This window comes from Haliotis rubra, unplaced genomic scaffold (assembly GCF_003918875.1).
Source record: "Haliotis rubra isolate DU_JTF1 unplaced genomic scaffold, ASM391887v1 Scf325, whole genome shotgun sequence".
In the NCBI taxonomy this organism is placed as follows: domain Eukaryota; kingdom Metazoa; phylum Mollusca; class Gastropoda; order Lepetellida; family Haliotidae; genus Haliotis; species Haliotis rubra.
Window position 1 is genome coordinate 124,927 of NW_025766997.1, and position 72,089 is coordinate 197,015.

Below are 72,089 nucleotides of genomic sequence, written 5' to 3' on the forward strand. Positions count from 1 at the left end.
GTGGACAAATATATTTCACTTATGTCTATCACATACAAACCAATACTTGTTAAACTTGCTCTTTTTGTGAAATGGGGCTTGCGTACGCTCCGTTAATGTAGTATGTATTTGTTTCATTGTTTTGCACATGTATTTGTTTTACTCTATGTCATGTATATGACTCATGAGAATAAACTTTGAATTGAATTGAATTGAATTGGTATTCCCGTGAAGTAGGATTTTGTTATTACAGTATAATCTCGTTCATGTTTCGTCGGTGTTGTTATACGGGATTAAGACACTGGGTGCTATAAAATTCTGAACTTGTTTCGAAATATGATCGAATTTACTGAGTTTAGCTCACTGAGATTATAATGATCTGATTCATGTGTTCACTCAACGTCTACGGGGATGATACGTTTTACGTCTCGCCAAAGTTATTGATTAATCTACTAATCTACTAATATCTAACAAAGTGCTAGAGTTTTGGGTGACCTTCGTAGGGTCAGTAATAAGTTGAAATAGGTCATACATGATTTGCAAATTATGTATCTACTGGGCGTGTTGGCATGGCAGATTTAAGAAGATAGTTGAAAAGGCCCTCCAAATGATAGTTGAGATATATTTCACATGAAATGTTTCATCTTGTGATGATTAATTGTGGCAACACCAAATATATTATGTCATGAAAATGTCAAATATCAGTTTAGGCTTATTTCATTCTTTACCCCTTCAACTTTTCGTATCAACCTTGTGCCTGTTAAAACATTAACTGGCCTTTGTTCGAGATCACCAGGTCTTGGAGGTAATCACCCTATGTTTTTACAATTCTGCTTCATGGAAACTAACCGTAGTAGAATACATTCTCCAATTAACACCTGTCATAAGGGAGAGGCCATTTGAGTTTGTGCAATTTGCGTGTTCACGAAAATCTCATGAACTTGTCAATAAAAAATTGGTTGTGTTTTCCAAACATGTGCGGATTGAAGCAAATACTCAAATGAATTCCCTTTTTACTGAATCATAAGTGTATCTAGATTAATTTGATCATTTACAAGAAGTACGTTACAGAATGTTTTAATAAAACATTCATTATAGATCAAGAGAAATCAGCCCACAAGCTCACAGATGATTCCAGAGACAAATATACATTTGATAGATTCCAATTTAGACAAGACATTAATTTCATAATAAGCCAGCCAATACACTTTTTTAATATCCCAGTTACAGTTATTTTGAAGGGTCAAGTCTAGATGCTTGTGATTATCTATGTCTTGAATTATCACACCGCTCATTGTAAGGTAAGGTTGGATGCTTCTGTTAAGTTTTCTACTAAACTGTAAAATAGGTTTGTCGCTGTGGTGACAATTATATACGTTTGAAAATGTTAAAACCTGCAATGAGAACACGACGCCACGCCAATAGCAACTCCATGCTTGTTTGATAGGTATTCTTGTCGATGCATAGAGAAGGGTTTCCATATTCATTCTTGTATCATTATCGAGATAAAGGGTAGGTTAGACATTTGGGTCAAGGTAAAAATCGTTTGATGTTTGATGTTTTGACAACGGTGTTGTTTTAAGGGATTCTACAAGATGAAAAAACGTGTTCACTCAAGGAAAGAAATAAGACATGTATACCAGACTGCCAATATGAGATTGAATCCACGTTAGTGAGTTCACACAGTCACTTTGATTTATAAATTAGTTCACTCAATTCATAAGTTGTGAGTTATTCATTTTCTTGCAGAAACTTGCTATAAGAATTTTGGAAATGACAGTTTTCACCATTATTTCCACAAATTCAGTTATGGTAAATGCACAGTTAGACTAGAAGTTTCTTCCTACTTTTCATGGTTGAAGATATCTATGTGTAAATGGTTACCGGTATATGTTCATTCTGAACAAGACAGAAGGAGAGAATGGATCTCATGGAGATGCAGTCAGAAAGACTGCAGAGCAACAGTCTCAACATTGAACGACATAATGTCTAAAATTCCTGGCCCGCGTTTCACAAAAGCCTCCTAAATTTAGGAGGTTGTAGACCCTACGCCCTTGTTTACGACCCTCTTCCGGTCTCCTTTACGACCGTTTCACAAAGACGTCATATCCATGTACATGTAGTACGACGCGGTCCTAAATCCATGTCGTACATTGTATAAGAGGTACTTTGTTGCATAGCAACGCATAAAGCGAGACCGAACGGGCACCTGCTTATCTTGTTATTCCCAAAGTATTTCAAAATAGAAAACAGTTTGAATAACAATGCAAATGTTATGTTTTTTAATTCAATGTACAGGTTATCTTATGGAAAAAAAATATCAATAAATGAATTATTTTGGATTCTCTCACTAAATTTCATTGAAAATTACAAGATAAAATGTATAAATCATTTCCATTAATATTATCAGTTTTACTTATAAGGTTTGAATTAAATCGCTGTCCATTAACTTGTTCATATGAAACTGCAATATTAGTCCCAATGTATTGAATATTGCACACTATAGGACCTAAAGTCAATGTTGCAGTTATGGCTACGCTTGATCTACTAACACTTGTGTAAAGGTTTAAAATGTGGTGTGATACTCTAAATGTGTCAATTTCTTTTGTAACTTTTATTCAAACAATCAAAAACTTTCAAAGAATAAAAACGTATACCCTGTATCCACGTATGATATGATATTGAACAAGGCTAAATGTAGGTAGAATCTACTGAAATTGGTTTCATGAAAAAAAATATCTGAATGATACGCAAAATATACATCATAGCACTGAAAGTGTAATCAGAAGGATAGGACGATTGTGTTTACTTTTTTTTCATCCGACCTTCACCTCAAAGATATTGCCTAATATGTAGATCTAGTACTACAACAATGTTGACGTGTGACATCACAACCGATGACCGATTTTTACAAAATTGCGGCTTCGCTGACAAGGGTACACAGGATTTTGCGAGGACTCTTCCCTTGCTTCAGGGATCGTTTGTACATAAATATGAAATGTAAGTAATCAGAGTGACTCTGACTATCTGTGTATTGTTATATGTTTTCTTTGTAAGTAAGAGAAGAAGCCAGAAATGCTGATAATTACCGTTGTCGTTCTGCGTGATTTTGCGTCTGTTATGGCGTCACGCTGCACGGAAACTTTGACAATTTCTTATGAAGTATCAAATCAAATCATTGCATTGTATCTATTTTTAATTTCCTCTTTCTTGCTATGATACTCTTTCCATACATATTCTAAAGGTATTGAGCCATTGCAAGAAATGAATAGCCGGCTGCTACGCAGTATAAATCGAATCTTTCTTTGTTTACATTTCAAACTACAGTAGCGCAGTCTTCCGAGCACAGCGTTTGTTTTCACACCCAATATCCAGTTGGTATTGGTAACAAAGACCAACTGTGATTTGATTTTAAAATGTATGGGGAATTCATTGATGCCTTTGTCGCAGCTGACTATGAAATATACGTGATGTAATAGCCTAGTAATAGGCGTCTCAATACCGGCCTTTGCGAGACGTGATTTTGTAAACACTATCCAATAAGGCGGAAGCGCACTTCGGCGTTCGTGTAAGTATATTTTCGAAAACATCCAAACCGATTCTAGGTTCATCGGCAGCGTTTCAGATTATCATTAGTGATATCATGAAAAACTGATTTCAGTGATCATTAATATGTTATTTTTGAAATTCAGTACTCCCAGTAATTATCCGATTTTCACATTTGAAAACATACTGTCTACACTGTACAGCAAATAATGCTGTGAATCGTGATTTCGTATTGTGTATAAAATGGCGACATTTACGATGAAGCCTATTTTGAAAGGTTATTTAAGCACTTTAGCTTTGTCTGTTAGCTTTGTCAAAACTGTGAAGTATATTTGTGTGCCTGATATATTTAGAATTTTATTGGACTTCAAAGTGAGGGTTGAAGAGGAAGGACATATGTCCCTGTGGCACCCAGGAGTTTTTAATCAAGTCCAGATACACGGCCAGAGCACTAGCGGTGTCGCGGAGTATTCTTAACACACTAGCTCGGGATACTCCATGGAGATCCCTGATTTCACTGAGGAAAATCCCTTTGCCAAATACTTCTGTGTACACAACACTTGCAGGGAGGTCGGAATAAAATGTGAACGCCTTGTTCAGTTGAGGCTCTAACTTTCTGCTAAGTTAGAAAACAACATGAGTGTCGAGCACGTTCGAAAATTCACAGGTCTTCTTTGTTAGCGCGTTTTAATCACTTGCAGTGCCATAATCGTTGACGCCATCTTTGTAGTGTTTACGACCTCCTAAAGCATTTACGACAGGTCAATCGGGGTCCTAAATTTTGGGCTGTTTACGACCCAGTGTAAATATACGAGGTCTTTGTGAAACAGGGTAAAAAAGTAAGAGGTGGTCTACGACCTGCTTTACGAGGTCGTACCGGTAAGAGGGCTTTGTGAAACGGGCCCCTGAGACCACAGCCACGGACCAGTACACAACGAAGTCAAGGAAAATCAAATCTCAAATAGATTGTAACAAAATGAGGAATATTTTTTAAAAAAAGGTAAGAAGTATTCCTAACGTTATGTTAAAGGTCACATGCACCGTAAAACACAACTTTGCAGATTCTGATACCTTTCGGTATGGACTTACCGAAACAAATCATCAAAAATGCAAATTCAACTTATAAAGTTGAAAAAAAACGCGCGAAGTCGGAGTTCAAAAGATTCACTAATTTTCCCCCAGCGCTTGGGGGAAAAGTGGTTTCAACAGCTGGGCTGCGCTCATAGCACATGCGCAGTGAAATAGGTTCGCGCAGCGGGTTGTCCGCTGAATACTCGGTGAAGGCTTTGGTGTGAGCTATTTTTTTTAATGTTTTGTTGATATTTCACAGGCGCGAGCTTTTTATATGTTATACAAGTAGATTACCGATTTAACTGTTTATATAATTTCATTTGTCTATTTCACCACACGTTCTTCTTACCGAGTCACTTTCTCAGTTCGATACTTAAAAGCAATGTCATTATTTAGCGTTGACAGAATATCTAACTGTGACACAGATATGTCGTTGTCACAGACAAAACTCAGTGTCGGTTTTATTGACACCTATGTGTCTGCCTGCCTGTCTGCTAATGACAATATTCAATACACAATACACAACTTCGATCACTGACCACATGCAATTTGAACTTAACACCTATCAGGCTATACACCATAAACAAAACGCATTGATTTATGGCCCGAGTTCGGTCTCTGTCACATTATGTAATTAGACAGACAGGCAGGTGTGATACTTGTACACATGACATGTTATGATGTCTGTTGATTGCAAATTGTTATACACAAGAAAATGAGCATGTATTTGCGGTTCATTGCCGGGAATGCTCAAATCGTGACGCTTCTGGGTTCAATGAGCGTAGCCTTCGCGGTACTTGCAATGGCTGTGAAAGTTATGTGAGCTTCTCCAAATTCGGATCAGGTACCGCTCCTCTGCATTTGGAAACCGGCAGATATACAAATGTGAATGTGAATGAGAGGGTATGTTTTCAGTGCAGTGAGAGTGTTGAGGATGAAAGACACGTTCTGTTGTATTGCCCTATGTATGATGATTTGCGTGAAAGTTTATATGAAAATGTCTGTTTTAGCTATCCCAACTTCTTAGATCTTTGTGATGATGATAAATTTTACTTTTTAAACACCATGTATATTTCAGTGCCAAAACCTGCTTTTATATCTTGCAAAGAAGAAAACATATTTTATACGGATAGATTTTATACGGTATGTACCTATATAATTATTTATTATTTAGTATTTATAATGTATTAATACATTAGTCTCTCATAACCCTTAAAGGGTGGCTCACTTATATGCTATATTTTATAAATATATTTATATATGTATTTAATGTGAGGTGAGACTGAAATATAATATCTATCTGTCTGCAATGTTATGGTTGAATGAACACGGGGTGCCTCACTCGGAGGCTCTGACAAATTACAAAGAAAAGAGGATTAACGTGGACGCTCTTTAATTTGGGCACATACAAAAATATTAATACAGCTATACGTTTTCATTTGCAGTATACATTTTCTTGAATTCGACATTAAATTGTCATTATCCATAGTAAATCACATTTCTGTCAATCTACGTCGAGCTTAAGACAATTTGAAAAGTTCAGACACGTGGTCTGTGTAGGCGATGTCCCCGATGATGTTGTTCACAAGGCCCTTTCAGGATTAAGTTGACTCTAACCTGCGCACCTGCCATCACGAATATGTGTACGATAGTTCGGTGTCAGTTTGCAACTTAAATATTATTGCAATGTTTTTCGAATTAAATACATCTGAAATAAAAACGCCACTTAAATACAGGTCTAAACAAGCGAAGAAGATAAAGATGCCTGCTGCATATTGAAGTTGGAAGATACCATAATGTACCTAGGGAAGAAATAATATGTGTCCATTGTTTATCTTTAAATCTTAATCGAATAGAAGACTGGTTCAAGTCTTAATAAATTCTATGTTCTATTCTGTTCTGATAAATACTCTATTATAAACAATGTTTTGAAAAGAAATGTATCTACTCCCGGCATGGATTATGCTTCCCGGCACCGTATCTTTAGCTTTGGCGGTACTCCCCTAATTAGCTCTCCCGGGAAATCCGAAATATACATTTTAGCCTTCCCGGGACATCTGAAAAATACATTTTAGCCTTCCCGGTACGACACCGAATTTACAAAACCTAACAACTCTATATATACACACACAATGAGCCGTGGGGGCATCGACCAGTGAACCAGCCGTTACACTTGAGTGCACACCCACCCGCTCTGACTGGGTTCGGTATCCCGGCTGCTTCGTTTCTTGGGAAGTAAACCCAAGTACAAAATATTGCACTTTTGATTTGCGATTGTACGCCTTTAATTTTGTTTATATGTTTTTTCATAATCAGCAATGTATATTATATGCCATAAATAAGTGATAACTGTTTTAATTATGTTTGATTTTTGGGTTGCATGTGACCTGTAAGCAATCCACTCCTTTGATGATCTCCTTGGTGCATTATCGCGATAATGACATCGCGAGATATCGAACGAGCCTACAGCTCAGCAGGAACAGAAATCGTGACAATTGTTGTGAAAAATGAAAGCTATATGTTCTCACAATCTGCTGTCATTTAATTTTGTCACCTGCTTTGCCTAGCATCCGAGTGGGCCTAGGACAAATGCCACCCGGACAAAAGCCACCCGGACAAATGCCACCTTGGACAAATGCCACCCAAATAAAAATAAAAACAACCAACACAATAACATTTTTAAAAAGTCAACACTACTATGAAATCAAAATTTTACATGAAAATCAACTTTTTTATCAAAGTGAACATATTTTTTTAAGAACCTAAATTATTCATCACAGTCTACATAATTTTACAACAAAATCAACATTAAAATCAATATGGGTGGTAATTGTCCTCTCTGTAATGGTAAAATAACTGGGTGGCATTTGTCCGGGTGGCCTTTGTCCTGCTCCCATTCCGAGTTACAACTTGTTTTCATAGACGATTCTGTCGTAATTGCCGGGATGTCCTAAAAGTCGGGCCGGGCCGGGCCAAGGCGGGCCAAATCTATTATTGGCTAATAAACCCATTAACGAAAACCATGCCTACAATTAATCAATGCAACATACACTCATGATAATAATGATCAATCGGAAGCAACAAACGCGTACCATAATAACTTTATTACGAGTAAATCGGCTAAAACCCAGGAAGACGAGAAGCCTGTGAACTGACTGACCGAGGTTACGTCTAAAAGTGGAATCGTTAAACGAAACGGGATTTAAAACGTATAAATACTTCAGCCAATTCCGATACACATTTCCGTCTGCCCGAAAATGTTTTTACATCTATATCCAATCACATACCACCCCATAAATTCGCTATTCATCGTATTTAAAGCATGCCGACATTTAAATGATACGATCTCTTCCCCACACTCTCAACATTACCTCGGCCACAATTTTCCGCCCGGCTTGGCTCGAGCCGTCAAAAGCAACTTAAACGTAACACACGTATCTTGAATTGTGTTTAATTCGATAGACTGGTATGATATCTACCTAAATATCGCTTTGTAATCTTATAAAATGCAACATGTAAAGTAAACTGCTCCGTTAAAGTGAAGCCCTTGTCTCTCATTTTTCAACATAGCCTCAATCAAAAGTGTATAGTCTCTGTTCAGCCCGACTTGGCCCGGGCTCTCAAAAACAACCTTAACCTCACACATGTATCTTGAAATGTGTTTATATCCATAGATTAGTATTATATCTACCTACATATCACTTCACAGAGTCTCAAAGCGTAGTATTTGAAGCAAAAACGTTGCTGAAAGTGAAGCTATCTTTTCTACATAATCTCAACAAACAGTATCACAAGCTTTCGGTACGCCTTGGCCCGGACTCTCAAAAAACAACTTAAACCCCACACATGTATTCTGGTTTGTGTTTGAATCCATAGATTAGTATTATATCTACCTAAATATCACCGTGTGATGTTACAAAATGCCACATGTAAAGATAACTGGTTCGTTAAAGTAAAGCCCTTTCCTCTCTCCATTCTCAACATAGCCTCAATCAAAAGTGTTTAGTCTCTGTTCAGCCCGACTTGGCCCGGGCTGTCAAAAACACCTTAAACCTCACACATGTATCCTGATTTCTGTCTTTATCTCTAGAATAGAGTTATATCTACCTAAGTACGTCTTTATAGAGTCTCAAAGCGTTGAATTTGAAGCAAACACGTTGCTTAAAGTGAAGCCCTATTTTCTATACATTCTCAACAACCACACAGTATCACAGTCATGCTTTCGGTCCGGCTTGGCCCGGGCTCTCAAACACAACTTAAACCCCACACATATGTCCTGATTTGTGTTTATATCCATAGATTAGTATTATATCTACCTACATATCACTTCACAGAGTCTCAATCCGTAGTATTTGAAGCAAAAACCTTGCTGAAAGGGAAGCTATCTTTTCTACATATTCTCAACAAAAAGTATCACAAGCGTTCGGTACGCCTTGGCCCGGACTCTCAAAAACAACTTAAACCCCACACATGTATTCTGGTTTGTGTTTGAATCCATAGATTAGTATGATATCTACCTAAATATCACTTTGTAATGTTATCAAATGCTACATGTAAAGATAACTGGTTCGTTAAAGTGAAGCCCTTTCCTCTCTCCATTCTTAACATAGCCTCAATCAAAAGTGTTTAGTCTCTGTTCAGCCCGACTTGGCCCGGGCTCTCAAAAACACCTTAAACATCACACATGTATCTTGAAATGTGTTTATATCCATAGATTAGTGTTATATCTACCCACATATCACTTCACAGAGTCTCAAAGCGTAGTATTTGAAGCAAACACCTTGCTCAAAGTGAAGCCCTATTTTCTATACATTCTCAACAAAGACACAGTATCACAAGCTTTCGGTCCGGCTTGGCCCGGGCGCTCAAACGCACCTTATACCTCACAGGTGTATCTTGAAATGTGTTTATATCCATAGATTGGTATTATATATCTACCTAAATATCACTTCACAGAGTCAAGAAGCGTAGTACTTGAAGCAAAAACCTTGCTCAAAGTGAAGCTATATTTTCTATATATTCTCAACAAAGACACAGTATCACAAGCTTTCGGTCCGGCTTGGCACGGACTCTCAAAAACAACTTATACCCCACAGATGTATTCTGGTTTGTGTTTAAATCCATAGATTAGTATGATATCTACCTAAATATCACTTTGTAATGTTATCAAATGCTACATGTAAAGATAACTGGTTCGTTAAAGTGAAGCCCTTTCCTCTCTCCATTCTTAACATAGCCTCAATCAAAGTGTTTAGTCTCTGTTCAGCCCGACTTGGCCCGGGCTCTCAAAACACCTTAAACATCACACATGTATCTTGAAATGTGTTTATATCCATAGATTAGTGTTATATCTACCCACATAACTTCACAGAGTCTCAAAGCGTAGTATTTGGAAGCAAACACCTTGCTCAAAGTGAAGCCCTATTTTCTATACATTCTCAACAAAGACACAGTATCACAAGCTTTCGGTCCGGCTTGGCCCGGGCGCTCAAACGCACCTTATACCTCACAGGTGTATCTTGAAATGTGTTTATATCCATAGATTGGTATTATATATCTACCTAAATATCACTTCACAGAGTCAAGAAGCGTAGTACTTGAAGCAAAAACCTTGCTCAAAGTGAAGCCCTATTTTCTATACATTCTCAACAAAGACACAGTATCACAAGCTTTCGGTCCGGCTTGGCCCGGGCGCTCAAACGCACCTTATACCTCACAGATGTATCTTGAAATGTGTTTAAATCCATAGATTAGTATTATATCTACCTAAATATCACCGTGTGATGTTACAAAATGCCACATTTAAAGTTAACTGGTTCGTTAAAGTGAAGCCCTTTTCTCTCTCCATTCACAATATAGTCTCAATCAAAAGTGTTTAGTCTCTGTTAAGCCCGACTTGGCCCGGGCTCTCAAAAACACCTTAAACCTCACACATGTATCCTGATTTCTGTCTATATCTCTAGAATAGAGTTATATCTACCTAAGTACGTCTTTATAGAGTCTCAAAACGTTGTATTTGAAGCAAACACGTTGCTTAAAGTGAAGCCCTATTTTCTATACATTCTCAACAACACACAGTATCACAGTCATGCTTTCGGTCCGGCTTGGCCCGGGCTCTCAAACACAACTTTAACCCCACACATATGTCCTGATTTGTGTTTAATTCCATAGATTAGTATTATATCTACCTAAAAATCACCGTGTGATGTTATAAAATGCCACATGTAAAGATAACTGGTTCGTTAAAGTGAAGCCCTTTCCTCTCTCCATTCACAATATAGTCTCAATCAAAAGTGTTTAGTCTCTGTTCAGCTCGACTTGGCCCGGGCTCTCAAAAACACCTTAAACCTCACACATGTATCATGAAATGTGTTTATATCCATAAATTTGTATTATATCTACCTTAAAACGTCTTTATAGAGTCTCAAAGCGTAGTATTTGAAGCAAACACGTTGCTTAAAGTGAAGTCCTATTTTCTATACATTCTCAACAAAGACACAGTATCACAAGCTTTCGGTCCATCTTGGCCCGCGCTCTCAAACGCACCTTAAACCTCACAGATGTATCTTGAAATGTGTTTAAAGCAAAAGATTGGTATTATATCTACCTAAATACCTCGTTATTGAGGCTCAAAGCTTTGTACATGTATTTGAATTAACACGTTGTTTAAAGTGAAGCCCATTGTTCAATCTGGCTCTGTGCGGGCTAATGAAATTAATACACCTGTTAATTACACCTGTACCCAGCTTGCTTAATTGCCTCTTGTCTAATTGCAATCACCTAGGTGTTGTGATTCATTGTTGCCCTTAATTACCGTTCAGGGGCCTTCCGTGTTATTGATTACCCCTCCGTTTCTTCATAACGTTTATCACAGATGGGCATGTAATCACTGACTAAATTAGAAATATTAAAAATGAGACTTTTGTTCTATTCTATTACATATATATATATAATTATTTATGCTTCCGCTCGTGTTATGCTGCGTATGGGATGTTCTCTGTACATGTTCCAGAGTATAAACATTACTGAATACTAGTACCGATACAGATGGCAGGCTGAAGCTATTCGTGATATGATTTACACATATAATTAACTTAATAAATATCAGAGGATATTACACCCAATTATATGACATGAAATGTTTGAAAGAGGTGGGTTTTTTTAGTGGTTCAGAATACAAGATGTTCTCCGTACAGTTTCCACAGTATAAACATCAATTCATACTAGTACAGATATATATATAGCCGTCTGAAGCTATTCATGACATGATTTGAACATATCAGTAGTTAAATAAATATCAGAAGGTATCAGCTAAAATGACTTGCCGTATGAGATGTTATGGTTATATAGATTGTCAGGACTGGAATAAAGAACTTTGGAACGTCCGAGGGAAACCTAACGGGAATAAACTCCGTACTTACAGAAAGTTTAAGAAACTATTAACAGCTGAACCATATGTCACTGAACTTCTGCCTAGATCTCATCGCAGTACACTTAGCAAGTTACGATGTGGCACCTTACCTCTTGAAATAGAGGTCGGGCGGTTTACACGCCCAAAAACACCTTTAGACGATAGAATTTGTATATGTTGTGATGGCAATACGATTGAGGACGAAGTTCACTTTTTGGTCAGCTGTTCACTATATTCGGATTTACGATACGATTTGTGGGAAAATGTACTAAATATTAACCCTTTTTTTTCTCTCTTGCCACCTTCCGACCAGGCCATATATATGCTAGGTAATGTTAAATTAATAAAACCCTTAGCTGCATTAGTTACTAAAATGTTTAATAGACGTAAACGCACTTTGTAGTCATGTAATTAAATATACCACACTCCACTGTTACTTATAGAATTGTGATATTCTATTCTGTTTTAGGTAGAATGTAGTGGCTTGGTCTTATGGTACAACATGTTAAACACAAATTATAACACTTTCTTCTCGGTAACCATTTGTAAACGCAGTTTGTAGTCATGTAATTAAATATATATACCACACTCCATTTTTGCTTACAAAGCTGTGATATTTTATTTACTACTATATGTTTTAGATATAATATAGTGCCTTGTGTCTCATAGGCCATATGGCCGGATGTTATATTTTATTGAATGTTTTTAAGTTTATGTATGTTTTATATATAACATGTGACACAAAAATAAAAATATTTTCTTCTTCTTCTATAATTTGAACATACGAAAGTATGAAAACACATCCACGGCAATGACACTGTGTTGCCCAGCTCAGGCTCGGGAGAACATTGTTTTCACTGTGAGAGCTTTACCAAAGGTTACTCGGAGATGCCGTTTCCGGATGTTGTAAACTTCAAGCGTTTCTGATAATCCTGTTTTCATGAACACGCATACAGACAATAGAAGTATTAGAGAGAGAAGTGGGAGAAGTATGTTTTCATTAAATCCACAGTGCCTCACCTAACTGGCCGAGCTGGGCAGTAGCAGCCTATTTTCAAATCATAACACATTTGAAGATACATCTGTGAGGTATAAGGTGCGTTTGAGAGCCCGGGCCAAGCCGGACCGAAAGCTTGTGATACTGTGTCTTTGTTGAGAATGTATAGAAAATAGGGCTTCACTTTGAGCAAGGTGTTTGCTTCAAATACTACGCTTCTTGACTCTGTGAAGTGATATGTAGGTAGATATAACACTAATCTATGGATATAAACACATTTCAAGATACATGTGTGATGTTTAAGGTGTTTTTGACAGCACGGGTCAAGTCGGGCTGAACAAAGACTAAACACTTTTGATTGAGGCTATGTTGAGAATGGAGAGAGGAAAGGGCTTCACTTTAACGAACCAGTTATCTTTAAATGTGGCATTTTGCAACATCACATGGTGATATTTAGGTAGATATTATAATGCTAATCTATGGATTCAAACACAAATCAGGATACATGTGTGGGGTTTAATTGTTTTTGAAAGCCCGAGCCAAGGCGGACCTAACGCTTGTGATACACTGTCTTTGTTGAGAATATGTAGAAAAAAGAGCTTCACTTTCAGCAACGTTTTTGCTTCAAATACTACGCAGTGATATGTAGGTAGATATATTACTAATCTATGGATATAAAGACATTTTAAGATACAAGATACGTGTGAGGTTTAAGTAAATGTTGTTTTTGACAGCCCGGGCCAAGTCGGGCCGAACAGAGACTAAACACTTTTGATTGCGGATTTTGTTTTCCGAGGACTTTATTTTCCTAAATCGTTGGGAATGGAGAGAGAAAGGGGATTCACTTTTACCTTACTTGATGAAGTGGTATTTAGGTAGATATAGTACCATTTTGTGTTTCATGTGTATTAGTAAATATAAGCATATGCATACGCGCTGGCTATTTGAATTGGGCTGGTATTGTTTACAATGAAAACACATATAAGAATTTTTGTGTTTGTGAATGCATACTTTGTTTGATCTTTTATAACATATTACAAAAGTTTGTGATTTCAAATGTTTCTTTTAATATACATAATCATGTCATATTTGCCCATTGACACTCGCCGATATCCACGTCTCTTTAACATAAACATCCTGTGCTGATTCAGCCTGAGACAATAAAGGTTAATTAGGGAACCCTAATATCTTATTTAAGGAAAGAAAAGCAGTCAAATCACTGTCACTTTCTGCCCGGGACCCCCGGATGTCACACGCTAAGAGAAGTAAGCAACCTTCCCCCATAGACATATCAAGGAAAACACATAACAACAAGACGGTTTCTTTTCTACGTGAATCTCGGTATGTAGTCATTGTTGTTGTGTGGGTTTTTTCATCATTAACTATACATTTTCAATCAAACTATGCATTTGTGAAGGCAGGAAGTGTATCGACCCAAATGTGCAGGTTTCGTTTTAATATTCTGCAATCCATTTTTAGTATTACCCGGTGGCCCGGCCCGGCCCGACTTTTCTTGGCCCGACTTTTAGGCCATCCCGTAATTGCCTGGTGTCGCTGGGCTTTATTTATTTGTTCGAGCCAGCCGCTAGTGGTAGTGAAATCTATGATCAGCCTCGCTCATCTCGGTTACGGTTAATTACTTCAACCTTAACAGTGCGACATTAGGAAGGGTGGATGCCCATCAGATGCCGTTAATTTCCCCGGTAGTTCTTGTCTGATTGTATTAAAGTATCAAAGCAGTGTGGGCTTTTGCAGGTTTTCTAATGCCTCGATGGTATAATGACTGATCATAATTGATCCCATTTCTGTGGGTTTTTTACCTCGATATTTATTCACGTCATTTAAAAATATGACGTATAATATTAAAAAATGACATTTGATCTATTTGAATGCGTAAACTAAACAACCCCACTTTGCCATTGCTAGAAGAATCTGAAAATTTACTTTGGTGAATAGGTACATACAGTTTTAGCACACAGCAAATGCTTATGTGTATTTCTTATGCAACAATGAAGTTCTGTCCGTATTCTCAAAATAGTGTCTGCCCATAGGTTTTCACAAGCAATTAAAATTGCATGCAATTCAGCAATTAATACTCCCTCGTTGTAACCCGTGTTAGGTGGTATAAACCTACACATGTTATTTGTCATCATTCACTTGATGGTCAGTTAATGAATTTAAAACAGGTATAATTAGTGGTAACACCACTTGGATAACCCGACAAAGGTTCCCATTTTTCATTTCTTGTGTCTGGGGTAAATACTCAACATTATAAACATCGATCAAAGGATTAACCGATAACACGCTGATTGATTAAATACTTTTATCTTACACAGAAGATTTGTCAAAAGGTAGTGTTCATGTATGTAGATTTACTAATCTATACTGAATACACTCTGTCTGCTGCCCCATGTCCCATTTCGATCAAAGGATTAACCGATAACACGCTGATTGATTAAATACTTTTATCTTACACAGAAGATTTGTCAAAAGGTAGTGTTCATGTATGTAGATTTACTAATCTATACTGAATACACTCTGTCGTGTCGGTGTCTGCGTAAAACAACTTCCTTCTTTCAAAGGATTAACCGCCAAGACATTGATTTATTGCTCATTATTGGCTAACTAAATTACTTTTTTGTAAAGAATGGTGGACATTATGCGATTAGTTCCCAGGTATGCTATCTTGGGTGACCAATGATATATCACCTTTGGTAAACATGTATTAGATGTATCATTTGGAACAGCTGCAGGTGAATGGCATATCACTCGTTTTTGTGGATATTGATGGATACATTCCTGGAACAAAGTAATAGCCTGACATTGTTCTTATAACTCTTATCTGTTTTAATTTTAATAATTGCATTTTGTTTTTATTCATTTGTCGTGGCATTCAACAGAATCATTGTTTTCGTCGTGAAGTAATGAGACAGACAACATACACTAGGGCGTGTGTGCGAATTATGATTTACATTGGCTAACTATAAAATGTCTAGATATTCAAGTTATAAGTATAGGCAGATCGCCTGATTTTTATTTAGTTTCAAAATGCATACAAGTATGATAATAAACTAATTAGGATTATAAGACCAAATATAAAGACGCACGTTGACGAGTATCTACATACCGGTGAGTGGACGTTAACCACGTGAATGTAGCAAGACATATATTGCGCAGTATTGTCACTTCGACCCCCACCTCGCTTCCGAGGAAGAAATCGTTATGTTACAAGTTGTGTCATGCCAAATCCTGTTGGCCATGATTCAAATACATATTTAACTACGAGTAGAAAGTAGTTTTGATTTTCTAACTTGATGAAAACAAACCATAATCTCATTAATTCTTTAACAGACTTTAGCCCGTGATGTTACGATTATTATAAATGGCAGCGCCCTGTCGCGAACATCCGCCAGTCTGAGAATAAATGCTATTTAGGTTTGTTTTCACTGAGTTATAAAATCAAAACTACTTTCTACTGGTAGTAAAATATGTATTTGATTGATGGCCAATAGGATTTTGCATGGCATATCTTATAACATAACAATTTCTCTCGTGGAAGCGAGGTGGGTGTCAATATAACACTACTTACAATATTATTGTCACTTCCACCACAACCTCGCTTCCGAGAAAGAAATCGTTATGTTACAAGTTGTGTCATAGAAAATCATTTTGGTCATCAATCATACATTTATTGTACTACAACTAGTAAGTAGTTTTGATTCTTTAACTTCCGCGAAGCGATCTGAACACATTTAAGATATCGTTCCAAGCTTCCACAACGCTCGCTTCGCACTCACAAACATAACCCATTTAGCACGAACTACGGGGTCCGGTGGAAATTAGTGCATGGTGACACCATCACTCGACCCCCTAAGAGGGCAACGCAACGATTGACGGCAACGCAACGATTCGTTTTGCTTTGAGTAAGTTTCGTTGTTCAGACCATCCTTTAATGTTGGAATATGGGTGGAAGGTAAATATAAAACAACATGAGCGATTCTGCCCTCTGTGTATTGTTCTTACCATTGAATCAGAGTACCAATTCTTTATTGAATGTTTATTTTACTGTGATCTGAGAAACAGCCTGCTCCCACAATACATTGTACTACATAAATAATCCATGTGAAACTAAATTTATCAACTTATTATTGTCTTGCAATTCTACAACTGTTAACAACCTTGCTAAGTTTATATTTCTTGCATTGACAAAAAGAGCGATGTTTTTTAATATAGAGTATAAGATTAAATGAGACATTGTACATGTTAGCATACAGCTTAATATTATATATGGCGCTGGATTGTATTGTCATCTTTATAATTGTATAATGGGTCGGTGGCCCTTGTACGAAATTAACTCTCACTCACTAGATATATGCTTACGATGACACATACTTAAACTAAACGTGACAAAATTCACTTTTCACCCAAAACATTGAACATTTAAAATGTGTTCACCACTGCAATTTCGACTAGTCAAGTCGGTAATCCTTATACGTTAATCCCTTAAACAATCATTACTAAAACAACACCAAACATCAAAGACTACCGCCAGTCGCCATAACGCCCCCCATGAAACACTCATGCCGCCCCCATGCCACTATAGCAATTAGCCCATGCAGAACAATAATTTACAATCACCCATCAGTTATCTCCCCTTGCGGATATTTCCAAAATTGGAAATCTCACATTTCCAAAATTGGAAATTTTTGGAAACATCATCTTTCCAAAATTGGAAATGTCTTGGAAACATCATCTTTCCAAAATTGGAAATGTCTTGGAAACATCATCTTTCCAAGACATTTCCAAGCTTGTAAATGTGGATTTTTTTCCAGTGTCTAGTCATGTAATAAGTCCCGTGTGTCGCACTACACAACAACCAGCCTATTTATAGCTCTTACACAGTTCTCGAGCTTTCTAGCAAAGCTAGGCTCCCTCACTATCCCTCAAAACATTAGGCGATTTTGTGAACATACGACCGGAAGTAAAAACAAAATAAAGCCAGCCAAGGGAGGCAACTCTGATTTGCTATCAAAAAGGCTTACCGCCTTTGACCATATATGATGCGAGATGCGAGCCAAAACCCACACTCAAAACTTTACATATTGTTACCCTTAATAATTATCATTTAATCGATGTGATATTACAAATTACAAAAAACACACTCTCATAACAGTCAGCCCGAAGTTTGTCTTGAATCTGGGCATTCTGGAGCTTGTCTCGAACTTGCATTCGAAGATAGGTGTAGGCCTGATCTTCCACAAGATGCTCAATAACTCCTCCCCCCTGTAAGTTATTATTATTATCATTATCATTAAAATACATGTACATGCTTTCTATGAGAGTGATGTACGCTTATGCCTACTTTGTCATTGTTCTCTTGTTTCGTTTATTCCAATCAGGGCAGAGCAGACTCATATGCATAAAGAGAGTCAGTGAGTGTGTATGGTTTTACGGTGCTTTTAGCAATATTTCAGCAATATCACGGCGGGGGACACCAGAACTTGACTTCATACATTGTACCCACTTGGGGAATCGAACCCGAGTCTTCAGAGTGCCGAGCGAACGCTTTAACCGTTAGGCTACCCCACAGCCCCTGTTAATGCATAAACAGACAAACCAGAAAACATAAATGACTAACTGAGTATGGTTTTATGCCGCTTTTAGCAATCTTCAAGCAGTATCACGACGGGGGACACCAAAAATGGCCTTCACACATTGTACCAATGTCGAAAACATACACTAAACGCCAAAAGAAACGTTACCCTCATTACTTAATTACGGAGGTACCTATCTTCAGCTGGCTTTGTGATGCGTGGACGTCCCCTTTTTGTTCTGTCTACGGTGACCTCAGTCTATCTGAAGCCCTGAATACGACTTACAACCGTGATACGGTGGCATCCGAGGGCTTGGCAACAGAATAGTATGTCGACCCCCACCTGCAACATCCAAAGGGCTCTTTCTTTCTCTTCAGCTGTTAATCGTCGCATATTTCTCGTACTTGTGTATCATATCATCTTTTCTAGGCTCTCTTCAGTCCCCATAGAATCATTCTATATGTGAAATGGATGTAAATACTGCTTGAATATTGCTGCGTTTTGCTATTGCTATGTGTAAACAGAAAATGGAAAAATGTTACTTTGCAAGCAAACATGGTAACAAAGCTCATTGAAGATGTTCCTAAACATTTTTTCACAATATCAACTTGTTTTCATGAGTGCAAATCAGCAGAAAATGTTTTAAAAGACTGAAATCATAGGAATGATTATTTTCCAATTGTACACACTCTACAACAGTTGTTTCTTGTTTTAATAGTTGAAAAATGGTGATATTAAATGGTTTATCTTTGTCCCAAAGCAGGATTTTATTTCAACCTTTCTTTTGGACATCTAAATCACTGTAGTTGGTATATTTCAACATGGACGAAAATACTACAACTCAACTCTTCTGAAAAAGATGCATTTCATCTAAATATGAATGCATTTCAGAATTAGTTTCCGTGATTTGCATAAAGCTGTGTTGTTAAGCTTTCTTGTAAACTAATTCCTTCTAACATATCTTTGATAGTTTTTAAGTAATTCATAAAAGTATGAGGGTAACGTTTCTTTTGGTGTATAGTGTATATGAGATGACATACATCAAATGCATACTTAATAGAAAAGGAATACGTGGAGGGGCGAGACCGGTAAACGACCCGGGAACATATCTGAACTTGCAATGCTGCTCTATTCGGGATTTGTACTTGATTATCGGAGCATGTCGGCCTCTTGTCAATAGAAACCTTGCTAATAGAATACTACACCTCCAGAAATGGTTGAGACGTCATTGTGACACTCGCTAAAGGTAGCGTCCCACACTCATGGTTAGATACATTACAACGAGTTAAAGAATGTTCTTGAAAAGCGTATGAGGCGACGCCTGTGAATACCTACCCTGATCAAGACTATCGAAAGATCTAGGCTCATCGCCATACGTGGCGCTACTTTTGTGAATGAGGTTAGTTGTACTTGCTTCCTCTTGTTTTGTTAATGATCATAACTTCTTAATAATCTTTGTAATATTAACGTTGTATCTGCAGTTGTCCCTTGTTGTTCCAACACGGGATTGTTTATGTGTGCAAGGACGAATATGGAAAATCGGTGTGAGTGTATAATACATACATACATACTAACATTTGTATAGCGCCGATATCCAGCTCAGCTCAGCTGCTCAAAGGCGCTTTGTTTTTCCCTCGTTCACTGGATGTCAATATAATGAGTTAAGCCAGGCTTGGTTGTCGGAATCATTCTTTCTAATATGTGGGGCGGTGGGGTAGCCTAATGGTTAAAGCGTTGGCTCGTCACGCCGAAGACCCGGGTTCGAATCCCCACATGGGTACAATGTGTGAAGCCCATTTCTGGTGTCCCCCGCCGTGATGTTGCTGGAATATTGCTAAAAGCGGCGTAAAACCAAACTCAGTCAGTCAGTCAGTCTTTCTAATATTTTCTCTCAACTGCTTGTTTCTGTGTATTGGCAACACAACATATGTAGTGACATTACAAAGCACTTGACATTGGACATATCAGGTACCATTATCGGAATTATCTATGTTTTATGTACTTGCTAATTTTACCCTCCCCTATTAGAATGTAGGGGGGCGGTAGGGTAGCCTAGTGGTTAAGGCGTTCGCTCGTCACGCCGAAGACCCGGGTTCGATTCCCCACATGGGTACAATGTGTTAAGCCCATTTCTGGTGTCACCCGCCGTGATATTGCTGGAATATTGCTAAAAGCGGCGTAAAACCAAACTCACTGACTCACTAGAATGTAGGGTATCGTACATTGTTTTGTTTGCGGAAATTTCCTTGCCAAGTTAAAGGGGAGTCTTAACTCCATAAAACTAGTTCCTTCTGCGTTTTGCGTCTATTTCATTGTCCAAGAGGATTCTTTTAGAGATAGACCCTCGCGGTTACTTCGTGCTATGTTAACCCAGTCGAGGTTATTCCCTCATTAGAGAGTTGAGTTCATTCATTCCCATGTGTTAATTGGTAGCAGCTGACTTAACTGTCTGTGCATCTTGACTGAAAAGCTTAGAACCATTATTACTTTCAGGGGTATCTTCTCGTTATGACTACTCTCAATATGACTACTCCCACTTTGCCTACTAATGAACATAAACATATAATGGAGCACCCCTGCACTTAATAATGCACTGTACTTGTATAGCTGATTACTCCCAGTTTGACTACTCCCAAAATGACTACTCCCACTTTGCCTACTAATGAACATAAACATATAATGGAGCACCCCTACACTTAATAATGCACTGTACCTGTATAGTTGATTACTCCCAGTTTGACTACTCTCAATATGACTACTCCCACTTTGCCTACTAATGAACATAAACATATAATGGAGCACCCCTGCACTTAATAATGCACTGTACTTGTATAGCTGATTACTCCCAGTTTGACTACTCCCAAACTGACTACTCCCACTTTGCCTACTAATGAACATAAACATATAATGGAGCACCCCTACACTTCATAATGCACTGTACCTGTATAGTTGATTACTCCCAGTTTGACTACTCTCAATATGACTACTCCCACTTTGCCTACTAATGAACATAAACATAGAATGGAGCACCCCTGCACTTAATAATGCACTGTACCTGTATAGCTGATTACTCCCAGTTTGACTACTCTCAATATGACTACTCCCACTTTGCCTACTAATGAACATAAACATATAATGGAGCACCCCTACACTTCATAATGCACTGTACCTGTATAGTTGATTACTCCCAGTTTGACTACTCTCAATATGACTACTACCACTTTGCCTATTAATGAACATAAACATATAATGGAGCACCCCTGCACTTCATAATGCACTGTACCTGTATAGTTGATTACTCCCAGTTTGACTACTCTCAATATGACTACTCCCACTTTGCCTACTAATGAACATAAACATATAATGGAGCACCCCTGCACTTAATAATGCACTGTACCTGTATAGCTGATTACTCCCAGTTTGACTACTCTCAATATGACTACTCCCACTTTGCCTACTAATGAACATAAACATATAATGGAGCACCCCTACACTTCATAATGCACTGTAGCTGTATAGCTGATTACTCCCGCTTTGTCTACTCTTTGAAATAAACCTATTAGGGAGACTCCCAGGGACTACCCGTATTTGAATCATTAGAAGCCAAGTGAACAGGCATCTTGTGACCATTCATTGTTTGTTTTGATATTAATTACACCACTGTGTAAAGGGTAGGGGAAGTACTTGGTTATCTGGATGACCTGTAGCGTTGCCTCAGGAGAAAGAGCAAAGTATATTTTACTTTCTAAGAATACATTTATTTTGTTGCTACGTTTAGCTAGAGTAGCAAGTTTTAACACGTTTGGGCGTACATAAAGAATGGTGACAACCGTTTCTTTTCTATATTCGTAAAGTAATCACAACTCAAACGTGTATGAGGGTCATTCTCACTTACCCAGCAGCTTTTGTCTTTAGGGTCCCAGTTCACTGGAGCCAGATAATCCCCTACAACAAAAGGTGGGCTTTTTATTTTGTTCTCTGTGGTATTTGGTCACCTGTGATATCTAGTCACTGTGTTGTATGATCCTGTAAACTATGAAACCTTTACATTAAGGAATAAGTTTGACAGAATATTGATCGAACACTTTTATTTTTACATGACACATATCAATAATTTACATCGCTTTATATCCATGTTATATAAACATATATTTTATATACATCTTATATACATCATATTAAATACATCTTAAATTTATTTTTAACAATAGTGCTTTATGCTGACAAGATTATTAGATATATATATTTGTCTAATGATGGATAATTACAATACTAGTTTGGTAGGAATGAATTTCTTACATTACTTAAACATGGACAATATAACATGAAGTGAAGTTCATCTCCTATTGTGTTCTTACACAGTGTACATAATCTTTCTTCTTTAATAATATTATACCATCTACCTGTTTCTATTTAAAGTTTATGGTTACAAGTTCTAATATAGGTAAGCCAAATGCGTACATTTAATGGGAGATGTAATAGATAACTTTCAAGGTATGGATATATCTTAAACATATTATAATAGTGGCCTTTAGTAGATTTCGATTTACATTCGTTCCAGTGTTGATAAAACTGGTTACATAATATAGACTTAAGGTTACTTTTAAGCCAAATCTTACTTGTACAGGTTTGAGACATCCATATATAGTTTAAGCCAGAACATTCCAAAATTGTTTTAACAACACTGATAAGAGTTGATCGAACACTTTTATTTTTACATGACACATATCAATAATTTACATCGCTTTATATCCATGTTATATAAACATATATTTTATATACATCTTATATACATCATATTAAATACATCTTAAATACTCTTATATACATCACCTTAAATACATCTTATGTACATCATCTTATATACACATCAGTTCCATACACTACAAATTACACATAAGTACCCGGTGAGATGAGATGCACAATCTGTGTACTGAGTCACAGACAAATCACCAGCTTGAAATCTGGTCTTGAAGGTGGCAAGTCGACTGTCCACCTCAATGTAGACTTGAATGAATGAATGGTTTATTCTCATGAAGATCACGCAATAGTGACATAGAGAAAAATACAAATGTACAGATTTGTTTCATGGGAGCATACGTAGTCCGGTTTTCACATAGTTGCTTATTTTTAACAATAGTGCTTTATGCTGACAAGATTATTAGATATATATATTTGTCTAATGATGGATAATTACAATACTAGTTTGGTAGGAATGAATTTCTTACATTACTTAAACATGGACAATATAACATGAAGTGAAGTTCATCTCCTATTGTGTTCTTACACAGTGTACATAATCTTTCTTCTTTAATAATATTATACCATCTACCTGTTTCTATTTAAAGTTTATGGTTACAAGTTCTAATATAGGTAAGCCAAATGCGTACATTTAATGGGAGATGTAATAGATAACTTTCAAGGTATGGATATATCTTAAACATATTATAATAGTGGCCTTTAGTAGATTTCGATTTACATTCGTTCCAGTGTTGATAAAACTGGTTACATAATATAGACTTAAGGTTACTTTTAAGCCAAATCTTACTTGTACAGGTTTGAGACATCCATATATAGTTTAAGCCAGAACATTCCAAAATTGTTTTAACAACACTGATAAGAGGTAAATATATGTTTGGGTCATTCGTTTTCATTGTAAACATGATCCGATATAAAATACTAGACAATGTGCCAGTTGATGAGATTAGTTTGCACCAATATGAAATGATTCTAACCTTTATAAGGATATCTGTTGGATATCTTCCCAGTTCACCATATATCATATAATCTGGTGTTGATTGCTGAACTTTTAATATATATTTACCAAATTTTAAATGAACCCTTTCTAAGATAGTACTCTTCTCGAACCCCCAGACTTCTGAGCCGTATAACACAATTGGCTGCACAAGGTGATCGAACACTTTTATTTTTACATGACACATTTCAATAATTTACATCGCTTTATATCCATGTTATATAAACATACATATTATATACATCTTAAATACTCTTATACACATCACCTTAAATACATCTTATGTACATCATCTTATATACACATCAGTTCATACACTACAAATTACACATAAGTACCCGGTGAGATGAGAATGCACAATCTGTGTACTCAGTCACAGACAAATCACCAGCTTGAAATCTGGTCTTGAAGGTGGCAAGTCGACTGTCCACCTCAATGTAGACAGGTGGCTAATTAGGTGAGCTAGGCCCGTGAGCTAATCCTCCAGCTTGCGGGACCATATCTCACAGGGATGAACAGTATTTGCACAATCAAGCAAACATAACTGTTAATCCACCTAAGCTGCTGGGTGAACGAGACGACCCCGTACAATACATAATAGTATCAAATGTTTACATGCACTAAGGACATAAAGCATTACTCGAGATAACATTTTGTGAAGGAAGATGTCAGAACTAAACGTTATATCCTTGTCCCGGACTTTAGAAACAGAGCTTTTATATCCCAGATACATCATATTCGTCGTTACTTTATATTGTTTAACACAGTTAAAACGAAGGTATAAATGCATAAGTCGTTGACGTAGAACTTGAAGCCCATTTAATACAATTATTGCTAAAGGTGTAGTGTGAGCACACAACAATTATCAACTTTGTTGGAACATTAACTGTACAAGTGTATGATCGTATTGTTTGAGTTTCATCTATTTGAATTATATTAACCTTTATTTATCATATCACTTAACATATGATGCCTCAAGATATTTATGTAAAAATATGCAATAACAGTTCCTGTTTTCTATTTGAAACCTGTATGTTGATTATTAACATCAGCTTTGACAATGTAGCATATGTTATATTTGGGATTGCACTTTCTTCGAACCCACACCTTCAGAGGATGGGACTCAACCCAACAAAAGTACTAGAATTTGTACTTTACTAAGAAAGTGCAATCCAAAATATAACATGTTACATTTGACCACTTTCTAAATGGCATTATGTATTCAAAACTTTGACAATGTTCCCAACCTATGATTTCTTTTAGCATGTGAATACTCGAGTATTATAGTCTGAAATAAAACAATTCGTTTCTGTTGAAATGTGTTGGCCCCAATATATGTGACTCATACATCTGTCTAAGTAGCAGATATTTCTAAAACATAGATGCGTATGCATGTATATAGATTGTGACTGGAACTGAAAGGTAAGAACATTCCTGGTATTGTATATGCTGATAAACACTTGTGTGTTAATATCTGGATTTGACCTAACAGTTAATAATGAAGTAAGGTGCCTGACATGTGTGACGAACATTCCCTGCCTCCGTTACATTTTGCCTCCATCTCATTCTGCTGCTTTCTGTTTGTGTCTACATTTCTCTATTACAGTTTATTCTACCTTTGTCTAATCCAGCCTACATCCCGATCTGCCGTCTTCTTATTGTTCCTACAACTCATTGGTCCTCCATCTTATTCAGACGAAATTTCGATTAACCTACTTCCCATTCTCCCTGCATCGTCTTCTCCCAACGTCTTATTTTGCCTACATCTCCTTGTGCTTAAATCTCATTCACTGCCTACATCTCGTTTAACAAACTTCCCATTCTCCCTGCATCGTCTTCTCCCAACGTCTTATTTTGCCTACATCTCCTTGTGCTTAAATCTCATTCACTGTCTACATCTCGTTTAACAAACTTCCCATTCTCCCTGCATTGTCTTCTCCCAACGTCTTATTTTGCCTACATCTCCTTCTGCTTAAATCTCATCACTGCCTACATCTCGTTTAACAAACATCCCATTCTCCCTGCATCGTCTTCTCCCAACGTCTTATTTTGCCTACATCTCCTTCTGCTTAAATCTCATTCACTGCCTACATCTCCTTCTGCTCAAATCTCATTCACTGCCTACATCTCCTTCTGCTTAAATCTCATTCACTGCCTACATCTCCTTCTGCTTAAATCTCATTCACTGCCTACATCTCCTTCTGCTTAAATCTCATTCACTGCTTGCATCTCCTTCTGCTTAAATCTCATTCACTGCCTACATCTCGTTTAACAAACTTCTCATTCTGCCCACATCTGGAGGAGCCTACTTTAATCTGAAAGCAATTGAAGGAAGCAAACATGCTATTTGTAACGTAAACAACGATATCAAGAAATATTATGTTCATTCAATCCAAGCCATCCGAGTTTTTAAGATTAAATAGCCAAAGGCCATATTTAATTTTACAGTTAAGCGCAACTGTTCCTCGCGATCGGCCATGCGTACTGCTGAAATGGGTGTCGTTGTGAGTGATGGTATATGCTACTTTTACAGTAATTGGACTTCACTTTGAAAAGAGTGGTTTGGAACAAGTGGTCTTCACTTGGACACTAAAGTTTCCAAGATGTCGAGGATTACTTTTCGGCGCTTTGTCCTCGTCACGGCGTTGGTGATTTTGATGACGTTCATATGGACATATAGGAAAAATATGAAACTGGATTTAGATGATTCTCCAAGGAACGCAGCAGTGATTGGTGTAAGTATATCCTGTCATGATAGTGTCATTCAAACAGATAATGTATGTCAATTACTATTGCACTATAGTTAATTACGCATTATTGTTTTGCTTGTGCACCCATTCACGAAACACTAATGCATATATTATGCTGATACATGAATATATTACAATGTATTTGAATTTCAGACCAGCTGAATGAGAGATGAATGGAATGGAGGTTAACCTTGATAGCGTCTCATACATAACCAGGAGGTCTCATAACGAGACAAGCATCTCTGAAGGCAGTACTAGTATGTTCTATATACTCACAATATGTGATTGACACACCCTGTACTGAAGACCAGATGTGTAGTCAGATACATGTGCTGTCAGGCATGGTTATTGGGAGTTGAATTACACAACTCGTACAACGGGTATTGACACACCCTGTACATGTGTAGTCAGATACCTGTGCTGTCACACGTGGTAAATGGGAGTGGAATTGTACTTTATTCATACTGAAGGCCACGGGCCCATAGTATACAAGAACATAGTACACAATATCATAGAAAAGAATAAAATAGTCAAATCACAATATGTCATATCGCATCAAAATGTATCACATCATATAACATCGCATTACACATACTTTGTCGTATCACATCATATCATAACACCCCATATTACATCATGTCATATCATACCATGTATCATATCATATCATATCATATCGCACCACATCATACCATATCGTAACAAATAACAATATGAGTACATACATTCTATGAATTATTATGTTTATTTCTTAGAGACAATGCTTGATAGATAAAGGTTGACAACTTACGGATAAGAACATTGTCATCAGTACTCATTAACAAAGAAAATTTCACCCTATCGGGATATACAGAATAATATCTTGGGACATTTTTTTTTCTTAACTCACAATATAATGGGCAAATTAAGAGGAAGTGATATTCATCTTCTACACAATTAAGATCACAAAATGTACAAATTCTATTTTCCCTCTCTATTTTATGATATCTCCCTGTTTCGATTGCCAAGTCATGTGAGGAACACCTAAACCGAGCAAAAGCCTTTCGAAATTTCTTGATATTTAGTGACAGCAGATAATTCTCTCTGTATATATGGGATTTAAACATTCTATAATAGAAACATTTACTTGACAATGACAGTGCTCCTACCCATTCTTGTGTATATATATCTTTGAGCCTTTGAGTAACATTATTCACAAAATTTGTATGAAAGTCAACATTTTGCCTTTGCCATACCTCCCCAAAACCTATTGTATTTAACAATTCTCGAATGTTAGTCACCCAGTTAGTCTTCCCGTTGTTATCGTACATTAACATCATATCATAACACTGTCTAGGGTATCTATCAGATGGCATATATAACAGACGTATCCAATATTTTATTATTCTAGCTTTAGCAAAAAATGTGTATGGGAAATCTTCCACAATCTCCATATACCATGGCATTAGGTGTACTTACTTTCACTCCTAAAAAATTCTTGCAAGTATATAAGTGTATTTTCTCAATTACGTCAAAATTATTGAAACCCCATACCCCTGAACCATACAATAGAATAAGAAGGGTTTTTGTATCAAATATTTTGAAAAAAGAATGATAATCAATATCTACGAGTTTGTGAATACTTTTGAGAACCCCAATAAGTACCCTTTTGGCTAGTGTGGAACAATATTTAGCATGTGCTGAAAAGCCAAGACGATTAGTGAAGTAGACTCCAAGGTATTTATATGATTGTGTGACTTGGAGCGGCTCTCCTTTATAATACCATTTTTCCGTTTTAGATAGTTTGCCCCCCATTTTTGAATACGACTATTCTAGTTTTCTCAAAATTAACAGTTAATCCTGCCTCATTGCAATAATGTTCCAACTCATGTATATGCCTTTGTAATCCAACAACAGTAGTCGCAAACAGAATCATATCATCGGCAAACAACAATAAAAACAATTGTGTCAAATAGGGATGTAACTGGATACCATGAGTACCATTTTGTTGTATTATCGAAGCAAATTCATTAATGAACATTGAGAACAGGAATGGACTCAGAATACAGCCTTGTCTAAGCCCAACATTGCAATTGAAGGTATCTGATATTTCATGATTATTTCTGATGCAAACTTTCACATTATCATATATCTTCTGTAGCAATCTATTCATCTTAGAGCTAATACCATGTTTTTGCATTACCCCCCCAAAGTTTTTCTCTCTGTATTGAATCAAACGCTTTCTTAAAATCGACAAACAAAGCATACATTTTCTTTCCCTTTGTATTTAGACACTTCTGAACAATTGAATTAAGTATAAAGATATTATCGACAGTACTGTATCCTGCCCTAAAGCCGGCTTGGGATTCATCTAGTTTATCAAAAGTATTTGCCCAAAAAAGTCAATCTCTTGTTGATAATATAGACAAAAACCTTTCCCAATATACTTAACAGATGTATACCTCTATAATTATCAACATTATTCATGTTCCCGATTCTTATGAATTGGGATAATAATTCCAATAGTCCAAGTCGATGGAAAATTACCGCTCTCTAAAATAACATTAAAAATCAACTCAAAGTAAGGTAATAAGATATCTTCAGAATATTTAATAAATTCAGGTAATATATCATCAACACCCGCTGCTTTGTTTACCTTTAAGTGTCTTATACTATCTAGAATTTCTTGTCTGGTAATAGGTGGATCTAGAATATCATTAGTCAATAGGTCAAAGTCAGTTGGTGTGCTTGTACGTACATTAGTACTCTCGTTGCCAGCACTTACTTTTTAATTGCAATGTACATTCACGTGACACAAAAATAAACTATTTTGTCTGTCTTTTTGTCTGACTAACCATCAAAGTTTGTAGGAAATCGTGTGACAGCGTATCTCAATATTCAATCACTTCCTTCTTCATATCCTCAATATGTCTAGTCCTTTTTGGTTTATTCTGTCCTTCATTAGTCCCCACACATTCTCAATAGGGCTACGATATGGGCTTTAGCTGGGCTACACAACATTTGAACAGTTTTGTCCCATAACCACTGTTTTCTGTAGCACAGAGTGTGTTTTGAGTCGTTATCATGCTGGGTAATCCAATTATCTTCATACAGTGTTCGGGCCGTTCAAGAGTTGCCACCCATATTGTGTACCTTACTACAAAATGTAACACCTATTTTAAAATTATCAATATTAGGAAACAAAGATTTTCTCAATAATTTCTGGGAAAACTGTATGCTATTTCCGGATTCACCAAAGGAGGAAACATCTTAAACCTGAATCACTTCAGATTACCCTCAACAACATAACTGGAATATTGATCATATCTCAAATTAACTGACCAGGATGTGAATTGCATAATATCAATTTCCAGCAATAATAACCATTGTGACTGACACTCTGTGGTGAAGGCCAGGGTCTAGATTTCCGAAGCTCTCTTAGCTTAAGATAGTCGTAACCTCATGGGTAGTCGCATCTGTCTTTGTCTTAGGCTATTTTCGAAACTATCGTAAAACTTAAGATATCTTAGCTAAGATCATTATCTAAGATAGGTATATACTTGTCGTAACTAAGGTTGCGCGCACTTACACCTTATTCACGTCTGTTATATTTACATAGGGGAATTCCGTGACGTCATCGGGGATTCCCTGGATACGGTTTACGACAGCTGTCGTATCTAGCTTGACCTTACGACGGATTTACGAGCGTTTCGAAAATCTCTCTTATGGTCGCGCTAAGATTATCTTAACTGTACGACCTGTCTTAGTTATGAGAGCTTCGAAAATCTAGGCCCTGTGTAATTTGATACCAGTACTATGACGAATGGTCAATGGGAATGAATGTCATCCACCGCTGCTTCTCTCCGTATCTGATTTTGATGGACAACTCTTGAAAGCCACTGATCCCTATCATATAGATAACGGAATGAGCAAATATGTTGACCGGTTTTGTCACTTTCTTCCTTTGATATTTCAGAATCCAGTGCCAGCAGGCCAGCCCATGCCCACGCTGCAGGTGCTGAAGACGTTGGACAGACGACAGCTGTCACAGATATACCACAAGTAAACACGAATAAATAATAAACTTTGATTACCTGGAACTCATGCAAATACCAGCGTGTGTGTCTTTTTCCAGTTTGATCGGAAAAGATAGTGATAGTGACCACGTTCTACTATTTTCACAGGTCTTAGGATAGTACTTGGTTGACACGTGTCATCGTACTCACTCACTCACTCACTCACGCACGCACGCACTCACTCACTCACTCACTCACTCACTCACTCACTCACTCACTCACTCACTCACTACTCAAACCTGCCAAGGGTCACATTGTGTTTAATGCATGACCAGTTACGACTAAGCCACGGATGTATGTTTTAGTGGCACGCGTGTGATATATGATCATACGATACAGATATACACATTGCACCTTGGTTCTGTAAGCTTAAGAGATACTGGTCAACGATTTTGCCCGATGCTCGTTAACAAATATTATTTCCCGTATTCAAACGATCATGCTCAAGATGTATTTGAAAGGCAAACAGAAAACATTCAATCCCCTCAAATCAGTAATACAACGTCAACGTCAGAGGAACACGTTTCAAATGAAATTGTCCGAACCAACGCATGGATAAACGAGTTATGGGATAAGATGGACAGGATTAATATCCTGTTTAAACTGATGTTCCCAAGGAGCTAAAGGGATTTGCGTAAATAATTCAATGGATTTCTATTCAGCTATGTGAACAGCGTTCAGATGTCGTGTAAGAACATGGTCAGGCGTGGCAACATCGGTGACGGTGGCTGGAACGTTTGTGAAGACCCTCCATACGGAATGAAGACACCCTGTAATATTTATTCATTTGGGTAGGTCCTCTGTCATATATGGCCAAAATTGATCAAATTATTCATGTTAGAATTGCCCTTGTCTGGTGACAAGCTTCGATGACTAGTTACGTCAGTACTTGATTATCATCGATATTGTAATGAACTACCAATAATTCTAATTGTAGTGTATAGTTCCAGTATATTCTTTCAAATGCCACAAGGGTCGGTTGGGTAGCCTAGTGGTTAAGGCATTCACTCGTTCACCGAAGACCCGGGTTCGATTCCCCACATGGGCACAATATTTGAAGCCCATTTCTGGTGTTCCCCGCTGATATTGCTGGAATATTGCAAAAAAGCGGCGTAAAACTAAACTCACTCACTCACTCCAAATACCACCATTCTGATTACCCTTCGAATGAAATCACGACTGACTATGTATGGAGTGTATTCTCCTAATCAGTTCCACCTTACATCTTCAAATGGGCTTCACACATTGTAGCCATGTGGGGAATCGAACCCGGGTCTTCGGCATGACGAGCGGACGCTTTAGCCACTAGGCCACTATTGTGACGGACTGCCAATAATTCTAATTGAATAACCACCAGCAGGCTCACACTTTCAGCGACGTGTGTGTGTTTTGTTATAAAATATGAAATATAGGTATTGTAAGTTAGGGAGCCTTGAGGTTCGAGTTTTCGCACCTCACTCAGAACATGATTTGTGTATTCCTCGGAGAACATGGTCACGTTGTTCCACTGTGTGTATGTGCGTGCGTGCGTGCGTGCGTGCGTGCGTGCGTGCGTGCGTGCGTGCGAGTGTAAACTTTTCTCCTGATCAGTTCCACCGTACATCTTTCAGGATCAACTACGACTGGAGCTTCGACGACGCAGTAGCGACAGCATCCGGCTGCCATGTCCACTCGTATGATCCAAGGTGTGTGCTTTCATAAATACGGGACCAAATGACAGATTTTACTATTTTACTTTTGAAACACAGGCCTAACATTACTAGTTTTCAGCGCTGTTTTCATATAAAAACTGTACCCTCGAAAGTTGAGCTCATCGTATATTGCCGTGTGCACATGCACTTTGTCATGAATCAAATGTTTATACCTCTGTAAATATTTGTTTATGTTGGATTCCCGATGCATCCCTTTTAATTGTAAGAGATACTGAATATTTTTAATCCTTCCCAACTTTACTTGAGTTTACAAGAATTTATACATTAGGAAATTTTCGAATGTGTTCATGCCTTGGAATGTTATGTATAGTTCCGGATATCAAGGGTGTGTATTGCAACTGCTTGTATATATTCATATTACAGATACTGAAACAAGATAGTTACAGTTGTTTCAACGATGTGAAATATTGGGTTTACATTGCTTAATTTTCACATTTGCTGATACCCTTGGCATCAAGGCTCAAATGACCTTTTGAAGCTCATACTGCTTAAGGTCTGGCTAAGCGAATTAGTGGTATGCATGTGGTGTGCGTGTTTCCATTTGGTCACTATACTTCAACCTTGTCATTTCTTTGGATGTTAGCGGAAAAGTGGGGAAAACATCTCCAGATAATGAGTGTGTGAGTTTAGTTTTACGCCGCACTCAGCAATATTCCAGCTATATGGCGGCGGTCTGTAAATAATCGAGTCTGCACCAGACAATCCAGTGATCAACAACACGAGCATCGATCTGCGCAATTGGGAACCGATGGCATGTGTCAACCAAGCCAGTGAGCCTGGCCACCTGATCCCGTTAGTCGCCTCTTACGACAAGCATGGGTTACTGAAGGTTCATTCTAACCCGGACCTTCACGGGTTACCTTGGAAGACTACAGTGTTCTCATACTGTTGGATTTTCAATTTCTTCACTGGACATGCGCAGTTGATCAAAGATCAGTAGACTGTATATAATAACATTTTTCGAAAATGCATACATGCATGCACGCACGCACACACACACATACACCGTTGGTAGTTCATGATCCCCAACTAATTTCAAGTGTATATTATAAAACTGTGTTTCATACCTCGTTAGGATGAGAAAGCCACAATAACTCGGTGCGCCTAGTGGCTGCAAGAGTTGCATACTCCCGAGGGAGTTGAGATTGATAATGCGATGTGCCGTTGAGATTGGCATCCGATGATCGAGGGAAAAAATACCAGCGCCTTGAGCATGCACCAGTGCGTGGATAAGTGCGCCATATAAATATCCTATAATAATGTGTATTCGTTGTTAATGTGTTTCATATGATGTTATGTGTATTCGTTGTTAATGTGTTTCAGCATGACAAAAGTATCAGACCACGACAGGAGAAGTAACATTCATTTCCATAGAACAGGCCTTAATTCTACCGACACCTCAAACATCAAGGGTTGGCGAATGCGAACTTTTTCATCAATTATAAAGGAAAATAACCACACACAGGTAGGTCGGATGTATATATTTTAATGTAGTAATCAACAAGCGCGTGCAGTGAAATTTCATTTTCACACGTACAAGTCGCACACATGGCTATTCTACCAGCAAGTGGTCCTCCCTCGTAAGAAATAGCGAAAAGTGCCAACAAAATAATGAACGTTTGTTAACTCAACTTTTTTATTCGGGTGTCCAAAATTATGAGACAAATCATCAGAGTTGGTCTGTCGATTTCATGCGACTGTGCAAAAATTTGGTTTTGTTGCATTTATCAGTTTTTGTGTAAGTGAGCAATTCATCGGTCTCAAATGAAGTCAAACGGACTATAATTTGTCCAACAGCTCCAGCCTTTGTTGTTTGCATTTCAAAACTTTTGAGGTACAACCGAGCGGGCTCTTTTTATAAGGATTTCGAAGAGGTCATACCACTCGTGCTCAGAAGTTATTCGATCAAGGTTACAGCATTCAAGACCTCAGTAAAGCTTTCAAAAGGTTTTATGGTAGACACGGTAGATCACATCGTATATCTGTAATAAACACACTCATGGTATGGTCACAATTGTTCAATCTACTTTCTTTGGAAAGTGGAAAGAGTTTTGTCGTTTCCTTTAACGAGCGTAGCGTAGCCCCCCACGAGCATCTATAAGGTGGCAGTAAATATATCACTCTCTCCTACCTGTTAAGTTATAACACACTTTTTGAATCATGCAAGATTATGGCCTGATAAAAATGTTCATCGTATTAGCAGCTTAATGATTAAAACCGTGTCAACATTCAAATTTAAGACTGGTGAATTATTTTGTTGGCTAGTAACTTTCAGGGATAGTCAACCCGACTGGCTAGCAAAATCTGGAAACTGTTTCGCACACTGCAAGGTGGACACATTATTACCCAGACACTGCATAGTTGTCAATCTGCATGCAGCAAACTTTGAGCCCAATGTCTAAAAACAAACCACTTGTGTGACCGACATAACTTCACCATCACTGTGCCGCCATATATGCGCGTTTCATATGGATCAGAATATATGTGAGGGTCACTGTAGCGTAGATCGATTCTATCTCACACTGTTGATCACCAGTCAAAGATTGTCTGGTCGATTATTTATAGCAGGAATATTGCTGAGTACGGCGTTAAACAAAAAAAAATTAAAAAAACAACTTTTGGGTGTATTATATCAATCCAGTTGCAACATTCTGCTACTATTACTTTGGTGTCTACTTCCCGTGTACGTACGAGCTCCCTGGCGCTTGAGTGAACTCTGTTTCAAACTTGTTTTCAAACACTGAAACACTGACTGACTGAGTTTAGTTTTACACCGCTTTTAGCAATATTCCAGTAATATCACGGCGGGGGGACACCAGAAATGGGCTTAACACATTGTGCCCATGTGGGGAATCGAACCCGGGTCTTCGGCGTGACGAGCCAACGCTTAACCACTAGGCTACCCCACCGCCCCCAAACACTAGAACAAAACATGCCTAGAACTAAAATATATGCTGAAAAACATTAGAAACGCACCACACATATAATACGAAATATCCCCGTCAGACTGAAATGTACCCATGATATCTGAGCATCGTCGGTGCATTTAGTGTGGTGCGTTTCTAATGTTGTTCAGTATATATTTGTCATACATATGTTCCATTTGATAAATAGTTCTCATTACTCTCGACAGAGAATGCGACGTAAAATATCGACAGCAAATCTTTTAATCACTAGTTTTCTCAACGCGAGGTGGCGACTTACGGTAAACGATCGAGTTTGGACCTAACAGTCGCATCTACATTGCATCTTTATGGTTCCCCCAATTCACTTTAAATACAAAGTATCTAGTTTAATCCTCAATATCTTAGCATTTTACATCATTCTGTTATTTGCCTTAAGTTATTAATGGGTTCACGGTGTGCTATTTAAAAAAAAACATATATACAATTAACCCGATGAACGCAAAAGGTTAATATTACGATTACTGTAACTGATGTTTCCTTAACATTGTAATGGCAAGAGCTACATTCACTGTACAGTATACATGTATATTGACTCCGTTAACGTATTTTCTGTTCTAGGCTATAATCGATCTGCTCAAGATTGACATTGAAGCTTCGGAGTGGTTTGCCTTTCCTGAAATGTTACAAAGTGGAAGTCTGAAAAATGTGAAACAGTTTTGTTTTGAACTCCATATCAAGCTGGGAAATAACCCAGAGCCGGACATAGCCAAGTACCTGAAAGGTCTGGAGCTGCTGAGAGACTTCTATAATGCTGGATTTAGGATATTCCATACAAATAAAAATATGGATGCCAAATACAAGTCAATGTTTGGCATGGAACGAACAGGTTGCCATGAGATTTACATGGTACGCAGTGACACACAGACATTTGATTAACATGGCTTGGTTCTGTTTAAATTGTCTTGTAAACGTCTTCTCAGCAGCCTGAGAGATATTATACAAGGATTACACCTGTGTTTGGTTCTTGCCAGCTTTAACCTAAATGCGAGATGAATTGTGAAGAGGCCATAAGTGTGTGGACTTTAGGGTGGTAAATGTAGCATCAACACCGTGACGACTGACTAAACTGCAACTGCTATCACCTTGACAACCATACCCACAACATGTAACACCAGTACTGTGACGGTTGACTGCACTACAGCCACTATCACCTTGACAACCATACCCACAACATGTAACACCCGCACTGTGACGGTTGACTGCACTACAGCCACTATCACCTTGACAACCATACCCACAACATGTAACACCCGCACTGTGACGGTTGACTGCACTACAGCCACTATCACCTTGACAACCATACCCACAACATGTAACACCAGTACTGTGACGGTTGACTGCACAACAGCCACTATCACCTTGACAACCATACCCACAACATGTAACACCAGTACTCTGACGGTTGACTGCACTACAGCCACTATCACCTTGACAACCATACCCACAATATGTAACACCCGCACTGTGACGGTTGACTGCACTACAGCCACTATCACCTTGACAACCATACCCATAACATGTAACACCCGCACTGTGACGGTTGACTGCACTACAGCCACTATCACCTTGACAACCATCCCCACAACATGTAACACCAGTACTGTGACGGTTGACTACACTACAGCCACTATCACCTTGACAACCACCCCCACAACATGTAACACCAGCACTGTGACGGCAGAGTCCACTACAGCCACTATCACCTTGACAACCATACCCACAGCATGTAACACCAGTACTGTGACGGTTGACTGCACTACATCCACTATCACCTTGACAACCATACCCACAACATGTAACACCAGTACTGTGACGGTTGACTGCACTACAGCCACTGTCACCTTGACAACCATACCCACAACATGTAACACCAGTCCTGTGACGGTTGACTGCACTACAGCCACTATCACCTTGACAACCATACCCACAGCATGTAACACCAGTACTGTGACGGTTGACTGCACTACAGCCACTATCACCTTGACAACCATACCCACAACATGGAACACCAGTACTGTGACGGTTGACTGCACTACATCCACTATCACCTTGACAACCATACCCACAGCATGTAACACCAGTACTGTGACGGTTGACTGCAATACAGCCACTATCACCTTGACAACCATACCCACAACATGTAACACCAGTACTCTGACGGTTGACTGCACTACAGCCATTATCACCTTGACAACCATACCCACAACATGTAACACCAGTACTGTGACGGTTGACTGCACTACAGCCACTATCACCTTGACAACCATCCCCACAACATGGAACACCAGTACTGTGACGGTTGACTGCACTACATCCACTATCACCTTGACAACCATACCCACAGCATGTAACACCAGTACTGTGACGGTTGACTGCAATACAGCCACTATCACCTTGACAACCATACCCACAACATGTAACACCAGTACTGTGACGGTTGACTGTATTACAGCCATTATCACCTTGACAACCATCCCCACAACATGTGACACCCGCACTGTGACGGTTGACTCCACTACAGCCGCTATCACCTTGACAACCATCCCCACAACATGTGACACCAGCACTGTGACGGTTGACTCCACTACAGCCGCTATCACCTTGACAACCATCACCATGTAACTTGTGAAACTGATGAAATAGAACTCATGATAGAGTCAGAATTGTACAACCGACTCTGATTTTAGCAGATATTTTTTATGGATGTGGAAAGTGTTTTGTTGCTTCTATTCCAGGGCTAGAACGACAAGATATCCTGAATATTCTGTCTGTCTTCTTATTCATTAAACGTTGAGCAATGCGATGGCGACCACAGTGGTTCTGAAACCTTTGTTGATGTATATCCCAGTCTGTGCTGGGAAGAGTAAGACCTTAAAGAAACCAGTGCCACATCCATGAAGTGTTACAGAATAAACCTTTCATCACATTTACACTATTTACACAATATGTTATTGTTAACACAGTATATCCGTTTTTGACAACTTATTCACGTTTGTTCCAAATATCCTACTGATATGTGAGGTGGTGGGATAGCCTAGTGGTTAAAACGTTGGCTCGTCACACTGAAGACCCGGGTTCGAATCCCCACATGGGTACAATGTGTAAAGCCCATCTCTGGTGTCCCCCGCCGTGATGTTGCTGGAATATTGCTAAAAGCGGCGTAAAACCAAAATCAGTCAGTCAGTCCTACTGATATGCACAGGAATCCGTCTACGGCGTGACAATTGTCTGCACAGAATTGCCTCCCCTTGAGGACGCAAGAAATCTATAATGTCGCGTTCTCCCACCGAATGAACCTCCTCCGTGGTGTAGTGGTTAGAGCGTTCGCCCGGAGAGCGGAAGGTCGCGGGTTCGATCCCCGACCGCGTCATACCAAAAGACGTTCAAATATGGTACTTGTTGGTCCCTGCCTGGCGCTCGGCATTAATGGGTACAACAAGGACTGGTCGGCTCGAAGTCAGTATAATGTGTCTGAGTGGGGTATTCATGCTTCACTGCGGCTAGCACTATAAAACCAACTTAAGTCTGGGCTAGTACAAGCAGCCGCACATACACATACACACGCATGCACGTCTTCATATGAGCGAAATATTCTCAAGCACGACCTTAAACCCAATTTCACCTCACCTCTCCCACCGAATGTGTTTCTATCAGTGTCATTACTTTTCAATTTTGTATTTACTTTTGTCGTAAATACAGACCACACAAGGATCCAGACGTATCTTTAGATGGTACTCCCATCAAGGTAGTAGAAGAGGCCAAATTCCTGGGTCTCATATTCGACCGCTACCTGACATTCTTGCCACACATAAAATATTTGAAAACCAAGTGCTTGAAAGCTCTGGACCTACTAAAAGTCGTTTCAAATACAGAGTGGGGAGGGGATCAGATTACCCTCCTTCACTTGTACAGATCTTTGGTTCACTCTAAACTAGACTACGGCTCCATTGTTTATGGTGGAGCCTGCAAAAGCAATTTAGAAACATTAGATTCTATCCACCACCAAGGCTTGAGGCTCTGCCTGGGAGCTTTCAGGACCTCTCCGGTAGACAGTCTATATGCAGAGGCTAACGAACCTTCCCTTGAACAACGCCGCATTAAACTTTCACTGCAGTATATCACTAAACTACGTTCAAATCAGTCCAATCCAGCATACAATTGTGTTTTCAACCCTCTCTATGAAAGCTTGTTTCCTAAACTGCCAAGCCTGGTCGATCTTACCCTCACTAAATTCAAAAAGTCTGAAACAAATCCCTTGGTGTTCCAGCAGGAATACATCCAGTTACGTTCCAAGTAACACCCATAGATCCATTTTCACAGACGGATCCAAGTTGCCAGTGCTACAGTCATTGGACGCCGCGATCATGATATTGATACCATGCCTTATCGTTTGATAATATGCGCTCTGATCTTCACAGTGCATTTGTCACTCTCTGCCCTCATCATATGTAACCAGCAGGCTATTCTCAATTACTCATTTGATAATTTTGTGCCGAAAGAAACAACATTTTATTGTGTTACGTGTGACGTCACCAACTCGAACTGTGACCTAATCCTGTCTATATACCATGCCTCTCATGCTGCCCATGCACGAGCTTTGTGTCTACTTGGGGACGACACGCTTCCCGTGCGAGTCGTCATCCAGCGACTGTTGTGCTCTAATGATGTTGAGACAAACCCGGGACCCGTCACACTTGAACAAGTTCAAGATAACTTACTCAGCGCAATTGAAAACATGAAAGCAGAATTAGCTACCGCCAAAAATGACCTAAGTTCACAGATCTCCTCTCTACGGAAAGACATTAGTGCTATTAGTTCCAAGTGTGAACACCTCGAACACTCTGTAACAGATATTCGTGGAGAAATAGATATCATCAAACAAAATCATGATATTGTGAACGACGACATTGATGCCCTCGCGGAGAAAGTCGATTCTGTGATCGAAAACATGTCCAACGTAGATACCGAACTAGACCGGCTGGAATCTTACAGCAGACGTGACAATATCATAATTCATGGTATACCCGAGGCTGACGGCGAGGAGAAGTCTATGACATGTAAGCAGACATCGTTATCCACTCTTAACGAGCATGCTACTTTCAAGACGTGGGGAACGTCTGACGTTATCCGCGCACATAGGCTTGGCGTTAGGCGGGTTAATGCTACCAGACCTCGACCAATGATTGTAAAGCTGCACATGTCTGACGATAAGGTGCGCTCCCTGAAAGCAAGACCGGCATTCAAGGCAGCGGGACTTGGTATCTCCAGTGACCTAACGTCACGTCAACGTCAGCAACTTCAGGCTTTGAAGGGGACAAACATGTTCGGCTATTTCAAGAATGGCCAGCTGGTGACAGTACCTCGCTCAGCCAGTGGAGCTACTGGATCCACCAACGTACGGGATACCAGAGTTCTCACCCAAACGAGGAAACGGCAAGCGAGGCCGAAATCAACCCTGCCGTAGGATTTGGGCCGAGGCCCGGATCGTATCTCACAGGGTACTGCTCACAATGACACCTGCATTACACCCACTGAACACAGCTTGTGCAACGAAACTCTCTCATTTCTGTGTTGGAATATAAACGGACTTCGTAATAAATCAGGAGATGATGACTTTATAGATTATATTAGAAAATTTAATATTATTTGCCTTCTCGAAACCTTTGTTGACTTTGATTACGACATGAATTGGTTGGTTGATTACCAAGTTTTTTCAAGTTCAGCTGTGAAACTGTCTGATTATGGCAGACTTTCGGGAGGTGTGTGCGTGTGTATACATCAGTCTATTAGCAAGTTTTGTAAGTTCATAACTACAGATATCGACAATTTGATATGTATACACATGTCAAAAGCTTTATTTGCTATTGATAAGCATGTTAATTTGATATGCACATATATACCACCTGAAGGCTCTCCTTATTACAACCATGTTGATACCAGTTGTAGTCTAGATAAACTTGAGGAATTTTTATTAGATATACAATCGGAACTTAGTGATTCACATACTGTTTTGTGTGGTGATCTAAATTCCCGAACTGGTAATGCAAATAACCCTTCAACACCCTCACGTGATGATATATTACATAGATACTTTCCATTTCATGAAGATGATGATGTTAGTGTTGAAAATCGGAAGTCTCACGATACATCTACAAACAAATTTGGCCAGAAACTTTTAGATATATGTTACGCATTGCAATTGTTTATCGTTAATGGGAGAGTATATGGCGATTTACAAGGGGAATATACATTTTGTGCGAATCAAGGTGCTAGTGTCAATGATTATTTTATATGCTCACCCGATTTCTTCCAGTACATAGGCAGGTTGAATATTGGGGATCGGCATGAATCTGACCATTTACCTCTTGAATTAACTTGTAAGTTCCCCAATATTAATCATAGCATGAACGATGATAATGGGTCCACAAATATCAAACGACTTGTGTGGAATGATAATTTTGCAAGCACTTTCTTATCGAACGTGAAAGAAAACATAACTTCGTTTGGAGGAATTCTACTCGAAACAATTGATACAGATGTAAATGGAGCCATAAATGACTTTGTGGAACTGTTATCGACTTCAGCTAATTGTATGCTCAAAAATGTCAATCGCAAAGACCGAACAAATACTCTAAATACAGATTGTAGAAATGCGCGACGCAATGCTCGTAAACATCTTCGTAGATTCAGAGTGACTCGTTGTAATTATGATAGACGGAAATATTGCGAAAGTAGAAATAAGTATAAAGCTTGTTGTCGAAAGTATAAGTTTGATTTGAGAATCCGCAGACAAGAAAGGTTAGAAAGATCTATAAACAGCCCGTCTGCATTTTGGAAAAGTATCCGCCATTTACAAAAAAGAAATACGTCCGGAAATAGCATAACTAAAACTCAATGGTTAAATCATTTCAAAGATGTATTTTCAAACGGTGAGATATTAGACTCAACATTCGACGATGAAATTAACACTGTAGATTCCAATAATGACTATTATACAGAAGTAGATCAACTTGTACTAGACAGTCCTATTGCCGAACAGGAAATACTAGAAGCGATAAATCATCTTAAAATGGGAAGGCTGCTGGACCTGACTTTATCATAATAGAAATGATAAAGTGTTCTAAATTCGAAATTATGCCGTTCCTTACGAAATGTTTCAATAAGCTGTATGAACATGGAATTTTTCCCTGCAGTTGGTCAAGCTCTATAATAAATCCACTTCATAAAAGGGCGACAGAAACGATCCAGATAATTATCGGGGTATATCATTAATGAGTATCTTGGGGAAAGTATTTACGTTGATATTGAACAATAGACTATCAAACTGGGCGAATATGCGTGATAAGATTCCTGAATCCCAGGCAGGATTTAGAAAGGGATATTCTACCACTGATCATATATTTACTCTGTATGCACTAGTCCAAAAATCACTATCAAAAAGAAAACATAAGTTGTACATAGCATTTGTAGATTTTAAAAAAGGCATTCGACTCAGTCAATCGTTTTAAATTATGGCAGTGTTTACGCAAGGCAGGTTTACGAGGGAAAATGGTTAGCATTCTCAAATCAATGTATTCTAACGTTCGATCTTGTGTGCGTTGCAAAGACGGGGTTACAGATTTTTTCGATTGCCCACTTGGTTTAAGACAAGGTTGCTGCTTAAGTCCACTCCTATTTTCCTTCTTCATTAGTGAATTATATCACGATATCAATTTAGCTGGAAAACATGGAATCCAAATGTACCCAGATCTTGTAGAAGTCCTAATGCTCCTTTTTGCTGACGACGTTATTTTAGTTTCGGATACTGTGGTCGGTTTACAAAATCAATTAAATATCTTAGAAAGTTATACTAAAGAATGGAAGTTAACAGTAAATTTAAGCAAAACAGAAATTGTGATATTTAGGAGGGGCGGTCCCGTGGCCAGAAACGAACGCTGGTTTTTTGATGGTCAGTTGATTAATGTATCCGATCAATATTCTTACTTAGGGTTTTTGTTTTCAAACAGAATGAACTTGAATAAATGTGCACATAACTTAACTTTACGTGGAAAAAAGGCTTTAATACAAGTTTTATCGGTTTTATACAAAGTTGGAACTATGTCACCCAATGTGTTTTTTTAAGATATTTAATTCTCAGATTCAACCCATTTTATTATATGGATCTGAAATATGGGGTTTTCAGCGTTTTGATTGTATTGAGAGAGTGCATCTTTTAGCCTGTAAAAAGTACCTCAATGTAAGCTCAAAGACACCTAACTGCATGGTATATGGCGAATGTGGCAGATTTCCTTTGTATATCAATTCTCACATAAGATGTTTAAAATATTGGTTTAAGGTTCTAAATATGCACGAACAACGTCTGCCAAAATTAGCTTACAATATGCTTTTAAATCTGGATAATTTGGGAAAACACACTTGGGTAACTGATATCAGAAATTTATTATTTTCTCACGGTTTCGGTTTCGTATGGTTGAGCCAAACAATTGGCGATGTGAACTGGTTTATATTAATGAATTTCGTGTTAGATCAATAGATATGTTCAATCAAGAATGGAAATCCACCCTAGATTCAAGCTCACGATATGAATATTACAGGACCTTTAAAACGTTACTCCAGCCAGAAAAATACTTATCAATAATTACAACATATAGTTTAAGAACAATGTTCGTAAAGTATCGTTTAGGTTTGTTATCTTTAATGATTAATGAGGGTAGAAAAACCTCTGTCCAGAAAGAACGTCGATATTGTCCTTTATGTAACGTTGGAATAGAAAATGAAATTCATTTTACCCTGATATGTCCTTGTTATCACGAATTAAGACAGAAATATATACCGCACCATCTTCTTGCAAAGCAGCCCCATTATGCATATATATCTTTGTTACAAACCAATAATGAAAATATTCTTGCTCAATTGTCCTTATATATAAAATATGCATTAGCTAAAAGAGATCTTCTTATAAAGCGAATTGTATACCCTTAAATATATATGTAAATATCCAGAATATTCCTTTATCACTGTAACTCTCATGTATATGGGCCGGAGGCCTTTCATACAATAAACATCTTTTGACTTTGACTTTTGAAGTGGAACTCATTCCGAGTATGTACTTACAATGTTTACAATTTTTACTATGCTCACCATCTGGTGAGCATATATCAATAATCTTGCAAAATTATATAAATGGTTTCCAGCAAAAATCATTATATTCAGTGGTTGTAATGTTATGCACTACTTCGCACATGCACAGCTGTCGTTATGAGTGTAGGTATTGAGTAATTGGACTTCACTTTGAATAGAGTGGATTTTTGAAGGAGCGGACTTCACTTGCATACTAAACATTCCATGATGCCGAGGATTACTTTTCGGCGCTTCGTCCTCGTTGGCACGGTGCTGACGATTATAATGACATTTGTAACGTTCATATGGACATATCGGGAAAATGTGAGAATGGATTTAGACGATTCATCAAGGAACACAGCGGTGATCGGTGTAAGTATTTCTGCCATGATAGTCATTCAAACAAAAATATGATGTCACTTACTATTGCACTGTAGTTTATTACAAATTGTCTTTTTCTATGAGTGCACCCATTCACGTACAGAACTGCTTATATTACGCTGATACAAGCATATATTATTTGAATTGCTGACCAGTTGGTAAACTTGCCGTCCTGCCCAAAATGATGAATGGAATGGGGTGTTGCTTAGCTTCATCGGTTAACCTTGATGGCGCTGCTGCATGGTCTCGTGTACCCGTGAAGATCCGGGTTAGAATGAACCTTCAGTAACCCATGCTTGTCGTAAGAGGCGACTAACGGGATCGGGTGGTCTTGCTCCCTGACTTGGTTGACACATGTCATCGGTTCCCAATTGCGCAGATCGATGCTCATGCTATTGATCACTGGATTGTCTGGTCCAGACTCGATTATTTACAGACCGCCGCCATATAGCTTGAATATTTCTGCGTGCGGCGTAAAACTCAACTCACTCACGCTCGTTACGTGACAACCATACTTGAACTTCTATGAGTAGCATTTAGAAGTTGGTGTGACGAACAACGGACAAAGTTCTATAGATATACAACTTTTTTATTATTTAACGTAAGCGACGTTTCAGTGCAGAGGCTAACACTGCTATCAAGCAAGTGATGTACAGTATTATGATTTTGAGATAACGTGCGCTTTCCGACATAATGCCTACTTCGCAAACGGGCCAGCCGGGCCATTAAGTATTTGATCGAAAGAGGGGTGATTTGACCAAAGGATGTGGCAACCTGAAGGCGGACGCTAGTGTTGCATAATTTAATTTGTATGAATTGGGAATTTGGTAATTTGAAAGAAGTGGTAAGGGGAGCTGAAGTACTGGATGGTTTGTTTGGTATTTGTGTTCATGTTTTGTTCTTGTTTTATTGGGGTGTTTTTCTCAAGTTATGTGGTTTGGATTTGTTGTTATAATATTGGTACTATGAGATAACAAATGCGTTGTCAACTGTTCTGTAGGACCAGATGGGGGTGATGGTCTGGAGGGCTCTATCTTCTAGGTCTGTCATACAGGTCTCTGTGATGATGGGTGAAAAGGGTGATCCCATGGGGAGTCTGTGGGTATGTTGAAGTATCTTGTCTTGCCTGGTGAAGTAGGTTGTGCTGATGGAGGAGCTGATGAGTCGGATGATACTGTCAGTGAAGAGGAGGGTCTCTAAGGTGGCGTGGGTTTCTTCGTAACTAACTTGAAGACAGTATATTGTCTGCTTTACAGAAATAGGTCACTGTAATCTTTGACTTGAAGACAAAAGCCGTTTAATGCCAGATGCACTGTTATAACAGGAAAACGTTGTTGAAATATGTTCTAAAATGGATTCCAAACAGTGCTCTTCGAGGTCTTGCATTAAAGGTGGTTTGAGATATGGTCAGATGATACTTGACCAATAACTTATCATTATCTCGGGACACAGGAGACCTGGTCATCCAATTCACAGGAGATCTTAATTCACAGGAAACCTAGTCATCTAATTCACAGGAAACCTAGTCATCCAATTCATAGGAAACCTGGTCATCCAATTCACAGGGGGCCTAGTCATCCAATTCACAGGAGACCTTAATTCACAGGAGGCCTAGTCATCCAATTCACAGGAGGCCTAGTCATCCAATGCACAGGAGACCTAGTCATGCAATTCACAGGAGGCCTAGTCATCCAATTCACAGGAAACCTAGTCATCCAATTCACAGGAGGCCTAGTCATCCAATTCACAGGAGGCCTAGTCATCCAATTCACAGGAAACCTAGTCATCCAATTTACAGAGGGCCTGGTCATCCAATTCACAGGAGACCTTAATTCACAGGAAACCTAGTCATCCAATTCACAGGAGACCTAGTCATGCAATTCACAGGAGACCTAGTCATCCAATTCACAGGAGGCCTAGTCATCCAATTCACAGGAGACCTAGTCATCCAATTCACAGGAGACCTAGTCATCCAATTCACAGGAGGCCTAGTCATCCAATTCACAGGAGACCTAGTCATCCAATTCACAGGAGACCTGGTCATCCAATTCACAGGAGACCTAGTCATCCAATGCACAGGAGGCCTAGTCATCCAATTCAAAGGATGCCTAGTCATCCAATCCACAGGAGACCTAGTCATGCAATTCACAGGAAACCTGGTCATCCAATTCACAGGAGGCCTAGTCATGCAATTCACTGGAGACCGTGTCATGCAATTCACAGGAGGCCTAGTCATCCAATTCACAGGAGACCTGGTCATCCAATTCACAGGAGACCTAGTCATCCGATGCACAGGAGACCTAGTCATCCAATTCACAGGAAACCTGGTCATCCAATTCATAGGAGACCTAGTCATGTAATTCACAGGAGGCCTTGTCATCCAATTCACAGGAAACCTAGTCATCAAGTTCGTTGCGCAGAGTTGCGTCCCTTGGGCAAGCCAGGATCCCGATTCTCCTCGATTACGTTTGTTATCACCCTACCAGTGCTCACTGGTTTCAAACAAAGTAGGAGACATCACCTTCCAAAATCAAGGTGACACGCTCTGGGAGTTGAATGTTATCCGCTTCTGGTTTTGATCTCTTACATACTATTTAACGCTATTGGTCTTTATCATATAGATATAGGTATATGATCAAACATGTTGTCCGATTTTGTCACTTTCTTCTTTTGATATTTCAGAATCCCGTGACAGCAGGACAACCCATGCCCACGCTGCAGGTGCTGAAGACGTTGGACAGACGACAGCTGTCACAGATATACCACAAGTAAAAACAAATGAACAATATACTTTGATTACCTGGAACTCATGCAAATACCAGCGTGTATGTCTTTTTCCATTTCGATCAGAAAAGATAATGATAGTGAAAGATAGTGTTCGAAAAACATAATTAAATCAAACATTTTTGTATCTACACAAAGAAAACAAAAATAGGAAAAGTTTACACAGCTATGTATCAAGTGTGAAATAGTCGTGCGTTCTTCAGCTCACAGGGAGAATCCTGTATATACGCAAGGAGAGAATGGTTGGTCAAGAGGGCTAAAGTTCCTACCTTATGAGCGTCCCTAAATCGGGCAATGATCCGAGTTTGACTCCAAGGTTCTAGCTCTATACTTGCCTTGGTTTATGATCACCGACCGTTGATACCAAAGCAAGTGTTAGACGCAAGTATCACTTTTTACACAGACTGTCATGTCAAATCGCATCAATTTGGTGCAGTTCGTTGTGCACAGCTTCATCACTTGAGCACGCCTATAACCAATGATCACAGGTTCCTATTCTGGTTCGGCCTGATTATAATAATAAGTCATCTTGTATAGCGCAAACCAGGTGTTACCAAACACCAAGTGATTGCTCGCGGCGCTTTTGATAACACAGCTAGACTAGGCATCAGGGTGACATTTTCGGAAGAGGAAAGTTGGAAGGTTGACTAGAAGGTAGACAGTGTTCTAGAGTTTTTAATGAAGAAAGGCAGATCATTCCAGAGAGAGGCGGATGTGAAAGAGAAGCGTCTATGTCCAAAGGTTTTCAGTTTGGCTGTGGGAATTGTGAGCAGTGAGTTGTTAGCTGATCTGAAGCATCGAGGAGGAACATAATCTTTCACCATGTTGGTCAGGTAGGATGGAGCTGAGCCTTTGATACAGCGGTATGTGATGCACAAGATCTTGTATTCGATCCTTGCTTTGATCGGCATCCAGTGGAGCTTGACAAGGACTGGTGTGATGTGTGACCGCTCCCTGCTTCTGGTGATGGTCCGTGCAGCTGCATTCTGAACGCGCTGTAATTTGGTGACAAGATCCTCACGCACATTACCCACTGTTGCAGTAATCCAACCGCGAGAGGATCATGGATCTGGCCAAATAGTGTGATGCATCACATGTCAACAGGTGACGGATGTTGGCGATGTTCCTCACATGGAAATAGCATGTACGACACACGTTATTGATATTGTCCTCCATAGAAAGGTTTGAGTCCATGATGACCCCAAGATGTTTTACTGTTGTACTGAAAGGTAGCACGGAGTGACCAACTGTAATCGAGTCCCCTTTAACCTTGGTCCGATTCATGGTTTAACCGGTCAGCAAGATGTCAGTTTTGTTGTCATTCAATTTTAGTTTATTGATTGACATCCAGGATTTTCGCATCAGAAATGCACTGTGAAACATGATCCACAAAACGTTCGTAGCGGTACGACATTCGTAAGCCATTGATAAACCAATAGAGTTACAACAAGTCGTAACGTTGCGAACGGTTTGTGGATCAGGGTCCTTATTCTCGAAACGTTCGTAGCGTAAGAATTCTTAACTTTGATCGTAGCCAATGTGTTAAGAATGGGCTTAAGAAGTTCGTAGGGCTACGAACGTTTCGAAAATAAGGGTCCAGGACCCTGATTTACATCTTTAAGTTTTAACCTGACATACTGAGTTGTGTTTGAAGGCCCTTAGTCTCCCATTCCCCCCGATCCCAATCTCTCTTTGCCCTTCTTGTGATGCGCCCATAAGCAGGGGACAGGCTCAAAAAAACAAGTGTAAACTCGTCATGCCAGTGTCCCTATTTGCTCTATGTGTAAGAATGCAAAGAGTTTCGTAACTCTGATCTAATAAGCTCGTGCTCTGCAATTAATAGCGCCATTATGGTAAAAGTTTCTATGAATATTTTGTCCCGTTTTCAAACGATAATGATAAAGATGTATATGAAAGGCAGCCAGAAAACATTCCATTCCCTTAAAGCTGCAAAAATGTAATTGTCCAACGCATATCTGGATTAACGTGTTATGGGTAAGGATTAATGGCCTATTTAAGTTGTTGTTTTCAAGGAAGGGGCTTTTGAGTTTGAACGAGAGTAAATAACTCAATGGGTTTTTTTATTCAGCTATGTGAACAGCGTACAGATTTCGTGTAAAAAGGTGGTCAGGCGAGGCAATGCGTTTGACGGCGGTTGGAACGTTTGTGAAGACCTTCCCTACGGAATGAAGACACCCTGCAATATATACTCATTTGGGTAGGTCTGTTATATTCATTCCAGATAGTTGTATCACATTTGACAAAGATTGATCAAATTGTTCATACGTTGAAAATGCCCATGTCTGGTGACAAGCTCTGATGACTAGTTACATCTATACTTCATTATCATCGATATTGTCGGTGAGTGAGTGAATGAATACGTTTTCAGATGTGTACAAACTTTTATTCATCAATCAAAACGTTTTGAGTGATGACATAAATTGAGTCCCTTCCTCTCTTCTCTCTTTATCTTTCCTATCTCTTCTCTCTATTCTTTCTTAAGATGCATATAATTGAAAATGTATGTATGTAAATATTGGGTAGCGGGTATTTTAATTTGGATAATTTGTCCCGAATCCCTTTAATATTTGTGAATAAAATATGTTAAAACCAGTGTGTGGGTTGGGTTTTACGCCGCTTTTAGCAATATTCCAGCAGGAACGGCGGGGGACACCAGAAATGGGCTTCACACATTGTAGCCATGTGGAGAATCGAACTCTGAGCCTTCGGCGTGACGAGCGGACGCTTTAACCACTAGGCCACTATTGTGACGGACTGCCAATAATTCTAATTGAATAACCACCAGCAGGTTCACACTTCCAGCGACGTGTGTGTGTTTTGTTATAAAATATGAAATATAGGTATTGTAAGTTAGGGAGCCTTGAGGTTAGAGTTTTCGCACCTCACTCAGAACATAATTTGTGTAATCCTCGGAAAACATTGGGCACGTTGTTCCACTGTGTATGTGCGTGCGTGCGTGCGTGCGTGCGTGCGTGCGTGCGTGCGTGCGTGCGTGCGTGCGTGCGTGCGTGCGTGCGTCCGAGTATAGTCTTTTCTCCTGATCAGTTCCACCGTACATCTTTCAGGATCAACTACGACTGGAGCTTCGACGACGATGTAGCTACAGCATATGGCTGCCATGTCCACTCGTATGATCCAAGGTGTGTGCTTTCATAAATACGGGTCCAAAAGCCAGATTTTACACTATTGTAACACAGACAAACACGATAGAAAATGCTTGATATTATCGCATTTGCCGTGTTTCCGACACTGACTTGAGCGCTTTTTTAATTTCACATTAAGCTATACCTTCGAAAGATATGCTCATCAAATATTGCTGTGTGCACTTACACGTTGTCATGTAGGCTGTGCTTGGATATACAACTTCTAACTTGCATGTGTGGATGGATTTGACTTTAGATCTTGAAATGCATGACGTAGACGTTTCCTTCTGCAATGTGTCAGCAGCCTAGTATACCTTCACAGTACACTTCACAGACATTCAAGAGAATCATTGTTGCTACATCATAGGCTATGCTTGCATTGGAGGATAGGAGAAAAAAAACATTTCTGTGATGAATGAAGCAAAACCCAACAGGAATGTCCATCTGCATGCGACATGAACTTGAAAATACACCAGAAATAAAACAATTATGTGCCGCAGCCAAATGAACGCTGCATTAGGTTTCAACTGAGTTAGAAGATGAATCGTAGAAAGACAATTGCATTCAGAAAATGATGATCTAGCGAAAGGAATAGTTTTTACAAATTTTCTCACGAAAATCTTATGGTGAGGCACAGCCTACAAATTCACTAATGAGGAAATACCCCTTCAAGTTACCCCGGAACACTCAGTAAGTTTATATTATTTCAAAAAGCTGTTATTCTATAGAAACCCGATAAAAGTCATAGAATGAAATACACTAGACGCCAAAAGAAACGTTTCCCTCCTACCTTTATGAATTACTTAAAAACTATCAAAGATATGTTAGAAGGTATCAGTTTACAAGAAAGCTTAACAACACGAAATCACCAAAATAAATTCTCAAATGCATTCATATATAGGTGAAATGCATCTTTTTCAGAAGAGTTAAATTGTCCTATTTTCGTCCATGCCGAAATAAACCAATAACAGTAAGTTAGATGTCCAAAAGAAAGGTTGAAATAAAATTCTACTTTGGGACAAAGATAAACCATTTAATATCACCATTTTTCAACTATTAAAACAAGAAACAACTGTTGTAGAGTGTGTAAAATTGGAAAATAATCATTCCTATGATTTCAGTCTTTTAAAACTTTTTCTGCTGATTTGCATTAGTGAAAACATGAAAAAAGTGTCTTTGATATTGTGAAAAAATGTTTAGGAATTTCTACAATGATCTTTGTTACCATTTTTACTTGCAAAGTAACATTTTTCCATTTTCTGTTTACACATAGCATTATCAATCGCCAAAACGCAGCAAAATTCAAGCAGTATTTGCATCCATTTCACATGTAGAATGATTCTATAGGGTATGAAGAGAGCCTAGAAAAGATTATAAGATATACAAGTACGAGAAATATGCCACGATTAACAGCTGAAGAGAGAGAAAAAGTCATTGGGATGGTGCAGATGGGGTCGACATACAATGCTGTTGCCAACGCCCTCGGATGCCACCGTATCACGGTTATAAAACTTATGTGGGAGGCTTCATGCAGACTGGGGCACCGTAGACAGACCAAGACGTGGACGCTGAAGATAGGTACCTCCGTCATTAAGGAAGGAGGGTAACGTTTCTTTTATTCCAGCAGATTGTGAATGGCTATGGATATATAGTGTCAGTACTAGGTACGTCTATTTGAGTGAGTGAGTATGGTTTTACGCCGTTTTTTGCAATATTCCAGCAATATCACGGCGGGGGACACCAGAAATTGGCTTCACACATTGTACTCATGTGAGGAATCAAACCCGGGTCTTCGGTGTGACGAGCGAACGCTTTGACCACCAGGCTACCTCACCGCCCCACGTCTATTTGAGGAACTAAACTATAAATTATATTTATTTATAAATTGACTATTAAATACTCTAGGGTGTTGGATGTCAGCGGTTGGGTTATTTGTATGTTTGTGGAAACGTGATACTGGTGAATCATTTCCGTAAGCGAATCGTATTTGTGTAGTCATTATGTTTAACGCATAACAAACATGCACATGAGTAAGTGAGTATGGTTTAAGACGTTTTTAGCAATATTCCAGCAATAGCAGGGCGGGGGACACCAGAATTGGGCTTCACATATTGCACCCGTGTTGGGAATCGAACCCGGGTCTTCGGCGTTACCCATTAGGCTACCCCATCGCCCCAAATACACATGAACGTTTAGTGAGTGTATCCCGACCTTTAGCAGTTTTTCAGTTTTTGCAGCCTTTACACTATAGGCCCCATATACCTTTATGAATTTAATAACCACATAAACACGCACACATACACACGCACGCACTCACGTACATGCACACGCACATGGGCGCACACACAAAAACACACAAACACTCTTTGTAAATATATTGTTTCAGCATGACCAGAGTATCAGACCACGACAGGAGAAGTAACATTCATTTCCATAAGACAGGCCTTAATTCTACCGACAGTACAAACAACAAGGGTTGGAGAATGCGAACCTTCTCGTCCATTTTAAAGGAAAATAATCACACACAGGTAAGAAGGATGTATTTTACGCTATCTAAGACGTGTTAGAACAGGAAACGAATTTTTGGGGAAACAAACTATGTAAAATGAATTAAAAAGGAACAAAATAACTGCAGCATGTGGTAAGTGATATGACCAGTGACCATGGGCACAAGCTATATGAGTGAGTGAGTTTAGTTTTACGCCGCACTCAGCAACATTCCAGCTATATGGTAGCGGTCTGTATAGAATTGAGTCTGGACCAAACAATCCAGTGATCAACGACATGAGAATCGATCTACTCAATTGGGATACGATGTCACCAAAGTCAGCGAGCCTGACCACCCGATCCCGTTAGTCGCCTCTTACGACAAGCATGGGTTGCTGAAGACCTATTCTAACCCGGATCCCAATGTATGTGGTGAACCACACACTCCAACAATCTTTATTGAACGCATATACACGTTAAGACTTTATTCAACATTCTGAACAATGGCATTACGACATCTGTTGCAAACAGCAACTCAGAAAGGCACGCAGCGTTTGTAAGTGTTTATGTCCAGATGTTGCAATAATGTCCGCATCGATCACGACGTCCGCGTGTGCTCCCCCAACTCACTACCTATCGTACAGGGGTGTTTTTTGTGTAGGGAACGTCAACACTGGGATAATAACCTTTTGGCTGTTTGACGTTATCAGTGGTGGGGTAGCCTAGTGGTTAAAGCGTTCGCTTGTCACTCCGAAGACCCGGGCTCGCTCCTCCCTCCCTCCCTCCCTCCCTCCCTCCCTCCCTTCACTCACTCACTCACTCACTCACTCACTTCACTCACTTCACTCACTTCACTCACTCACTCACTCACTCACTCACTCACTCACTCACTCACGCCCATATTGTCAGCAGTGCCGGCAATACATAACTGCACCACCACTGCCGTTTCGTATGGATCAGAAGTTATGTCTTGACAGGTGTCACTGCCCATTACATTTCGTCATATTGTAGCTATTGCAACATTCTGTTAATATTACTGTTGGGTCTGTCTCGTGTTCGCCCGAGTTCGATTAGCAGTTGAGAATACTCTGTTTCAAAATTGTTTTCAAACATTGAAACAGAACATGCCTAGAAAGTAACTTTATTTGTCATACAGGTGTTATTAGAAATAATATCTTTTTTGATCATAATATATGTTCCATTTGATAAATAGGTTCACATCAGTAGAACGCATTCCAAATCTCAGCAGAGAATGGGACGTATAATAATGGCAGCAAATCTTTTTTAAAATCACTATTTTTCTCAACGTGTTTGTGGCTGAAAGCCAAACTCAGCAATATCCCAGCAAGGTGGCGACTAACGGTAAACGATCCAATTTGGACATAACAGTAACATCACCTGTATCTTTATGGTTCCCTCAAATCACCTCAACTACAAAGTATCCAGTTTTATCCTTAATATCTTGGCATTTTACATCATGCAGTCAGTTACTTTGATATATCAATGGATCCACTATAGGCTATTTTGGTTATGTTCGGATATAATGTATAAATAATACATGTAGAGTTACAGTGATGGAATACTACTGAGCGGAGTGTTAAAAAACCAAAATATATTTAACGCGATGAACGCAAAATGTTAGTAATAGAGTTACTGTGAGGGCAGCATTTGTATTTTCTCTGTTTCTCATCGCCCGGCCGACCCTTCTAATTCTATTGTGCGCACGCGCGCACACGCACACACACACACACACGGGTGTTTTTCATTCCAAAACCGCCAACTCGCGCACCGCCTCGTCATTTAAAATGTTTACCTTCTAATCAGTCGCTGCCACAAGTCCAAGGAACGCGGGAAATTCTAATAAGAATTACAATAAATGAGAATCAAGAACATAATACAGATAACTTTGTCTTTATTAAGTTGGGGCTTTTTTCCCGACCGACTGACACATGTTCAGAATTTGTTGGCTACGTGAAACACATTAAAAAAATGATGCCCTAACTAGTGTGTCCTTCAACATTGTAATGCACGGGGCATATTCACTGTACAGGATACACGTATATTAACTCGATTGTATTAACTCCGTTAACGTATTTTCTATTCTAGGCTATAATCGATCTGCTCAAGATTGATATTGAAGCTTCGGAGTGGTTTGCCTTTCCTGAAATGTTACAAAGCGGAAGTTTGAAAAATGTGAAACAGTTTTGTTTTGAAATTCATATCAAGATGCCACTTAACCCAGAGCCGGATATAGACAAGTACCTAAGAGGTCTGGAGCTGCTGAGAGACTTCTATAATGCTGGATTTAGGATATTCCATACAAATAAAAATATGATTCCTGCATACAAGTCAATGTTTGGCATGGAGCGAACAGGTTGCCATGAAATTTACATGGTACGCAGTGACACACGGACATTTGGCTAACATGGCATTTCTGTTTAAACCAACGTCTTGTAAACCTCTCCTCAGCAGCTTGAGAAATAAATTCACAGATTACGACAGTGTTTTGTGTCCTCACACTGCCTTGACGGAATATGTTTGGTAAACCTTGCCAGTTTTCTCCACGTATTAATTGTGAGATGTCTGCGCGTATACTCTAGGGGGGTACAAATACATAAATCACTAACTGGCATCGCTATAAATGAAACCCCTTCATTAAAACTACTCACTCTTTAATCAACTTAAATCGACCTTTTTGACAACAGTGCACAATTCTCACCCGCGAACGAAATTTCAACCAATCAGAGCGGAGCGTCTCTGTGACGTCATATGAGGAGTAGACATGAGGGCCGATGCAGAATTCATCTACATTTCAGGGGGTAAATTATCTTGTTTCCAGGTTTGTATAAACCTGAAATCGTGACAACTGTTGTGGAAAATGAAAGCTATATGTTCTCACAATCTACTGTCATCTAATTTTGTCTCCTGCTTTGAATCGTTTCCGAGTTACAACTTGTTTTCATAGACGATTCTGTCAAAATCGCTTGGTTTCGTTAGGCCTTATTTGTATAATGATTGATCCAAATTGATCCCATTACTGTGGTTTTTTACCTCGATATTTAATCCTGTCATGTAAAAATATGACGTCTATTACGTATGATATTAAAAATTGACATTTGATTTATTTGAATCGGTAAACTAAACAACCCTATTTTGCCATTGCTAGAAGAATTTGAAATTTTACTTAGGTAAATAGGTACATTCAGTTTTAGCACACAGCAAATGCTTATATGTATTTCTTATGCAACAATGAAGTTCTGTTTGTATTCTCAAAACAGTGTCGGCCCATAAGTTTTCACATACAGCAATTAATACTCCCTCGTTGTAACCCGTGTTAGGTGGTATAAACCTACACATGTTATTTGTCATCATTCACTTGATGGTCAGTTAATGAATTTATAACAGGTATAATTAGTGGTAAAACCACTTAGATTACCCGACAAAGGTTTGTCTGGAGTAAATATTCAACATTATAAACATCGATCAAAGGATTAACCGATAACAAGCTTATTGATTAATTACTGTTATCTTACACAGCGGATTTGTCAAAAGGTAGTGTTTATGTATGTAGATTTACTAATCTATACTGAATACACTCTGTCGTGTCTGTGTCTGCGTAAAAACAACGTCCTTCCTTCAAAGGATTAACCGCCAATACAGTGATTAATTGCTCATTATTGGCTAACTAAATTACCGTTTTTAAAGAATGGCGGACATTATGCAATCGGTTGCCAGGTGTGCTATCTTGGGTGACCAATGAGACTATACACCAATGTGACATACCTGAAACGATATATCACTTTTTCGTATACTAGACTGTTAAAAGACACATTACTTGGAACAGCTGCAGATGAATGGCATATCAGTCGTTTTTGTGGATATTGATGGATACATTCCTCGAACAAGGTAATAGCCTGACATTGTTCCTATAACTTTAATCTGTTTTAATTTTAATATTTGCATTTTGTTTTTATTCATTTGTCGTAGCATTGAACAGAATCGTTGTTTTCGTCGTGAAGTGTAATGAGACATACACTAGGGCGTGTGTGCGAATTATGATTCACATTGGCAAACTATAAAACGTCTAGATATTAGTCCTGTTATAAATGCACTATAAGTATCAGCACATCGTCTGCTTTTTATTTAGTTTCAAAATGCATACAAGTATGATAATAAACTAATTAGGATTATAAGACCAAATATAAAGACGTACATTAACTAGTATCTACATACTGGTGAGTGCACGTTAACCACGTGAATGTAGCAAGAAATGTATTGCGCAGTATTGTCACTTCGATCCCCCACCTCGCTTCCGTGGAAGAAATCGTTATGTAATAAGTTGTGTCATGCAAAATGCTTTTGGTTATGGTTCAAGTACATATTTAACTACGAGTAGAAAGTAGTTTTGATTTTCTAACTTGATGAAAACAAACCATAATCTCATTAATTCTAACAGACTTTAGCCCGTGACTTCACGATTGTCAAAAATGGCGGCGCCCTGTCGCGAACATCCGCCAGTCTGAGTATAAATGCTATTTAGGTTTGTTTTCACAAAGTTACAAAATCAAAACTACTTTCTACTGGTAGTAAAATATGTATTTGATTGATGGCCAATAGGATTTTGCATGACATAGCGTATAACATAACAATATCTCTCGTGGAAGCGAGGTGGGTGTCAATATAATACTACTTACAGTATTATTGTTACTTCGACCACAACCTCGCTTCTGAGGCAGAAATCGTTATGTTACAAGTTGTGTCATGGAAAATCTTTATGGTCATCAATCATATACATATTTTACTATGACTAGTAAGTAGTTTTGATTCTTTAACTTCCGTGAAGCGATCTGAACACAAGTAAGATATCGTTTCAGGCTTCCACAACGCTCGCTTCGCACTCACAAACATAACCCATTTTGCACGAACTGCGGGGTCTTGTGGAAATCTGTGCATGGCGACACCATCGCCCGACCTCTAGGAGCAATTGACGACAACGCAACGATTTGGCATGTCTTCGTTGATGTCGGGTTGATGTCGAGAAATCATCAAAATGACGAGCTTGCTACACACTTTCTATACAACTAACTGAAAATCCTTCTTCATATGACGTCACTGCAGTGCTCTGGCGACAGACGTAACCTGTCTGTGGTTTCGTTGGCGGGCGAGAGTGAAGCAGGCGACTTTTTGGCAACTTTTAATCGCTCGGTACTAATTTAAAGTTTTTAAAGAATGAATTTGGTGTTCCGCATAGGACTGACCACAAATCTTTCATATGTCATAGTTAAAAGAGTAAAAAACAAACAAAGTTTATTTGTTCTTTAAGATAGTCATACCTTGGTAGGCCAAGGTGGTGAGGTGAGGTGAAATTGGGTTTAACGTCGTGCTTGAGAATATTTCGCTCATATGACGACGTGCATGCGTGTGTATGTGTATGTGCGGCTGCTTGTACTAGCCCAGACTGAAGCTGGTTTTATAGTGCTAGCCCACTGAGATACCATGCCGCAGTGAAGCATGAATACCCCACTCAGACACATTATACTGACTCCGAGCCGACCAGTCCTTGTTGTACCCATTAATGCCGAGCGCCAGGCAGGGACCAACAAGTACCATATTTTAACGTCTTTTTGGTATGACGCGGTCGGGGAGCGAACCCGCGACCTTCCGCTCTCCGGGCGGACGCTCTAACCACTACACCACGGAGGCGGTCTGGAAGGCCAAGGAGACAGGAACACTCCAATCTGAGGCTACAACATCGCAGGATTAACCGATATAAATTCCTGGGGCCCGTTCTGCAAAGCGATCTTAGGGCTAACTCTGTCTTAAAAGTATGTCAAGTTCCACGCACGAACGCTTTGTTTCAGGTGCCACCAGCTCCTTGTTATGTGTTTCCCTCGTAAACACGTTTGGTCCTTTTTCTTGGTAGTCCCCGTTCTAAGAGAACGAATCTTGTCGTTTGAAACAACCTCCATCTTATATGTTTGTTCTGTTGAGTCTAACAGTAGCAGTTGTTCTAGAATCTAGTATTCATGAATATATAGCCCCATAAATATTTAGGTGTATACTTTACCAGAAATCTTTCGTGACAAAGACATTCAAATCAGACAGCAATACTAGCTAAAATATGTTTTAAGTGTTTCAACAGATAAAGAGTCCAAGGAGATATTTCGCTTAAATCATTTTTTAAAATATGTTATGTTTAAATTAATCTAATTTCGTTCAGAATGTTTCGACGTTATAGAGAAAATTCAATTATTTGTTGTCAGTATGTTCTTGGACTTAAATCTATACATCTAGTGTTATGACGTATGGTGAGTGTTCCCACCATTTATGTACTGTGTGTTGTATTGTAAAGTATTGTATGTATTGTGTGTGTACAGTGAAGCCTCGTTAATCCGGACGGTTGCGTTTCTCAGCAAATTCGTCCGGATTGCGAATAGTCCGGACTACTGAATCAAGACCCAAGTTCAAGCAAGAGTTGCTTCCCTTACTATTACAAAAACGACACGAATCTGGATAAAACAAATAAGCATTTAATGTAAAGCTTATAAAACAATGAATACTTATATATGTTTTAAAGACTGGTTAAGATACTCTTTATGCCTTCATACAAACACCCCTAAATGATGATAATTGGAGAAAGAGACTGGATTACGAATGTGAGATGACAACTCTTTAGAGTTGGGTATGGCCATGTGCGGAATGATCTTAACGTTCATTATCATGGTAAATGTATATAAACATTGACACACAGATAAAAAAGATATGCGTAGAGAAACAAGTGTTTTATTACAAATTGATAGCCTCGTTTAGGTATGTTGTTTGATAGCCACTTCGACTGGCACTTTGTCTCTGTAATTAACTGTGTTTACATCAAAAGGCTTCTTCCGTTTATAATATAGAATATAGAGGAGCCAATACTGACTCCGAGCCGACCAGTCCTTGTTGTACCCATTAATGCCGAGCGCCAGGCAGGGACCAACAAGTACCATATTTTAACGTCTTTTTGGTATGACGCGGTCGGGGATCGAACCCGCGACCTTCCGCTCTCCGGGCGGACGCTCTAACCACTACACCACGGAGGCGGTCTGGAAGACCAAGGAGACAGGAACACTCCAATCTGAGGCTACAACATCGCAGGATTAACCGATATAAATTCCTGGGGCCCGTTCTGCAAAGCGATCTTAGGGCTAACTCTGTCTTAAAAGTATGTCAAGTTCCACGCACGAACGCTTTGTTTCAGGTGCCACCAGCTCCTTGTTATGTGTTTCCCTCGTAAACACGTTTGGTCCTTTTCTTGGTAGTCCCCGTTCTAAGAGAACGAATCTTGTCGTTTGAAACAACCTCCATCTTATATGTTTGTTCTGTTGAGTCTAACAGTAGCAGTTGTTCTAGAATCTAGTATTCATGAATATATAGCCCCATAAATATTTAGGTGTATACTTTACCAGAAATCTTTCGTGACAAAGACATTCAAATCAGACAGCAATACTAGCTAAAATATGTTTTAAGTGTTTCAACAGATAAAGAGTCCAAGGAGATATTTCGCTTAAATCATTTTTTAAAATATGTTATGTTTAAATTAATCTAATTTCGTTCAGAATGTTTCGACGTTATAGAGAAAATTCAATTATTTGTTGTCAGTATGTTCTTGGACTTAAATCTATACATCTAGTGTTATGACGTATGGTGAGTGTTCCCACCATTTATGTACTGTGTGTTGTATTGTAAAGTATTGTATGTATTGTGTGTGTACAGTGAAGCCTCGTTAATCCGGACGGTTGCGTTTCTCAGCAAATTCGTCCGGATTGCGAATAGTCCGGACTACTGAATCAAGACCCAAGTTCAAGCAAGAGTTGCTTCCCTTACTATTACAAAAACGACACGAATCTGGATAAAACAAATAAGCATTTAATGTAAAGCTTATAAAACAATGAATACTTATATATGTTTTAAAGACTGGTTAAGATACTCTTTATGCCTTCATACAAACACCCCTAAATGATGATAATTGGAGAAAGAGACTGGATTACGAATGTGAGATGACAACTCTTTAGAGTTGGGTATGGCCATGTGCGGAATGATCTTAACGTTCATTATCATGGTAAATGTATATAAACATTGACACACAGATAAAAAAGATATGCGTAGAGAAACAAGTGTTTTATTACAAATTGATAGCCTCGTTTAGGTATGTTGTTTGATAGCCACTTCGACTGGCACTTTGTCTCTGTAATTAACTGTGTTTACATCAAAAGGCTTCTTCCGTTTATAATATAGAATATAGAGGAGCCAAGCAAGACTTTCTTCGTTTTCAGAAACGGCAGTCCATTTGGACTGATTACATATATCAAACTTGCATGGGCTGTCTTTAATCTATTTGTTTCAGGATCTGTATTGATAACAGTTGACCATGTGTCAGAGACGTCAGACACCTTTGACACATCACGAAATACTGAAATGATTTCACTGCATTATACACTAACAATTAGACGACCGACTCCACTGCAACATCAACGACCATGGCTACCACAACAGGTAACACCAATTAATACTGGCGACGTCCATAATGCAACCACTATTGCCATGGCTACCATACCAACATCATGTAACATCAACATTGAAGACATTCCCATTTCAACCACTATCACCATGGCTACAATCTCCACAACATGTAACAGGAATAATGACAACGTCCCCGCTTCAAACACTATCACCATGGCTACCATCTTCACAACATGCAACACCAACAATGACGACGTCCCCGCTTCAACCACTATCACCATGGCAACCGTCCCACACCAGCACTGTGACTGTCATCTCTACAACATGTAATACCAACAATGACGACGTCCCCGCTTCAACCACTATCACCATGGCTACCATCTCCACAACATGTAACACCAACAATGACGACGTGCCCGCTTCAACCACTATCACCATGACTACCATCTCCACAACATGTAACACCAACAATGACGACGTCCCCGCTTCAACCACTGTAACCATGGCTACAATCTCCATAACATGTACCAACAATGACGACGTCCCCGCTTCAACCACTATCACCATGGTACCATCTCCACAACATGTAACACCAACAATGACGACGTCCCCGCTTCAACCACTGTCACCATGGCTACAATCTCCACAACATGTAACACCAACAATGACGACGTCCCCGCTTCAACCACTATCACCATGGCTACCATCTCCACAACATGTAACACCAACAATGACGACGTCCCCGCTTCAACCACTATCACCATGGCTACCATCTCCACAACATGTAACACCAACAATGACGACGTCCCTGCTTCAGCCAATATCACCATGGCTACCATCTCCACAACATGCAACACCAACAATGACGACAACTATCCCCACAACATGTAACACCAGTACTGTGACGGTTGACTGTATTTCAGCCACTATCACCTTGACAACCATACTCACAACATGTAACACCAGTACTGTGACGGTTGACTGTATTACAGCCACTATCACCTTGACAACCATCCCCACAACATGTAACACCAGTACTGTGACGGTTGACTGCACTACAGCCACTATCACCTTGACAACCATACCCACAACATGTAACACCAGTACTGTGACGGTTGACTGCACTACAGCCACTATCACCTTGACAACCACAGTACTGTGACGGTTGACAACATGTAACACCTTGACAGTAACACCAGCAGTACTGTGACGGTTGACTGCACTACAGCCACTATCACCTTGACAACCATCCCCACAACATGTAACACCAGTACTGTGACGGTTGACTGCACTACAGCCACTATCACCTTGACAACCATACCCACAACATGTAACACCAGTACTGTGACGGTTGACTGCACTACAGCCACTATCACCTTGACAACCATACCCACAACATGTAACACCAGTACTGTGACGGACTGACTGCACTACAGCCACTATCACCTTGACACCTTGAACCCATGACTGCCCACAGCCACTATCACCTTGACAACCATACCCACAACATGTAACACCAGTACTGTGACGGCTGACTGCACTACAGCCACTATCACCTTGACAACCATACCCACAACATGTAACACCAGCACTGTGACGGTTGACTGCACTACAGCCACTATCACCTTGACAACCATCCCCACAACATGTAACACCAGCACTGTGACGGTTGACTGCACTACAGCCACTATCACCTTGACAACCATCCCCACAACATGTAACACCCTGTGACGGTTGACTGCACTACAGCCACTATCACCTTGACAACCATACCCACAACATGTAACACCAGTACTGTGACGGTTGACTGCACTACAGCCGCTATCACCTTGACAACCATCCCCACAACATGTGACACCAGTACTGTGACGGCTGACTGCACTACAGCCACTATCACCTTGACAACCATCCCCACAACATGTGACACCAGTACTGTGACGGCTGACTGCACTACAGCCACTATCACCTTGACAACCATACTCACAACATGTAACACCAGTACTGTGACGGTTGACTGCACTACAGCCACTAACACCTGGACAACCATACCCACAACATGTAACACCAGTACTGTGACGGCTGACTGCACTACAGCCACTATCACCTTGACAACCATACCCACAACATGTGACACCAGTACTGTGACGGCTGACTACACTACAGCCACTATCACCTTGACAACCATACCCACAACATGTAACACCAGTACTGTGACGGTTGACTGCACTACAGCCACTATCACCTTGACAACCATCCCCACAACATTTAACACCAGCACTGTGACGGTTGACTGCACTACAGCCACTATCACCTTGACAACCATACCCACAACATGTGACACCAGTACTGTGACGGTTGCCGCACTACAGCCGCTATCACCTTGACAACCACCCCCACAACATCTGACACCAGCACTGTGTCGGTTGAATGTAGTACAGCCACTATCACCTTGACAACCATACCCACAACATGTAACACCAGTACTGTGACGGCTGACTACACTACAGCCACTATCACCTTGACAGCCATTCCCACAACATGTAACACCAGTACTGTGACGGTTGACTGCACTACATCCCCTGCCACCTTGACAACCATACCCACAACATGTGACACCAGCACTGTGTCGGTTGACTGTATTACAGCCACTATCACCTTGACAACCATCCCCACAACATGTAACACCAGTACTGTGACGGTTGACTGCACTACATCCCCTGCCACCTTGACAACCATACCCACAACATGTGACACCAGCACTGTGTCGGTTGACTGTATTACAGCCACTATCACCTTGACAACCATACCCACAACATGTAACACCAGTACTGTGACGGCTGACTACACTACAGCCACTATCACCTTGACAGCCATCACCACAACATGTAACACCAGTACTGTGACGGTTGACTGCACTACATCCCCTGCCACCTTGACAACCATACCAACAACATGTAACACCAGTACTGTGGCGGTTGACTGCACTACAGCCACTATCACCTTGACAGCCATCCCCACAAGATGTAACACGAGCACTGTGACGGTTGACTGCACTACATCCCCTGCCACCTTGACAACCATACCCACAACATGTGACACCAGCACTGTGTCGGTTGACTGTATTATAGCCACTATCACCTTGACAACCATCCCCACAACATGTAACACCAGTACTGTGACGGTTGACTGCACTACATCCCCTGCCACCTTAACAACCATACCCACAACATGTGACACCAGCACTGTGTCGGTTGACTGTATTACAGCCACTATCACCTTGACAACCATACCCACAACATGTAACACCAGTACTGTGACGGTTGACTGTATTACAGCCACTATCACCTTGACAACCATACCCACAACATTTAACACCAGCACTGTGACGGTTGACTGCACTACAGCCACTATCACCTTGACAACCATACCCACAACATGTGACACCAGTACTGCGACGGTTGCCGCACTACAGCCACTATCACCTTGACAACCACCCCCACAACATGTAACACCAGTACTGTGACGGTTGACTGTATTACAGCCACTATCACCTTGACAACCACCCCCACAACATGTAACACCCGCACTGTGACGGTTGACTGTATTACAGCCACTATCACCCTGACAACCATACCTACAACATGTAACACCAGCACTGTGACGGTTGACTGCACTACAGCCACTATCACCTTGACAACCACCCCCACAACATGTAACACAAGTACTGTGACGGTTGACTGCACTACAGCCACTATCACCTTGACAACCATACCCACAACATGTGACACCAGTACTCTGACGGTTGCCGCACTACAGCCACTATCACCTTGACAACCACCCCCACAACATGCAACACCAGTACTTTGACGGTTGACTGTATTACAGCCACTATCACCTTGACAACCACCCCCACAACATGTAACACCCGCACTGTGACGGTTGACTGTATTACAGCCACTATCACCCTGACAACCATCCCCACAACATGTAACACCAGTACTGTGACGGTTGACTGTATTACAGCCACTATCACCTTGACAACCATACCCACAACATGTAACAGCCGCACTGTGACGGTTGACTGCACTACATCCACTATCACCTTGACAACCATCCCCACAACATGTAACACCAGCACTGTGACGGTTGACTTCACTACATCCACTATCACCTTGAGAACCTGCCCCACAACATGTAACACCAGTACTGTGACGGTTGACTGCACTACAGCCACTATCACCTTGACAACCATCCCCACAACATGTAACACCAGTACTGTGACGGTTGACTCCACTACAGCCGCTATCACCTTGACAACCATCACCACGACATGTAAGTTGTGAAACTGATGAAATAGAACTCATGATAGAGTCAGAATTGTACAACCGATTTCACCAGATATTTTTTATGGATGTTGAAAGTGTTTTGTTGCTTCTATATCAGGTCTAGAGCGACAAGATATCCTGAATATTCTGTCTGTCTTCTTATTCATTAAACGTTCAGCAATGCCATGGCGAACACAGTGGTCGTGAAACCTTTGTTGATGTATATCCCAGTCTGTGCTGGGAAGAGTAAGACCTTAAATAAAACAGTGCCACACCCATGAAGTGTTACAGAATACACCTTTCATCACATTTACACTATTTACATAATATGTTATTGTTAACACAGTATATCCGTTTTTGACAACTTATTCACGTTTGTTCCAAATATCCTACTGATATGTGAGGTGGTGGGATAGCCTAGTGGTTAAAACGTTGGCTCGTCACACCGAAGACCCGGGTTCGAATCCCCACATGGGTACAATGTGTAAAGCCCATCTCTGGTGTCCCCCGCCGTGATGTTGCTGGAATATTGCTAAAAGCGGCGTAAAACCAAAATCAGTCAGTCAGTCCTACTGATATGCACAGGAATCTGTCTGCGGCGTGACAATTGTCTACACAGAATTGCCTCCCCTTGAGGACGCAAGAAATCTATAATGTCGCGTTCTCCCACCGAATGAACCGCCTCCGTGGTGTAGTGGTTAGAGCGTCCGCCCGGAGACCGGACGGTCGCAGATTCGATCCCCGACCGCGTCATACCAAAAGACATTAAAATATGGTACTTGTTCGTGCCTGCTTGGCGCTCTGGTCGGCTCGGAGTCAGTATAATGTGTCTGAGTGGGGTATTCATGCTTCACTGCGACATGGTATCTCAGTGGGCTAGCACTATAAAACCAGCTTCAGTCTGGGCTAGTACAAGCAACCGTTCATACACATACACACGCATGCACGTCGTCATATGAGAGAAATATTCTCAAGCACGACGTTAAACCCAATTTCACCTCACCTCACCTCTCCCACCGAACCCGCCGTGATATTGCTGGAATGTTGCTAAAAGCGGCGTAAAACTAAACTCAGTCAGTCTCCCACCGAATGTGTTTCTATCAGTGTCATTACTATTCACGTTCGAAGTGGATTTCATCGAGGACTTACACTTACACCATTCATTATCCGGTGAGCATGTATCAATTCAATAACCCTGCCCATGCCACGTTAAGGCTGCATGTATTGTTGAAAGGTTTAGTCACATATTCGCTCGACAGCTGTCGTTATGAGTGTAGGTATTGATTAATTGGACTTCACTTTGAAAAGGTGGATTTGGAAGGAGCGGACTCCACTTGCATACTAAACTTTTCATGATGCCGATGATTACTTTTCGGCACTTCGTCCTCGTTGGCACGGTGCTGACGATTATAATGACATTTGTAACGTTCATATGGACATATCGGGAAAATGTGAGAATGGATTTAGACGATTCATCAAGGAACACAGCGGTGATCGGTGTAAGTATTTCTGCCATGATAGTCATTCAAACAAAACTATTATGTCACTTACTATTGCACTGTAGTTAATTACAAATTGTCTTTTTCTATGAGTGCACCCATTCACGTACAGAACTGCTTATATTACGCTGATACAAGCATATATTATTTGAATTGCTGACCAGTTGGTAAACGTATGGTCCTGCCCAAAATGATGAAAGGAATGGGGTGTTGCTTAGCTTCATCGGTTAACCTTGATGGCGCTGCTGCATGGTCTCGTGTACCCGTGAAGATCCGGGCTAGAATGAACCTTCAGTAACCCATGCTTGTAGTAAGAGGCGACTAACGGGATCGGGTGGTCAGGCTCGCTGACTTGGTTGACACATGTCATCGGTTCCCAATTGCGCAGATCGATGCTCATGCTGTTGATCACTGGATTGTCTGGTCCAGACTCGATTATTTACAGACCTCCGCCATATAGCTTGAATATTGCTGAGTGCGGCGTAAAACGCAACTCACTCACTCACTCACTCTCGTTACGTGACAACCATACTTGAACTTCTATGAGTAGCACGTCGTCATATGAGCGAAATATTCTCAAGCACGACGTTAAACCCAATTTCACCTCACCTCGCCTCTCTGGGTAACATTTAGAAGTTGATGTGACGAACAACGTACAAAGTTCTATAGATATACAACCTTTTTGTTATTTAACATAAGCGACGTTTCAGTGCAGAGGCTAACACTGCTATCAAGCAAGTGATGTACAATATTTAGATTTGGAGATAACGTGCGCTTTCCGACATAATGCTTATTTCGCAAACGGGCCAGCCGGGCCATTTAGTATTTGATCGAAAGAGAGGTGATTTGACCAAAGGATGTGGCAACCTGAAGGCGGACGCTAGTGTTGCATAATTTAATTTGTATGAACTGGGAATTTGGTAATTTGAAAGAAGTGGTAAGGGGAGCTGAAGTACTGGATGGTTTGTTTGTAATTTGTGTTCATGTTTTGTTTTTGTTTTATTGGGGTGTTTTTCTCAAGTTATGTGGTTTGGATTTGTTTGGTATAATATTGGTAATATGTGATAACAAATGCGTTGTCAACTGTTCTGTAGCACCAGATTGGGGTGATGGTCTGGAGGGCTCTATCTTCTAGGTCTGGCATACAGGTCTCTGTGATGATGGGTGAAAAGGGTGATCCCATGGGGAGTCTGTGGGTATGTTAAAGTATCTTGTCTTGCCTGGTGAAGTAGGTTGTGCTGATGGAGGAGCTGATGAGTCGGATGATACTGTCAGTGAAGAGGAGGGTGTCTAAAGTGGCGTGGGTTTCTTCGTAACTAACTTGAAGACAATATATTGTCTGCTTTACAGAAATATGTCACTGTAATCTTTGACTTGAAGACAAAAGCCGTTTAATGCCAGATGCACTGTTATAACAGGAAAACGTTGTTGAAATAAGTTCTAAAATGGATTCCAAACAGTGCTTGTCGAGGTCTTGCATTAAGGGTGGTTTGAGATATGGTCAGATGATACTTGACCAATAACTTATCATTATCTCGGGACACAAGAGACCTAGTCATCCAATTCACAGGAGACCTAGTCACCCAGTTCGTTGCGCAGAGTTGCGTCCCTTTGGCAAGCCAGGATCCCGATTCTCTTCGATTACGTTTGTTATCACCCTACCAGTGCTCATTGGTTTCAACAAAGTAGGAGACATCACCTTCCAAAGTCAAGGTGACACGCTCTGGGAGTTGAATGTTATCCGCTTCTGGTTTTGATCTCTTACATACTATTTAACGCTATTGGTCTTTATCATATAGATATAGGTATATGATCAAACATGTTGTCCGATTTTGTCACTTTCTTCTTTTGATATTTCAGAATCCCGTGACAGTAGGACAACCCATGCCCACGCTGCAGGTGCTGAAGACGTTGGACAGACGACAGCTGTCACAGATATACCACAAGTAAAAACAAATAAACAATAAACTTTGATTACCTGGAACTCATGCAAATACCAGCGTGTATGTCTTTTTCCATTTCGATCAGAAAAGATAGTGATAGGAATAGAGTTCGAAAAACATAATTAAACCAAACACTTTTGGGTCTAAACAAAGAAAGGAAAAGTTTACACAGCTATGTATCAATTGTGAAATAGTCGTGCGTTCTTCAGCTCACAGGGAGAATCCTATATACGCAAGGAGAGAATGGTTGGTCAAGAGGGCTAAAGTTCCTACCTTAGGAGCGTCCCTAAATCGGGCAATGATCCGAGTTTGACTCCAAAGTTCTAGCTCTATACTTAACTTGGTTTATGATCACCGACCGTTGATACCAAAGCAAGTGTTAGACGCAAGTATCACTTTTTACACAGACTGTCATGTCAAATCGCATCAATTTGGTGCAGTTCATCACTTGAGCACGCCTATAACCAATGATCACAGGTTCCTATTCTGGTTCGGCCTGATTATAATAATAAGTCATCTTGCATAGCGCAAACCAGGTGTTACCAAACACCAAGTGATTGCTCGCGGCGCTGTTGATAACACAGCTAGACTAGGCATCAGGGTGACATTTTCGGAAGAGGAAGTTGGAAGGTTGACTAGAAGGCAGAAGAAGATGAAGGGCAGATCATACCAGAGAGAGGCGGATGTGAAAGAGAAGCGTCTGTGTCCAAAGGTTTTCAGTTTGGCTGAGGGAATTGTGAGCAGTGAGTTGTTAACTGATCTGAGGCATCGAGGAGGAACATACTCTTTCACCAAATTGGTCAGGTAGGATGGAGCTGAGCCTTTGATACAGCGGTATGTGATGCACAAGATCTTGTATTCGATCCTTGCTTTGATCGGCATCCAGTCGAGCTTGACAAGGACTGGTGTGATGTGTGACCGCTCCCTGCTTCTGGTGATGGTCCGTGCAGCTACATTCTGAACGCGCTGTAATTTGGTGACAAGATCCTGACGCACATTACCCAGTAGATTGTTGCAGTAATCGAACCATGAGAGGATCATGGATCTGGCCAAATAGTGTGATGCATCACATGTCAACAGGTGACGGATGTTGGCGATGTTCCTCACATGGAAATAGCATGTACGACACACGTTATTGATATTGTCCTCCATAGAAAGGTTCGAGTCCATGATGACCCCAAGATGTTTTACTGTTGTACTGAAAGTTAGCACGGAGTGACCAACTGTAATCGAGTCCACTTTAAGCTTGGTCCGATTCATGGTTTAACTGGTCAGCAAGATGTCAGTTTTGTTGTCATTCAATTTTTAGTTTATTGATTGACATCCAGGATTTTCACATCAGAAATGCACTGTGAAACATGAGCGATCTGAGTTTCGGACCCTGATCCACAAAACGTTCGTAGCGCTACGACATTCGTAAGTCATTGATAAACCAATAGAGTTACAACAGGTCGTAACGTTACGAACGGTTTGTGGATCAGGACCCTGATTTACATCTTTAAGTTTTAACCTGACATTGTTGTGTTTGAAGGCCCTTAGTCTCCCATTCCCCCCGATCCCAATCTCTCTTTGCCCTTCTTGTGATGCGCCCATAAGCGGGTGACAGGCTCAAAAAAACAAGTGTAAACTCGTCATGCCAGTGTCCCTATTTGCTCTATGTGTAAGAATGCAAAGAGTTTCGTAACTCTGATCTAATAAGCTCGTGCTCTGCAATTAATAGCGCCATTATGGTAAAATCTTCTATGAATGTTTTGTCCCGTTTTCAAACGATAATGATAAAGATGTATATGAAAGGCAGCCAGAAAACATTCCATTCCCTTAAAGCTGCAAAAACGTAATTGTCCAACGCATATCTGGATTAACGTGTTATGTGTAAGGATTAATGACCTATTTAAATTGTTGTTTTTAAGGAAGGGGCTTTTGAGTTTGAACGAGAGTAAATAACTCAATGGGTTTTTTTATTCAGCTATGTGAACAGCGTACAGATTTCGTGTAAAAAGGTGGTCAGGCGAGGCAATGAGTTTGACGGCGGTTGGAACGTTTGTGAA

General features: G+C 39.7%; 2 protein-coding genes across 3 annotated transcripts in view; both read left to right on the forward strand.

Annotated features, from left to right (window-relative positions):
- Positions 1-19,765: 19,765 nt before the first annotated feature.
- Positions 19,766-56,269, forward strand: LOC124283943. Its single transcript, XM_046719981.1, has 14 exons — positions 19,766-19,997; positions 26,887-27,088; positions 31,059-31,144; positions 31,821-31,949; positions 32,769-32,843; positions 34,194-34,335; positions 36,395-36,698; positions 40,255-41,231; positions 46,338-46,439; positions 48,020-48,105; positions 50,211-50,339; positions 51,208-51,282; positions 53,672-53,813; positions 55,879-56,269. The coding sequence occupies exons 2-14, from the start codon at positions 26,957-26,959 to the stop codon at positions 56,194-56,196; spliced, it is 2,697 nt and encodes an 898-aa protein (XP_046575937.1). The 5' UTR covers positions 19,766-19,997; positions 26,887-26,956; the 3' UTR covers positions 56,197-56,269.
- Positions 56,270-67,683: 11,414 nt separating this feature from the next.
- The window catches only part of LOC124283918 (probable methyltransferase-like protein 24), a 15,729-nt gene continuing 11,323 nt past the window's right edge, over positions 67,684-72,089 (forward strand). The window contains exons 1-4 of one of the 2 annotated variants that reach the window (XM_046719954.1): positions 67,684-68,098; positions 69,193-69,294; positions 69,959-70,044; positions 72,008-72,089. The exon at positions 72,008-72,089 is cut by the window's right edge and continues 47 nt beyond it. In XM_046719954.1, the coding sequence (XP_046575910.1) occupies positions 67,952-68,098; positions 69,193-69,294; positions 69,959-70,044; positions 72,008-72,089 (417 nt within the window). In that variant the 5' untranslated portion in view covers positions 67,684-67,951. The remainder of the gene's footprint in view (positions 68,099-69,192; positions 69,295-69,958; positions 70,045-72,007) is intronic. The other variant, XM_046719955.1, reaches the window with a different exon arrangement.

Excerpts from the sequence above, each read along its gene's own strand:
- LOC124283943 (XM_046719981.1), top strand. The coding sequence starts at position 26,957 with ATGTCGAGGATTACTTTTCGGCGCTTTGTCCTCGTCACGGCGTTGGTG. Across the intron at positions 36,699-40,254 it reads CATGGTACGCAGTGACACAC|TGCATTTGTCACTCTCTGCC; the intron begins AGACATTTGATT and ends TGATCTTCACAG. Across the intron at positions 48,106-50,210 it reads CTGTCACAGATATACCACAA|CTATGTGAACAGCGTACAGA; the intron begins GTAAAAACAAAT and ends TTTTTTATTCAG.